Source organism: Perissodus microlepis, chromosome 2 (genome assembly GCF_051167445.1).
Source record: "Perissodus microlepis isolate ML-2025 ecotype Zambia chromosome 2, ASM5116744v1, whole genome shotgun sequence".
Taxonomy (NCBI): Eukaryota; Metazoa; Chordata; class Actinopteri; order Cichliformes; family Cichlidae; genus Perissodus; species Perissodus microlepis.
This window is the reverse complement of record NC_140462.1, coordinates 29,402,461-29,474,549: the sequence shown is the minus strand read 5'-3', so window position 1 is coordinate 29,474,549 and position 72,089 is coordinate 29,402,461. Positions and strand designations below refer to the sequence as shown.

Here is a 72,089-nt window from a genome sequence, read left to right as displayed (position 1 = left end):
GTCCAATCACCCCCACCGGTCACAATAGATGCTATCATTTCAAGCCCTGCCTTACCATCCGGACTGCTCTGACTTTCTTCTGCTTTCCACTAAGATTGATTTGACAGGAGCCTGCTGTGTTCTATTCAAGATGCAGCAGTAATTCCTCCCCCTGCCTCTTATCATTCAGGGCAGCTGTGATTTAATTTGAGAAGATGTCTTGTGTTTTTCCTTTTTAATATTTGAGGAAACGTTGTACTTGGTTTGCATGTTTATTACACTTTAAAGGCGGTTTTCTGCATGCCACCAAGGTTAGTATTATTCAGTGGTCTGTAACCCCATCTGTGTTTGTTTTGTAATTTGAGGCACTTGCTACTCCTGGGAGACTCTGTTATGTAGTAGATTGTTTATTTAAACAGTGTCCATTATCAGCACCCAAGGAATTACCTTGTGTCAAGAAACTCCACAGACCAGTATTACACAGCAAAATCTCCAGTGTTAAATTAACACTAGAGAGTGTCTATATGGGTCCACACCTCTGAGTGTTAAATACAACACTGTTGAGTGTTAAATTAACACTTTTGACAGTGTTATATGTTTAAAAGTAACCTAGTCAGTTTTGAAGATTAACAATGGCTAACACTGAGCAGTGCTGATTTTCTAACACTGGAATATTTCTAACATTTTGAGTTATTTTCCAGTGTTAGAAAATCAGCACTGCTCAGTGTTAGCCATTGTTAATCTTCAAAACTGACTAGGTTACTTTTAAACATATAACACTGTCAAAAGTGTTAATTTAACACTCAACAGTGTTGTATTTAACACTCAGAGGTGTGGACCCATATAGACACTCTCTAGTGTTAATTTAACACTGGAGATTTTGCTGTGTACAAATCAGGATTTGGAGGTTAGTGAGGCAACTTCAAGTTCAACCTTAAGTTTGGAGTGGTTGACTTCTTATACTACGGTATGTAACCATGGTAACTTATTAAACTGCTACAGAGCAGATTATGTTCCACAAAAGAAATCAAAGGCTATAAATAGGAACAATTATCTAGAAGACCATCATCATTTCTGGAACATCCATCAGACATCGGTGCATAGCATCTTCATTAAGCATCAATGAAGAATATAAAATCATAGAAGCAACTTTATACCTTTATACCTGGTAGTTACAAGCAAGTCTAAAACATGTTTATTGTTTATTTAAGACTTAATATAGTCATACTAATTTAGGAGACGTTACACTTGTTGAACTATCATCAAATTTGTAAGTAGGCTACGTCTATGTTTAAAATACATTTGTATATGTATTCTTTAGTTGTTTTCAGAATTCTAAACACCACTGGGTGGAAAACCTGTCTGTACTTTTTTTAAGCAAAATGAGAAAATATCCATTTCAAATTTTGAAAATTTTGCTGTTTTTTGCATTGTGGTGAGGTTTTGTAATATGGTTTGTTTTGGTTTCTGCTTTTTAAAAAAGAAAAAAAAAAAAAAAAAACTAATTCTTGTCTCACTTTTGTGCCTGTTGATTTTTTTTTTCTTATTTATTTATTTATCATATTCTAACAGAGTCTTAATGATTATTGTTGTGAGGGGGTTCAGTTTTAACACCTCGTGTTTTGGTTCATGTTTTAATTCCTATCATAGATTTTTAAAATTTCCTCATTGTTTCTTTGTCGGTTTATCTGTTTTGTATTTCTGCTAATGGCTGCTAAGTTCTCCTGTTTTTGCTATCACTACTGTAATGACTTTGTAGTCCTGTCTCAATGTTAATTTTGTTTTTGTTGTAATTTTGTTTTTGTTCTTTTGTAATATTTGTTCTTCATGTCCCAATACCCTGTTTGTTCTTACCTATGTCAATTACTTTAATCGGTGTCTTATTCCACTCTTGTTCGCCATTCTCTAGCTAGCCTTGGCTGTATAAATAGATCAGTCTCCCTCTTGGCCCCTGTATGTTTCTCTATTTTTTCTGTGCTGTTTTGGTACCCTATTTCTGTCGGCTTCATTCATTTCACTTTGTTTTGGGGACTTTTCTCTGCCACTTAGTGTTTTTTCCTGTTGTTACATTGTATTTGTGTGTTCATGTCCTGCATTTCGATTCTCTCTCCATTACCTCACTCCATGATATGTTATTATTTATGAAATAAAAACATATTTGTGTACTGACATGTGTCAGTACAAAAACAAATGTCCTTACAATGCAGGGATCATTCCACTGTAAGTTTAAGAACCATGAGACTCTAAAAATAATACATGGAAAGAAGGAATTTGAGGGCTGAGTATCAGGATGAAAGCAGGAGCATTCACAAATCACCAGGAAGAATGCCCCGATGGGTTGAACTACTGAAACAATGCCTCAGGCAGTAAAAACTGAATGTCAAGGACAAAGAAAATAATATGGAATAATAGCCAATCTATCCAATCCAACATCATCAGCTGTTAGAAGGAAATAGCTAACATAGGGAAATCCTACCAGTGATAGGAAAAAGGCTGACCTGAAGCACAGCATAGTTGCTCTGATTATGGCAGTACAACAACATGCCCTAAACAGCAGAGCCTTGGGGGCAGGGATCTACCACAGTGACTGCGAGGCTGCACACAGCAGCAGAGTGCAAGATACACCTGTGATAACATGAAGTGGCTAGAAAACTATGTAGCAACATCTGCACTGTGTGATAGTCCCCAAGTCCCAATGGGACACACACAATGAGAGCAGCAGAAGATCCTCTGGGATGTTTTGAGTCACAGACACACAGATGCTGGCTAACCAGCCATAGATGGTGCAGTAATCATATCTCAACCCTTCATTATCACTCCTCTACCATTCCCTTTCTAGTGTTTCTCCTCTCTGTTACCATCTCTCTACCTGGCTTGAGCAAACATTTGTGGAGAAATCTGGCCCAATATCTGACCCAACTTCTAAAATTCTTTAAAATATAAATACTCCTTTATATCCTAACACGATCATTTAGTAGAGGACTTATTGTAACATCCCTACAGCCAAGGTAATACAAGTATGCACACACACTGAGAGGAAGGCAAAAATGCTGTGATGTATATTTCATCATTGTTTCTCTCTTTAACATTAATGCATTACTTTAGAAAAGCTCCACACCTGCTCCTGTGGCAGCAAAACTGTTCATCTGTGCTCTGTGCTTGCTGCCACAACCCGCTCCTCACCATCCCACTCGCTATGTCCCTTAAGAATAAATAATTCCTAGCTAACTGCTCTCTTCTGCTTGCAACTGCTAAAGTAGCCCCATTCACTTGGCCATTAAGGATCCTTCTTTCGTTGCATGTTTTAGGCATTCTCAGATGTAGTGAGTGTGAAATAAGCAGTTTTGCATGGTTTTCCTTTTGACGCAGTGACAGCCATGCAATGCATTTAAGCTAATATTGCCATATTAATATATTTAATTGTGATGTGTCAGGATCAATATAACCGCAACCAAGAGTCAACATGTTACTGCTGAAGTAAAAAGGTGACAGATTATAAAGCTATTCAGCATTTACTTTATATACTCAATTATTTGAAAATACAAGTTTGCAAAATCCGAAATAGTGTGAAGCTTTGTTGTGCTGTCACAATGCTTTACCTGATCATGATCAGAACTGTATCAATATTGAGCACTTAGAGCAGCCAAGTTTGTAATAGGCTTTTAACCTGGAAACTATAGTTCTTGTTTCTGTTTCACTCACTCACTTTTTTTCTTTTACTCAGTATTTATTTAGATCGGGGGTTTCGAACTCGAGGCTATTAGGACCGGTGTCCTGCAAGTTTTAGATGTGTCCTTGGTCCAACACAGCTGATTTAAATGGCTAAATTTAAACCAGAGGCCTGGTAATGAACTAATCATTTGAGTCCGGTGTGTTGATCCTGGGTGATATACAAAACTTGCAGGACACCGTCCCTCGAGGCCTGGAGTTTGACACCCCTGGTTTTGATTTAGACACCAAAACATTACTTTTTGGCTATGTTATGGAAAAGTCATTCAAAGCATGAGCCTTACTCACAGAAATCCAGCTTGATAACTATGACATCATGGGATCTTAAATGAGTGACAATATAATATTAATTGGGGTTGAGACCAGGCTCTCCATTTCTGTCAAAACTGTGATTTGCACCACACAATTTCTCAACTAAAACTTATGTGCTCTAGCACACATTTTTCCAAATAACATTTTTTACAAGAAGCACAAAAGGTGACACTTATTGGACTACATCGCTCCTAACTTGCATGGATGACCCATGTGTGTCAGCATTTAGACAACTCCATTCATAACCCTTGTTCCCACACTACAACCACTGCATTTACTGCCTTAATGACTTTGAGTTACTGTTGCTTTAAGACTCACTTCTAAGGCAACAGGATGCGGAACCAAAGCCATCATTTCACACATCAAACCTAATCAGGCATTCAGTATGACCTGACCTCTCTGTGTATCCTGCAGCTTAACACTGTGTACTGATTAAGCTCAGTCTGCAACACTGTTTGTCCAGTTCACTTTCTTTTAGCTCTATCTCAAACTTCCACCCCTTTTAACAGCGAAAACAAACAACATCATGTATGCATAAGGTAAATGTTTTTCACTGATGTCTGTTTTTGTGTTGGTGAGTATATAGACACCATCTGCTCTAGCCATGCAAACAGCAGTGGATGTTACTGCATAAGAGGGGAGGTCCTAGAGCAGATGTGCTAGAGGTGGGGGTTGACATTGACAGAAAAAGGAGCAGAGGTTAAGTATCAGTGTTTCACTGGTCTCATTAATAAAATATATAGTTTACCGCGACCAAAATACACCACAACATTTTCAACCCACCACAACACTTCAAAATGGAAGTTTGCATACTTTCCTTTGCCTCGGGTTAAGTGTCACTCTTTAAAATAGAATCTGTAATTACTAGTGTCAACAGCAAATACAAAGACTTTCTGAGCAGCTCTTTTGTTCAGAGGAAGTAGTTACTGGTTTAAATTTCAGCTAACTGAAGTTAACTGCAGTGACTTCTTCTTGCTCACTGTAATATTTCAAATGTCTTAACACAGCTTCAACAGTAAACGCCAAGGTTCATATAACCTGGATAAAATTAATAATAACACTGCAGTGGCTCTGACTGCCTGTCTCCTTTCTGCATGAAGATTTCATGTTCTCCATGTGTCTGACATGCATGTTAAGTTAATTGGCAATTCTGATTTGATAGGTTGCCGACCTTTCAAGGATGAACTCTTTCTTTTGAAATGTTACTGGAGGAAAATGAATGCATGGCTACTGAAATTAATACTAACATTTTCTGTGAATCCCGTACAAGATATATAGCTCAGTAGGATCTCATGGACTGAAAACAAGATTCAAGATTAAAGATTCTGTATTTCTCACATGTATGGATATATAAGTACAACACGCAGTGAAATGTGTCCTGAAACACTCCTCAACTGCGCAAAAAAGAGAACATTATATACAGTAAGTGAAATATATAGAAAAGAGGACATTACGTGAAGTAAGTATTGAATTACATACATTAAGTAAATACAATAAAATAAGTAAGATGTACAAAAAAATTTAATTATAGATTATAAATAATTAAATAAATAAATAAATAAATAATTTCCCCCAGGGATTAATAAAGTATTCTGATTCTGATTCTGATTCTGATAAATACACTGAATTGTAATACAAAAATAAGAAAATTCTCTCAAACTCTTTAAATCTTTCAAAATTAGTTTTCAAATCTATTAATTAAAAGCCGTTACAGTTTTAGGATTCAATAGCATTTACATTAAAAAAAAACATGAAAAGTCTTTTACTACCTTTGGCAGTACAATTGCTAACTGTAACTGTGATCACGTTTGCATTTAAATATTGTTTACATGTAATAGGGGATCAAGAGTTTTTTTCTACCCACTCTTATTTATTTCACCCATTTAAACATGGGTTAAAATGTGCTTGTGAATGCCATGGCTCAAAATAAAAAGTTATTAAAACATATAATTAATATTATTATTAGGTGCAATAGATGGGGTTCACATTCTAGATGAAGTTGCCTTTCTATTAGAACAGGTCCTTCTCCGGTTGTCACCCTGCTACGGGAAGCATTGTGTCACCTCGGCCTCTATTGGCAGATAAATGAAAAAGCTTAAGGATTAGTTGAGCTTTTGTGTGGATATTTTTGTCCCCATCTCAACAGAGCAGCAACATTCCACTTCAATTAGCATTCACAGCACACACAAAAAGCATTGTAGAAGCATGACAACCATCCTATGTTTCAGATTTTGAACCAGAGAGACTAATACACAAGTAGAGTCGAAATCTATAATTAAGACAAATAAGATTCTGCTGTACATGCAATTTGATCAAGTCATTGTTGTTGTTATTTTTAAAATGCCACATCGCTTTAGCATTATGACTGTAGGACATGAATTGACTACAGTATCTCTAATAGGAAGAGCATTTGTCTGAGTTTGCGTAGATGCAAAATAGGTTTATCAATATAAGGTTAAGTATGTCGCTTTGCTGACTGGTTTTAAAGTCATTTTGCACAGCCTAGTCACTTTGGAAAAGGCTCTCCACCAGAATGGTCTCAGGTTCAAAGATTAATTGCTCATTTTGGAAAGTTTTGCCCTCATAAGAAGTGTGAAAGACCCTGTTGTGTCTTTTCAAGCAGAAACGTTTCCACTTTAATAGGACATTTCTTCACAGGGAATGAACAAAGCAACATATCATCATCTTCAGTGTCAATCCAGAAATCCAAAAAAATGCAAGGTGCCAGAAACAGTGACTTTCCATCTCCAGTATATAATTCTGTGATTCTCAACCATAGAAGAAACTAAGGTGAAACTTCAATTACCCTTCTGTGTGCTGAGATGAGACTTTTTTCTTTCTTGCGGGGAGGGGAAGAGGGTTGAACCGCAGGTGAAAATGTTTAATCAGCTTTTGCACTCACTATGAGATAAAGCCGTTCATGGAACACAGTGGAGGTAGGGGTGGAAAGGGCTGCGTGTGTGGTTGCTACTACAAATCAATGCGGCCTTCCTGTTAGAGGCGACAATAAGGCTTTTCTGCAGGCCGATGTTATCACGCAGCGCTGGGTTTCCCTTATTTAATACACCGTGGAGCCCTGTCAGCAACTGCACAATTGGAGTATCCTTGCATGTAATGTGCATAGCAAGTAAACATACTGAGTGCTTAGCACTGCTTTTAAGATGCATATAATACCATTTTACAGTAACACAAAGCACAATCCAGCATGAACTTTGTTACATTTCTGCTTAGATTTTAATAAAGAAAAAGCATTTATGTTATCCGTCATTCTTTTTTAGAGCATGTTCACATATAGGTTAACAGCTTCTTCTTAAAGACAAAGAAGATTCTACTTTTGTCTTATAACCTTATTATGGTATTCAACAACAATACAGTGAGACATCCATCAAAATCTAATACAAATAAAGATATTCATTTCCTCACTGACAGCAGCTTCAATTATCTAGAACTCAATGCAGCTTTAATCTCCCAAAAGAAAGACCCAAACCCACAATCCTATCACTATTGCTTTTTCCTTATAAAACTCAAAGCCAATAATAAACACGTTCCAAAACCATCTCTTGGGATCAGCTAAATGAGTCACAGTAAAGGTAGAATGTAAATTAATGCAGAGTTATGCAAGAAGAAGAAACGTACAGTAATTCATTGTTACTGAACATTTCTGTTTAATTAAATCATAATTTTTTACATTGACACTGAATAATTTACTTTATTGATACAAATCAGTCATTCATTAATGCAACTATGATTCAAAAACTAATCCAGTGCCATTATGTAAAAAACAAACAAACAAACAAAAAACCACCACCACCACCAACAACAACAACAACAACAACAACAAAAACAATTGTAGTTTGGTGAATGGACACTTGAGGCTGGCTCAAAAAGGACATCAGTCCCTTTAGGCTCTCTTGTTAAAATGCCCACATTCAAGCAGAAAATAAGCTTTTGAGTCATATAGCTAATTTCACCTTTTAATGAGAACAATATCTGAAGATAAATGTTTGTGATATATGTTACTTCCTATTATGTACATGTCACATTGTTGTTGAGGAAATGATGACATTGGAAAGTCACTAATCACTTGCAATACTGTCGTAGCTTAATCCTATTTCCTTCTTACAAGTGCAGTGCCTACTTTCACAGGAATATTAGCATCAGCAAAGGTAGACATCTGCTTTTATGTGACAGCTTTTACATCATCAAACTATTGATTGATTTCCTCAAGCCCATTTTTGGAGTAGGCAGACCAGTTACCCTTTGTAGAGAAAACAGCTGAATGAGATTCTGCCTAAATGCCTAAAAGTTAAAAATAAGAAAGATGTCCCAGTTTCAAAGAAATATACTCAGGCATCAATATCAAATTACAAAACACCTGGTTACACTGAACAGTAACATAAATACTATGGTTGTTATGGTGACATACTGATGAATCACTAGGAAATTAAGAAATTGTTCAGAAAGCTGGTAGTAAACACTACTATCATAACAAAAACTAAGAAAAGCTTTTATTTGCTGGGGCTGTATTTGCTTACTTTGACCAATAGAAAGACTATAGATTTTTTAAAAATATTTTTATTTGTTTATTTACATTGCTGAATCATAAATCAGTAACTCCTGTTGACTCATGTTTACCCAAGAATCAATATTAGTTGCAGGTTTACAGATTTCTGTGGGCAAAAAACGTATAGAATAGAGATAAAACAGCCTTTGACATCTCTCAGATCTAGGCAGGAAAAATAAATAAATAAAAATAGAAGTATTCTCTTAGTGTTTCAACCTTTTCTGAATTCTGCCCCCACTTCAAATGTTCTTCAAAGTAACTCTGGAAACATTAAGCTGACATTATACTTTCATGCATAATTTTTCGTCTTCATCTTAAACTCTTTCGCATCTGGATGAATCAGCCTAAATTTACACAGCTCACCAAGTTCTGTATTGGGCTTTATTAACCATGTATCTTGTAAAGACTTAATTTCATGAGGGTGCTAAGTCACTTTTTCATTCATGAATCATTTCACTTAAGCTAACATCCATCTAATATCCTCCACCTTCTTCTGCACCAACGCCTTTACTGCCCCATCTCCTGGCATCAGGCTGCAAACCCTCAGTATGAAGCCTAATTCCTCCTCAACAGCAGCCATGTGTTGGCCTCACCTCTAGCGCACCAAAAGGGATTATGGTTAATGGAGTTGTCCAATACAGAGGCAGAATTAGCTTCTACTGATCTTTCTGTGTGGTTTCATTTCAGATTCATTGTGTGCCCTCAGTGGGAAGCAGTGAAAAGAAGATGGGATTTTTTTAAAATGCAAGGACTTTTTGAGTAATGTGGCTGAAAGAAAAAGCCTGTTTTTCTGTTTGTGGGAACAGTTTGAGGCTCAGAAGGCTGAAACACCGATGTGGTCAAAGACAGATGGACAGGTGTCATTGCCTTTGAATAAGCAATATTAAATCATTTTGTGACCATAGTGACATCTACTGTCATTATTAAAGTGATTGATTTGTTAATTGAATTTCATATCTTTTTACTGAACACAGATATTCCATATTTGATTCACATGTACATTTTGAAACTGCGTTGTTGTTGGTGTTGCTTTGTTTCATGTCTCCCGGGCATGTGTTTGCCCCTGACAACCTGCACCAATCAAAAGATGTATAGTTATAGCTGGTGAAAGTTAAGGTTAATGTTGCAGCTGAGCTTTTGTTTTTCTATCAAAGAGGGCATGATTTGTATACAGCCTTAAAGGAAGATCTGCCCATGGCAGTACTGTCTGATGTGAGCGCTGCATCTAACATAAAACGCTGCAGCATTAGACAGTGAGCTCTATCCATACTAGCACGAGATGCCTTCATGAATGTAGTACTGCAGATAAGAAAATGTTCAATGTTCATAACAGGGAGAATAATTTATAATATTATATTTTTTGTGTGTGACCATACACAATTCTCATTGTTCGATCAATGTAATTTTATCAAACCACATTTTTCTACTTCTGTGATCTTGTGTTAGCTGCACACACCATGGGTTTTTGTCAGTATAATTTGTTATATCTTTATACCAAAATGCTCCAAAGATGTGGATGAGCCTGCCGTTCTCTTTACAGCACACTGCGCTGCAGCAGTTGGACAAAGCATCTAAGGGTCTGAAACGTGTCTTGATCACAGTTTCTCACTCATTAGCCTTCAGTTAATATTCAAAGCAACAGCTAAAATCTATTCCTTTGTACAAATTTAATGAGGTTTGATACTATTGAGTGGGATTGCAGCATGTTACCCTGTGTTTGCAGCCATGTGTCTTTTATACACCAAGTTGCTATTTGCATGCTATTTCCCCCTGAGAGAGAATGTTTTCTCCTTCTAGTAAAAGAAGACAGCATTCAGTCTCGGTCAGTCTCATAGCCATAATTTTCCCATAACATTGACACGAAGAAGATTTATTTTCCTTAAGCAACTTTAAGCAACTTTTCAACGCTGGCATTTAAATCATTTTTGGTCAAATTTGTCCCTGCCAACTTTTGGACACAAATGCAAAAACATGGTTTTTTTCTAAATGAACAGTTTTCTATGCATTATTAAGTTAGAATGAGTTTAAAGTTCACTATCAGCAAACACATATCATATGCCACGATAGTGGGATTCTTGGTATTTTAAAGTATTTGTAATGCCATTTTGAGTCTTTTAGGGGTATAGTATTCCTCAGTGCCTGAATTAAGGCACTGTTAGAGTTAAAGGAGGCTAATTTCAGTAATATCCATAAACTACAAGAGTTAGTTCTTGGTAATTTCTCTGAAAACGAGTTATCCCTTAACACTTCCCATCATTCACATTACACGACAGATTAGTGTCTGGGTTCAGCATTCATTCTCCAGGATAACATCTCTTTCTTTGCATATAACAGTGCAATGTCATGTGCCTTGGTGCTATTCAACAAAAAGGGCACAAAGGTGCTGATCCAAACTGACATTTAAAGTTGTTCCATCCGGGCATATTACCCAGCCAAGCATTCACTCATAATCTGTCACTGTCTGCCATTGTCACATTTAAACAAGAGATAGAAGATAAGACCTCTGTAACACTGAACAACTCCCAGAAACACAGCTAACTGTCAGCAATTCTCCACTTCATCTGTGACTCGCTTTGGTTCAAGTGTTACCCAAAGAGGCATGACAATGTCTTCCTGAGCTGTGATTGTCCTTGTTCTTCTTCTTCTTTTTCTACTTCAGAACTCTTTGGGAGTCTGGAATCTGCCCACTTTGCACAAAATCACAAGTTAAATTTCTTTATTTTTAATTTGAGTTATAGCCTAGGTGATGCTATATGAGTGTGTGTGTATGTGCAAGGTGACATTAACTGGTTAAAGCACTCGTCTGTTGTGTACACCTGTTAGGTGTTTCTCTCAGGGCCACTATTAAGTTTTAATTGAATCTCATTCTCTGCTAGAAGCACAGGAGCAACAGTAGAAATATGATCTCTGACTTGGCATCATTTCATGGCAGGTGGGATGCAAAGAAATTGCTGTTACACCAGCTGTCACAAACTTTGCCCTGGGAGTCAGTGATTGTCATGGTTATTATTATTTATTTTATCTTTTTCCCTTATCAACAGCTTGTATATTATTTTTAATAAAAAAATAATGACATGCATGGACAGGATTATTACTTAGTAACATGGGCATGGATGCTATAGGAATAAAACTGTGCAGGAAAAATAAAGCAAATACTTAAAAAAACACTATTTGTGTCAACAGCATCTCATAAAATGGGTGAAAAATCCAACGCTTGTAATGCAGACATTCGAACAAATACAAAATTTACAAAACAAAACAGCAAAATGTAGCTTCGAGGCTTTGCAAGATAAGATGAGCCAAAGTGCAGCAAGAGGGAATGTTATAAGAGAGAAAGCAGCCTTTGTTGCAACACAGAAGAGAGAGCACTTGTTTTAAAAGATGAAGAAATAAGGGTTCACGAGACACTGCCAAGCAAGAAGGGACATTCAGTATTTACCGTGTCGAGAGTGGGTTGTGGTGTTTAATGTCACTGCATTGAAGGCCTCCTGTAAAAAAAAAAAGGGGGGGGGGCTTGTCTTGCTTTTAATTATAGAGGATTCACTCAGAAAGCTTTGGCAGAGCTACCTCAGGACCAGGACCTACCAACCAGCCCACAACTGAAATGTGCTGCTGATCAATGTTCTTTTGATAATTAAAGAGAAAAATGCGTCATAAACCAGCTCTCAATTAGAAAGTGCATGCTGGTAAATGTGACACACTAATGACTTGACCTCATATACAGAAAGCAGCAGCAGAGCAGAGCCCCACAGGTACAAAATAATTCTAAGCCATATACAATGCCTAAATGCATTTCTGTATAAAATATTAAAAACTGGCAACCTAAATGTTGCTCACTGATTTCCTCTCACTTCCCAGCTGCAGCATTTCTCACTGCTGGAGCTGTAAGAATTGAGTGGGTTGGGGAGACAGAAATCCCAGCATATAATTACGACTTTAACTGATTTGCTGGCACCCACTCTATTGAATATTTGAATAAATGTTCTCAGTAGAAAATGAATCATGTATTTAGCCTTCTTAAAGCGAAATGCCACCCCTTGACAGATTTGGTCTATGTTATGATCTTTGGAAGTGGGAGGAAGCTGCACTTTTATAACTGTGATACAAACTTTTTTTTTCGCGAAATCCTTTTGATTTGGAAAATCAGCATGCACAAAACTAAAGTGCATATAGGGCCGCTGATAGACCAAGAAGATCTAGTTACATAAATATGTCCAAATGCCAAAAACAGCAGTTAAAAAACAAGACAGATTAACAGGATGACAATCTACAACTTGGAACAGCAGTGATTTCAGAGACGATTGTGCCTGCAAGCCTGATCTCATTATCTCATCAAATTGTCTCATAGTCAGCCAAACGTGGACAATAATGCATATTTCAAAGCAGTGGGACAATCTTAGGCAACACATTGTGGTTACCTTGGTGATTCTGATCTTTTCATCTTTTGCTACCGGCTTTCCAACAGGGAGACTCATTCTGTCATTGGTAAACTCAAGCTTTCATTCTACTGTTGTTGATGATTATGTCGTCTCCATCCTCTCTATTTAACGCACATATTATGCTTGATAGGCTGAGAGAATTGCTGGTTTCTTCGATCTGCCCAGGTCTTCTTCCATCTTTCTTGCCTAGTATGTGACACAAGGTTCTATTTTGGACTTTAATTATTTCTTTTATATGTGTTTTCTCTTCAGGACATTTTCGGCACTTTAAAGGACATTTTTTGTTAGGGCCACACTGATGGCATTCAGTTTTATATCTCTTTTAAGCCACAAGACTTTTCTAAGTTACAGAACTTGCAGAAGTGCTTAGACTCTAACTTAATGAGAAAACGGCAATCCTTGTTTGTGCCACCTACATATTTGTGCCTAAGGTAATGAAAATTCTAGGTCCCCTTGACAGTTTTGCCTGATCTTCTATCAGGAACCTTGAAGTGACTTTTTATTCAACTTTCACTTTGGATTCTAATGTAAATCTGTGATTTGTGCTTATTGTATCATTTAAGAAGTATTGTCAAATTGAGGTCCATTGTGTGGATAATTTAAGTTATTTTTTCACTTGTCTTAACAAAACCGCCTTGTAAAGTCTGAGAGTTGTTCAGATTGCTTCGGTGAGACTTCAGACTAAGTCTCCTATAGGTTGTGGTTTTGTTAAGGTAATGGCAGAGTAGGGTCTGGCTCTATAACCTTGCCTATCCATTTTGTTCCTAGTTCTCCACTTTGATCTTGACCTGAAAAATCTGTTCATTTGTATTTCCACTTACCTGAGAAGTCTTGGAAGAACCTCTGGTCAAAGCCAATCTGCTTCTCTCATTCTCAGCCAAAGAAACAACTCACCTATTCTCCACCATCAGTCCCACATTTCCACCTGGTAGTCTTGAGAACTCCCTGAGAACTTTTTGAGAATCCCTTAATAACTGTAAACTGTTCAAAACTCATCTTTATATTTTTAACATTTTGGTTGCCAAGCACTTTGTGGAATTTATCTATATAATTTACATTAATTTCTACTTTACTTTGCTTTAATTCCTTTTACTTCTGTTCGCCAAGTACAGGATGGTTTCGCAACAGCTCATGAAGGATAAATCCAACCCCAAAAATCCATGTTCTAGAGAGCGGTGATTAGAATGTTCTACTTGGAACATGTTCATTTCAACTGCACTAAAAGTTTTGCCACATTTATCGCATTAGCATTCCGTAAATTACTAATAGACCAATGAATTGTTGTCAGTATGTTCTATTAGTGAAACTTAAATTGCTCATAACACTTGAGGTGACATACAACATTTCCTACTTCAAAAAACAGTGCTATCTGTAATTAAATCATTTAAAGAACAAGTTTGCGCTTAGTGATCCCAGAGTGACTGGCCAGTTCTGCTGACTGATTGAGATTCAGCTGGAGAGAATGTACCTGAAAACACGGATCGTGTGTGCTTAAAATGATTAAGCTTGTGTCTGTCTTCATCTTCAGTTCTGTTTCATCATCATCACTCTCTCTCTTCCTCAGTCTCTCTCTCTTTTTCTCTGTCTCTTGGGTGTAATTTTCTTTGCAGCAGGAGTGACATGTCTTGTGGGAGGGAGTGTGTACCAGTGGGAATCAAATTAATCAGCATCATGCTTGGGTAAGGCAGTTGTTTCCAAGCCAGTCACTGACCTCACTCATAGTGCATGTGTGTGTGTGTGTGTGTGTGTGTGTGTGTGTGTGTGTGTGTGTGTGTGTGTGTAGATTGACAAGAGGACTTGATTGTGACTTGCTGTTCATTTGAGACAATAACTTTCTATTCTCTGTTCACCTTGATTTACTTGCTTGTGTTCTGGACATAAGCAAGCATAGCTGTCAAGACATCAGTGAGTCCACTGTCATGTATTTGTGTAGGCTTCTGTGTGTGTTTGTGTGTGCATGTGTGTGTGTGAGAGAGCGCAAATACGCATCAGAGGGATGCCAGGTATGGTTGCTGTCTTATATAGCATCTTCTCCAGCGCACTGTGTGAGTTTGAGGTTAGCCAGCAGATTGCGATCCATGTTCATCTGTGACACACTACACCACAGGATTTTGTTTTACCATTAAACTGCCTTTCGGATGGACTGATTTAAGTAGTTTAAACAGCATGAAGCATTATAATCAGAGATAAGTGGTAGCACTGCATGGAACTGTATAAAGGGATTCAAAGTATTTAAATGTTTTCAAATACCTAATAATTACTATGGTGATTTCAGCTGATAAAAATTTCAAATAAAAGTAATATTTTAAATAAACAACTTTTGTGTATTTTCCATCAGAAAGGTGAATTCAGACATGACATGGAAATTAGAAATGTTTGTAGTTTATATGATAGTGGAACAGCATCAAAGGCCTTTAAGCAATAGACTGGCAAAATAGTTGGACAGAGAGAATCATAAACTAGTGACAAAATATACTTGTTCCACATATCTGTCAGTTAGGCCATGTACTCTCTGAACACTATGGTCATTTAATATTCATCCATCCATTCTCTTCTGCTTATCCACTTTTAGAGTCACGGGGGAGTTGGAGCCCATTCCAGCTGAACCAGAGGCAGGGTACACCCTGGACAGGTCGCCAGCCTGTTGCAGGGCTAACACAGATAGACTCTCTCATTCAATCTTACATTCACAGCTATAGGCAATTCAGAGCCACCTATTCACCTAACCCCACTAATTGCATGTCTTTGGACTGTGGGAGGAAGCCAGAGTACCTGGAGAGACCCCACACAAACATGAGGCGAACATGTAAACTCCGCACAGAAAGGCACTGAGGCAACCACCGTGCACCATGACACTGTGCTGCCTAAAGTCAGTGGATTTTTTAATAGTCATCAAACATTAATTTGTGTGCCAGTATGTTGTGGTTGTCAATTTCCACTTGGGGGCAGTGTCAAAAAAAGGACAACCAGTACACAAAGATCTTATTTGAATTGGAGTAAAGCCAACAATTAAAACTGTACAGGGCAGCCACTGTTTGTACTTTTTGTGTGAGCTGTTTAGTTATGTAATTTATTTCTCTTCTTGCATTTTATTCCCTCTTCTATGCAGTGATTGCACTCTTTCCTGTTCAGGCCAACCTCTTAATGAATCAGCATTTGTGGCACTGGCAACAATCTGTTGACTTATAGCTATGCAAATTGGCAATGGACTATAAATTTGGCTTTACATGCCGCTCTCACGTCTGTTATTCATTAATCATAGTGGAAGCAAAACATTTCACTGGGGGCCCAAAGTTCATGTTTTAATTTTGGTGATACATCTGTTCTGATGAAACATGTCTGTTACATGGGAAAACTCAAGTCTTCTTTTGTGCAATTTACTCTTTTTACAGCCCACAGCAGGATGGCTCATTAGGAAGTCCCAGTATCCTGCTATTAATCTTTATTTCATGTCAAACATAGACGTCTCTCTGGGGTTAAAGGTCTAGTTCTGCTCAATGTTGCTATGGGACCTTTTCTTTTTGGGCAGTAAGAGGTCATTTTGACAAATCCTTAGATCTGTGTGTTTCTCTCCCTGCAGAGGTTTAATTTTGGCAAGTTTTATCCAAACAAGAGGTTAAAAGAAAATGGGGATATACAAAATGCATGTGTGAAAGCAAAAATAAACCTCATATCACTGTTAGCTAAAAACAAAAGAGATTAGTTCAGAATAACAAGTCAAGTAGAAAGGACAAAGCGGCCCTAGAATGTACATCCCAGGAGTTTATGTGTTAATGAAAACACACCAATTAAAGACAGACAAATCCACTGGCTGATTCACACCTTGTATTCGTAAGTGCTTATTATAAAGCCATTTACCATGATGGTGAAAGAAAAGTGCCATTATTCCTGGGGGGGGGGGGGGGGGGGGGCTGTAGTTCAGGATTTAGAGGTCATTGACTAGTTGGGAGGTTGGTGGTTCAATTCCTGGCTGGACCAGTCTGCATGCCAAATATCCTCAGAGAGATACTAACCCAAAGATGCTCTCTAATGCATCCATTGTGTGAATGTGTATGAATGTTACATAGAAAGCATAGTAAAGGGGCTTGTATGAATAGATGAATGCAGCACGTTGTATAAAATGCTTTGAGTACAAAGGTAGAGGAGAAAAATGCTTACTGCTTACCATTCAGACTGACAGGCGAGTTCAGACTAAATGAACATGGCGTAAGCATAAGTGGAATGACATCAATAGTTTATCTATCCAGCTGTACATATTTGGATTATTTTTTGAATGGAAAATGATGATAACATACATCCAACATACAGCTGCTTTCACAGAACCTTGTGGCATTATCAGGAAAAATATCCAAACAGTGAGATTGTTATGCTTGTTTTCATTGTGAGATGGCATTGCATTTATGAAACTACCCAGATCCATCTATTCTAAAAAAACCTGTGTCATCCACAGATTTCCTACATCTCCCACAATGCTTTTAACCACCCCCAGAAAATACACTATCCATGTATTCAGTAACTGCAGAATATGTGTGTAGGAGTAGGAAGAGCAGGAATGAGAGGTAGAGTTTCTGCTTGAAAAGAGAGTAAGGTGAGCAAGGCAACTGATTGTTTTCAGGTAAATTGCTTTCTTTATGAGTCTCAAATGTCATTATGAACTATGAATCTGGACAGAAGCTTATTTATTTATAAATCTGTCAGTTGTATTTAGGACTATCTTGCCATTTTGTATGCCAGATCCTAAACATCTGATTTTGAAGTCTTAAGCCTGCGCATTAAGATACATATTGCATTTTTGGGTCCATGTTCTCAAATTAAAAGCACAACATTTGGTGTCACATTATGTTCACAAATATACACGCATGGTGCCGACAAAAAGTAGACGGAGCTAGCATGTTTACATGTAATTAATAGGTGATCCGAGCTTTGCATGTATAAAAGTATGATGTCACTGGATTTTTTTTGTTTTGAAAGTTTAATATTTGAAATTTATTCCCAGTGTTCAACATAAATGTAAGCTAACTTTTCATGTTAAGCCTTCTGAGAGCTATATATGCTTTTAAGCATCTTTTTTTTTTTTTTTTAGTTTATTTGGACTGACCTTTACAAGCTCCATGTGCTACATTTGAATTTAGCATAATATAATATCCAAAAATACTACCACTCTTCACACATTCATTGCTTTGTCAGCATTTGCCCATCTTAATCCTGTGTTGTTGCTGTGGCCTGTTGATTCAGATCTATTCAGATATATCTATTTTTCTGCTGAGTGCTGTCTCTTTTTATTTGCAGTCATGTCTGTATCCTCTCTTCTAACATGTATTTTTCAGATTCATTGGCTATGTAGCGTAAATTGTTGAAAATTGCACCATGAATTACTCCACCCTCCACTTCTCCCTCAGTGGGGTCAAACCTGCCTGAATAGGACTGAAGTGCAACAGCACAACCTTGTGGTTAAAACTTTATTAGTTACAGTTGAGAGGAAATGGTAATTCAAAGTCTTCCTTGTTCTCTGTCCTGTTATTTGTGGTTGTTTTGTATAATTCTCTAAATTTCTTGATTTGCCTTTATTTTCTTCTTTTTATGCCTGCACCTTTAACCCACCTATCCAATTCCATTTTTCAATTTATAATCAGATCATCTATTAGTCCAGCATCCCTTGCAGCTCTCTTCTTTTCTTTTTCTTATCTCCTTCCACTTTTCACACATTATATAGGCTTTTTGAGTGGGTGATATTTAATGCACTAACAGCTGGTAGCTGCCACACTGTGCTTGAGGCAGCACAAACTGTTCCTCAGATTTGGCAGATGACTCATTATCAGGATTTTTTTTTTCTTATGATGATGCGATACATGCTGTAATGGAGAATCGGTAAAACTACAGCTTTGGGAAGAACAATAAATAATAAGGGAATAGGATTGTGTGTGTTTTATTACAGGTTTTTGACCTGATCAAAATAAATATAGTGCATTCATCATGTGTACTGATGCTTTCTGGTATTTTTGGTGAGCAATTAAAACTCACATTGGTGCTGTGATGGAGAGGTGACTTCTTAAGGGTGTGTCCTGCCTATTGCACAATGCCAGCTTGGATAGTTTTCAGTCCCAAGTTCTTTAAACAATGAGAAAAATGGGTGAATGCATGGTGAAAATAAGGCTCAATATTGTATTTACTTCCACAGCATGTCTTTTATCCTGTCTTCCTTCTCTCACCACAACTGATCGTGGCAGATGGCTGCACCTCACTGAGCCTAGTTCTGCCTGAGGTTTCCTATTAAAAGGGAGTTTTTCCTTCCCACTGTCACCAAAGTGCTTGCTCATAGGGAGTCATATGACTCTTGGGTTTTTCTCTGTATGTTGTAGGGTCTACATTGCAATATAAAGTGCCTTGAGAGGACTATTGTTGTGATTTGGCACTGTATAAATAAATAATTTAGTGAAATGAACTGACAGGAAATGAAAATAAATACAAATGCAATTGCCTACAAACAAAATAAGAAGGCAGTGTTATCTATGATATACCAAAGGCTGAAAACGTATAGAAAGCTTGTGTAAAGTGCCCTCCATAATTTTTGGAACAATTATATAATATTTGAAGTTTTGCCTGTGTATATCAATACAGTTGTTTGCAAATCAAATCATTAAGATGGAGTTCAGCTTTAATTCAAGAGATTTTACAAAAGTTTTGCATTAACCGTTTAGAAATTACAGCCATTTGTTTAGAAGTAGCCAAATTACTAATGTGGTGCCAATGAATAAAAAATATTCAATACACTGACCAGCTCTGCAACAGCTAAAGGTCTGAAAGACCACTGAAGACAACTAGAGTGCATGATGAAAGAACTATTTCAGTGGTTAAGAAAAACAACTTCACAGTATCTAAGGAAGTCAAAAACACGTGAGGAGGCAGATATACCACTGTAAGAGTCCAGAATCAGTCCATGTCTTAATGAATAGAAATGCATGAGCGCCTGAGGGTGGAGAGGCCGGCGATGTTAGCCTTTAGCGCGGGTATTTCCAGCTAAGCCCAGAGACGCTACAGACAGGATCTGAACAGGGTGCATTTATTTGAGAGGATTTGGGAGTATATAATACAATACAATGCAATACCAGGTCTCCACGGCACTTCATTAAGTTGTCAAACATGGCAGTAAAATGTAGATAATAGTCAGCACGAACTTGTTACAAGACAGATTCCACTCTCAGCTCTGGTCAGAGGACATGCATGGTACCTTGGAGTGGTCCTCAGTCCAGTGTGTCATAAGAAGGAGGCACCACCTTGTGGCATCATTCAGCACTGCAGCATACTCGTGTCCATAAACTCTGATTGTTGAATTTGGTGCAAAGGTGCAAAGCACTCATTACACTCCAGGAACACCAGGAAATTCAAATTATATTTTTCCAGAAAACATCTAATAGAGCCAGAACACACACACACGCGTGCGCACACACACACACACACACACACACACACACACACACACACACACACACACACACACACACACACAAGGAAGAAATAAAGAAAGAACAGATGAAACCAAAATTTGCTTGTACCAGAATGACTTGAAGAGAAAAGTATGAAAGAAACGGCTCCAAAGCATACCACATTATAGGCAGCATAGGTATGTAAGGCTGACAGTGGGCCTGTGGTGTTTATTGATCATATGAAAATGATAGAGGTATGATTTCTGATAATAATCCATTAGCTCCAGGGTACAGCATTATACCGTCTGCTGAGATTCAGCCAAATATCGTAAAACTGATCAGACAGCACTTTCGGATAGTTACTGAAAAGATACTGCAATAGTAATCTAAGAGACTGGACAAGTTGGTTGCCTGATCTCAGTTGGACAGAGAATGTTTTTTTAAATACGAAACTGAATGCAGAAAGACCCACAAACAAGCAGCAAGAGAAGGTGGCTGTAAATTTCTAGGGAGCAATCAAAACATTTGGTGACGTCCTTGTTCTGGATTTCAGGCAGACACTGACTGCAAAGTTTTTTCATCCAAGACTTTATATTTAAATTTATGTTTGTTTCTCCAATTAATTTTGAACCTTGAAAATAGAGGATTGTGAAAATTATTAAACAGTTCAGGCAAAATGTTTGTAAAATCCCGTGAATTAAAGCTGAAAGACTGCACTTCAATCACATCTTGACTGTTCAGTTTACAATCCACTGCGGTGGTGCAGAACCAAAAACCAGCAAAACCAGCTTCACCCCAGCAACCAGCTCACATCAACTCAATGGATAGAAACAAAGTTCACCAGGGAAAACACAAAGGATAACAGTTTGCCATTTCTGGACTGTGCTCTGCGCATTGAGAAGAATGGAAACCTAAGCAATGAAGTTTACCAGAAGCCCCCACATACAGACACAGATACCTGCTCTTTGATTCCCACCACTATCTGTAACACAAACTTGGAGCAATCAGGACCCTGGAACACTGGGCAAAAGACGTTCCCTCCAGGCCAGAAGGGAAAGAAAAGCAGTAAACACATGTAAAGAAAGCTCTTAAAACATGTAGTTATCCCAGTTGGGCTTTCATCAAATCAGATCCTTGGATTGCCATGACCTCAATGACTGAGAACCTTCACAGACATGCCAGCTTCGTGTTCATACTGAAATACTAAGAGAAAGATCATATATGTGTCCTCATTGGGATATTCATTTGTGTTAATATGTGGGACTTTAGCCTACAGGTTTATATTATCAAATATAAATGATGAAACAATGCATTTCAGTGAATTATACAGAGAAATTCAAAGTAATGTAAACAAGTATTGTAACAAATTACTTTCTCTTGGAAGTAATTGAGTAACATTACTCTAAAGTTTCTCTTGAGAAAATTGTTTTGTTTAATACATATTTGTCTGAGTAACAACTCAAAACTGATCTTATCAATTCATACTCAAATGTAACAGAGAATATTTTACAGCTTAATCAGACAAGCTGCCTAGTATACTAAGAGCAATATCACAGAAAATGATAGAGGATACTGTGCCTATCATGCAAGGGAGAGGCACAGGATTGCTGAAGAGCTAAGACATGTAAATGAAACATCTTGTTTGCTGTGCAGGTGGGAAGAAGCAATCTCATTCTGACTGACATGATGGATGCTTCCCCAACAAATCCAAGGTTAAAGCCCCTCCCTGTGCCATGTTTAGTCCCCACAGCTATGACATCTTTCTTTCTCTCATCTGTCTTTTTTCCTCTGTGCATGTATGTGTATAAATTACGTAGTAGTAAAATCTGCAGTCTGTGCATATGTAGGTACTTTTAGAATTACCAAGGTTAAATCACCACTCTCATACCTACAACACAGGTACCTTAAAGAAAAATAGGATTTTATCATTTTTTTTATGCAGGATCTGAATTTAAATGTTTTCTTGAGTTCACAAATTGACCTTCATCTATCTGTGCAATCTAGCTGGAAAACTAACCATTTTAAGACATTTTAAGTGTAAGATGCAGCAAATAATTTTGCAGTATCGAAACTGCTATTTATGGGTTTATATTTTCGCATCTTGCTGATGTGATGTATAATTTAATATATAACAATATACCTTGTGAATATTTTGTTCAAAGTAATATGGTTTTGCCATTCTAAGCACAAAACTACTTCAACTGCAAACCTTCAGCTAAATTATCAAAAGTTACTGCAAATTTGGAAGCCATAATTGTCCCATATGTTTACCCATGTTTTCTAAGACTAAAAGCTACTAGCATGCTGACCTTTGCTCATTAGTTTAAAGACAAAGCTGGAGCTGATGGACTATTATTTGTTATCATCTGGTACTCATAATGTAGTTTGAGTACCTTACCAAAACAAGATAAAATTTACAGGTCAATAATGTTTACCAACTGGCTGTGCTCTACAAGACTCACCTATTCTCAGCTGCATTTGAATAAAACACCAAATCCACACTTTTAAGCTTAAATTTCAAAACTTAAATTTTTACTACTGATTTTATCTACTGTTCTGATTTTATCTACTGGTTTTTTTGTTTTTGTTTTTTTTAATCAATTCTAATCATGCTTTTTATTTGTTTTTGTTTTTAATGTCTCTGTAAAGCACTTTGAACCACCTTGTTGTTGAATTGTGCTATATAAATAAACTTGCCTTGCCTTACTACAAAGGCAAGAGATCCTCCGAGTCAGTCGACTTCTTCTGCTAGTATCCATGAACTCAAATCTTTAAAAGATTTTCATTCCAGCACTTAAGATTCTTCAAGATGGACCAAAGAGGGAGACTAGCCATCATGAAAATCTATCAAGCTGGGCAGCTAGCCAAGAATCATAAGAATTTAATGGGCACATATGAAGTCCTTAGGCATCAAGTTTCCAAGGCTGTTGATTTTTAGCCAGTAGGATCATATATGATGTGTCCTTGAGCAACATGCTGTAAACTAACCAGTAACATCATTTCAAGATATGCATCTTTTTTTTTTTTTGCTTTTTCTTTCCATGCTCAACCTTTTTGCTTTGTTTCTCTCCAACTCAGCAAAGAAAGGGGGGGGGGGATAAGCATTTTCAGAGAAAGGTTAGAAATGTGAAGTGAAGCATTCAGCCATTGTCAGTTTGTCACTGTCAGCTGTGCCACCAGAGAGCTTCACCCTGTGAGGAAGGAGTTTGACACAAGGAGGTCGAAGTATTTCTAGTTTCTCATCTCCCAAAAGAGGAGGCATCATGTCAGAAAACTGCATGAGCAGCGAGACAAGAAAGGCAACACTCTGTGGGTGTAAATGATGCATTTTTCATCACACGGTGTTCGTGGTGGCCCTGTTTAGTTTGGTATGTAGAACATGACACTGGAAGCAGTTGAGACTGCGCTTGCCCACTAGATACTGTGTACACAATTATCTGGATTCATTAGGTAATATGGATAAAAAAAATATCTACTGTATGCTAATTCTGGTATGTAAATGTGCTCTGATCTGGTAAGACAGATTATTGCCACTAAATATAGCACTATAATACACTGAGAGTTTATTTTGTTGATTTATTGGGGAACATTACTGTATAGTTGACATTTCATGGTTGTGTGTACGTTTTCACAAACTTTTCTCTTTTCACTGAAATGCATAACTGCATTCTGAAATATATACCCTCCCCGTGTCCCTTTATATTATTAGGTCTATCTGAATATGAATATCATGTTCTTTTGTAGGTTTTATGTTGAAGGAACGATGAACCTGAAACCTAATGAATCATGTGCACTAGTCTAATATGATCTCTAGCCCGAAATTGTCATAAATTAACTAACAAGAAACACCTGAAATCAGTAAGACATACTTTTATCTGTCTTGGATGTTTCTCAAATGTCTCCCAGTTATAGCGAGTGTAAATTTATGCCTGGCAGTATATAGCACCCTTAAAACCCTTATTTTCCTTAGTAATTACACAAAATTGAGATATGCATCAAAATATGGATGTAACCCTTCCTACAGTGTAAAATATTGATTGTGAGGTGTATAAACAGTAATAAATGAGTGATTGCCCTAAGATCATTCTTTAATGTTTGCCACCGTCTCACACTGAATGCCCTTTTACATTTTGCTCTCGGTCATTTGTCTGTTTTATGCATTACGCTTGTTTCCAGTTTGCCATCCAGCCCCTGTAATAGTTTCCACATCCAGCTCTCTGCTAGGTTTTATGTTTAGTTGCTTGGTTTCTCTAGTTGTGATTTTTCCACCAGTTTGCTGGATAATCTATTTGACATATTTTGCTTTTTTTAACATGATCTTTGCTTTGCTATTTGTTGTGTTTTCTTTGCTGTCATTCTGCCTGTAAGCTTCTCTGCAAGTAAACCATCATAAAACTCTTTCTGCCTGCTTTGTCTAATTTGCTAATGGGTTCTTCTCCCTGCTGTCTTGGTACAAACAGTGAGAGTTTTTGTAATCTTTGCATGTTGTGCATACAGTTAAATTATATATTTTCATATTGTGGTAAAATAGTGAAACATGAACTCAGGTATACTAACTTTGTGTTATTCAAATGTTGCATGAAAATACAGTTTAGTGCAAGATAAAAAGGTTAGTTTTCCACACTGTGGTGGATTTAAAGTGCAGAACACTGTGTTGGACAGTGCACGGTGGCTGTGGTGTTCACCTTAAAGCAGACAGCTCATAAGCTGGAGAGGAAATGGTCACTCACTAATTTAGAAGATCTTACCTAAGGTCTTAGCTAATTATAGGTCAATCTCCAACCTTCCTTTTATCTCAAAAATTCTGTGGACAGTGGATCAGCGGACATCTTCAAGGTGGCTAGGGCTCTTGATGCTAAAACAAAAGTGAGGAGCTGCACGGTGGATTTCGAGTAGAAATGTCTCAAGCTTCTCACAGGCAGTTTGTAAAATGTGTGCATCAACAAAGGGTGTCAAGTAGATAGTCCAGTTTATACGCAAACATGCACAAACTCTTACCTCCTGTCAAAATTTCTCTCAGTCCTGCTCTCAGTCACAATCACATTAGCTTCCTCTTAAAAAGGCCCTCACAATAAAACAGGATATTTGTAAAAAATAAACCATACAGTCAGGTCCATAAATATTGGGACATCGACACAATTCTAACATTTTGGCTCTATACACCACCACAATGGATTCCAAATGAAACGAACAAGATGTGCTTTAACTGCAGACTGACAGCTTTTATTTGAGGGTATTTACATCCAAATCAGGTGAACGGTGTAGGAATTACAACAGTTTGCATATGTGCCTCCCACTTGTCAAGGGACCAAAAGTAATGGGACAGAATAAGAACCATAAATCAAACTTTCACTTTTTAATACTTGGTTGCCAATCCTTCGCAGTCAATTACAGTCTGAAGTCTGGAACACATAGACATCACCAGATGTTGGGTATCATTCCTGGTGATGTTCTGCCAGGCCTCTACTGCAACCATCTTCAGTTCCTGCTTGTTCTTGGAGCATTTTTTTCCTTCAGTTTTGTCTTCAGCAAGTGAAGTGCATGCTCAATTGGATTCAGGTCAGATGATTGACTTGGCCATTGCAAAACAGTCCACTTATTTCCCTTCAAAAACTCTTCGGTTGCTTTTGCAGTATGCTTTGGCCCATTGTCCATCTGCACTGTGAAGCACCGTCCAATGAGTTCTGAAGCATTTGGCTGAATATGAGCAGATAATATTGCCCGAAACACTTCAGAATTCATTGTGCTGCTTTTGTCAGCAGTCACATCATCAATAAATAAAAGAGAACCAGTTCCACTGGCAGCAATCCATGCACACGCTATGACACTTCCACCACAATGCTTCACTGATGAGGTGGTATGCTTAGGATCATGAGCAGTTCCTTTCCTTCTCCATACTCTTCTCATCCCATCACTCTGGTACAAGTTGATCTTGGTCTCATCTGTCCATAGGATGTTGCTCCAGATCTGTTAAGGCTTTTTTAGATGTCGTTTGGCAAACTCTAAACTGGCCTTCCTGTTTTTGGGGCTCACCAATGGTTTACATCTTGTGGTGAACCCTCTGTATTCACACTGGTGGAGTCTTCTCTTGACTGTTGACTTTGACACACATACACTTACCTCCTGGAGAGTGTTATTCATCTGGCCAACTGTTGTGAAGGGTTTTTTCCTCACCAGGGAAAGGGTTCTTCGGTCATCCACCACAGTTGTTTTCCGTGATCTTTTGGGTCTTTTGGTGTTGCTGAGCTCACCGGTGCGTTCCTTCTTTTTGAGAATGTTCCAAACAGTTGTTTAGGCCATGCCTAATGTTTTGCTATCTCTCTGATGGGTTTGTTTTGTTTTCAGTCTAATGATGGCTTGCTTCACTGATAGTGACAGCTCTTTGGATCTCATCTTGGCAGTTGACAGCAACAGGTAGCACAGTTGAAATGAACTCTGGACCTTTTATCTGCTCATTGTAACTGGAGTAATGAGGGAATAACACACACCTGGCCACAGAACAGCTGAGAAGCCAATTGTCCCTTTACTTTTGGTCTCTTAACAAGTGGGAGGCACATATGCAAATTGTTGTAATTCCTACACCGTTCACCTGATTTGGATGTAAATACCTTCAAATAAAAGCTGACAGTCTGCAGTTAAAGCACATCTTGTTCGTTTCATTTGGAATCCATTGTGGTGGTGTATAGAGCCAAAATGTTAGAATTGTGTCGATGTCCCAATATTTATGGACCTGACTGTATATAACACAAATGCTTTTAACTCATATTACAAGGAATTCCAAGTTTTTCTAAATATTTTAAACATTACTTTACATTTTAACATTTTTTAACATTTTTTTAATAAATAGTCCATATTCATATGTATTATGTTGATACCAAGAACATTGATATCTGTAAATAAAAACATATTACAAATATTAATCAGGTAAATTGCCTGCACCTGTCATAGACGTTCACATGATGTCCAAAAAATTATCAAAGTTCAAATGTTGAAAGTCATATTGACATCCAAGTTGGGTCATGGCTTGATGTCCAAATTTTGGATCTGAGTTTTTTTTTTTAAGTATTCTCTTCTACTAATATTATTACTGTATATTGACTTTCAAGGAGCTACTATTTATGTCTGTGAAGGTTCTCAGTCATCCAGGTCATCGTAGTCAAAGGAGCTTGCAAAGAAAAGCGTCTGGACTTCTTTAAGTTGCAACTTGCACCTTGCTTTTCTTTGCAAGCTCCTTTGACGAGCTACTATTTACTTTTTTACTTTTTTAAAAAACTTTTTTACTTTGCGTACATTTCAGAGCCTGTTTTTCACTTTTACTCTTAACTCTTACTCTTAACACAGGTACAGGTATTTGTGCTTCTACCAAATTAGAAGCGTTTTTCAGGTGTTGACAGGTCTCGGTAGATCATTAGTCGGACACAGCTGTATCTCTATCACAAAGACTTGGAGAGGGTAAGCGTTTCTCCTCAAGAGATTAGATGAAAAAAGATGAAACACTGAAGAGGAAGAATTTACAAGATATATAGAGAAAAAATTAACCTAAAGAAGCATACACAGCACTCATGTACACAAGTGTCTTAGAAACAACTTCTCACATCCAGTGTTGCTATGGAAACAATGTTTGACATGCAAGAAATAATTTATTACTAGTATGACATGGTTTAAATGGAGATGGAATTTTTTTTGTTTTTGTTTTCTTAAATCATCTAATCTAAAAATTAGAAGCCCAGGAAAAATGTCTTTTCAATACAGCCTACATGATCTCAGTTTCTGATCTCAGTCTCCTTAACTGTATGCAGAAAACATTTAGTCTCAAGGCTCCAGTCTGACAACTTTTTGATTGCTTTTAATTATTGTGTTTGTCACAGTCTGCAGGGCAGACCGTGTGGGGCGTGTGTGGAGGACCCAGGTGCGGACACAGGCGAGAAGACAAAACTAAACTTGAACACAAGGTGAGACTTTCTTTTGGGGCTAATAGTCACAAGTATGAAACAAGGCAGAATGAGCAAAACCGAAACACATGCTGGGAAGACTAAAGTGTGACGACTATGAGAAAACTGAAAAAACTGCAACTCTCACTAACTATAACTTATAACTAAGGCTTTAACTACGAGAATAACTGGGATAACGACTAGGATAACGGTGACATGACATGGAGTAGGTAGCACAGACAACGTGACACACAGACTAAATACACAGGAGGTGACGAGGTGACGGGAAACACATGGGGACACACCTGATACAGATTAGTGTTTCGACACCAAAGTGAAACTAAAACAATGAGCACAGAGCTCTTTCAAAATAAAACAGGAAACATGGAGGCTTAGACATGACAACATAAGCTTAACAGACCTGAATCACATGACAGACTAGACAAGAAACCAAACACAGAAACTAAGGAAACATATGATAAATAATAGCTAACCTTAACCTCCACTAAAACCTAAATAAGAATAACACACAAACTTATAATCACCAACCTAACATGAGAACCTCAAAAATACAGAATAAAACTCAAAACGTTGGGTCTGACCCAGCCTGTGACAGTGTTTTGGTGTTTTGTTGGTTTAGTCTCCCTAGTGTCTTCTTGTCTTTTGTTTAAATCATCCCCATGTAAGGTGTTTCCCTGTTTAAGTGCTGCTTGTTTTATTTTGACAGTCCATTGTCTCATATCGTGTTTATTTTATCTTCCTTTTGTCATTGTCCTAGATTACTTTTAAAAATCTTAACACAAGAAACTTGAAGTAATTTCTCAGACAATGGTTTACACTCTGCAAGAGGAGCAGCAGTGGATGACACCTGAAGTTTATTGTTTCCTATTGTTTTCCTATTTTCACATTTAGCTTTCCTGTAAACCTGTGAATATTTAGCAAAAATTGCTATATTATCATCAATAAGAACTTGGCTCATACAATTCTACACCAATTTCATTTTGTTGATTTAAACCTTTATAATTTGAGTTGATTTTCCTACAGTATGAGAAAACTTACACTACACTCATCCAACCACTAGAGGGTAGCACATTAGCGCTTTTAAATGACCTGACACTCTTCTCAGCGCTTCACAGTTATGACTGTAATCACCTCATTCATAAATCCACGCATCTGCTCAAGTGAACATTCCTGTAATTAGTGACCTTTGAGAATCACTTTAGCACCTAATAGCCTACTTTAATAACATGGTCATTATGATGGCTTCTTATCCATGTAATGACATTGGAGCATTTATTAAATTACATGTAGCCACAGTATTAGGGACAGGTCATCTGCAGATCTAAATGCAGAGCCTGTATGAATCTTTTGGGTGGAAAACTCAAACCTCTTCTGAGACAGTTCAACTACAATTTTTCATTTCTGTGGTGCTTGTTCTTTCCCTAGGTGGCACTGTTTTCCTGCGCTCAAGGCAGTTATGCATGTTCATACTGGAAAAGACTGTTTTTAGACTGTAGAACAACTGTATACCACTGTTGCTGTGCTATGTTGGTCTCACTGTTAAATAAAAATGTATTTTTGGCATTGTTTAATGCTCAACTATATAGAGCACACGTTTCTTTCCCTAAATGTCAGACTCTGTTCAGCGGGAGTCATACAAACTTGCCATCATGTTTTTGAATTAGCTGTTTACTGAAATGTATCAGCTGACTGATAACAGGAAGTTTCTGTTTTAAAAGAGTAGAATAAATTGGTAGAGAACAACATACAGGTGTGTAATCAAAAATACATTTAATTAAGAACAAAGAAAGTTAGATATGTAGTCAGTCCATCAATAATGAGTGTTGTGTTTGTATATGTGAATTAAAGAGTAACCCAATCAACGCTCATTTACCTGGAGGAGAGAGGCAGGGGGAGAGAGGCAGATTGAGACAAACAGGGGGGGTGCCTGGGGAGAAAATGAGACGCAGAGATGATAGTTCTGATAGAAGTCAAGAAGCCATGCAAGTTTAAAAATAGACCTCCAAATTAATAGATCTCTGAAATGCACCTGAAACCAATTCTTTATTTAAAAAACAGCAAAGCAATAAGAAATCACCAGACTCACAAATCTCAGAGAAAAAGAAAATAACAAATGCCACTGGGATAGATTAGCACAGGACAGTTTAGAGAGTATGTGTGTGTTTTTTAAATCTCTCTGATGTATTAAAAGTTGTTGCATTTGATTCATTGGAACCAGCAAACTTACATTGGCCAGTCTGTTTATGGTTAAACAACTTCTGAAATACTAAGCATTTATCTTTTTATGTTTGTCTTGCCTTATGATGTCAGTGAGCCAGACTACATGACCTCTAGTCTGAACCTGCCCCGCCCTGAGGCTGAGCTTAGTCATTTCCTTGTCCTGTTCTATGAGTCTGCTCAACTCAAGGCCAGGCTGTTCCTGTTTGGATTCCACAGCAATGGGTAACATTCACCATGGAAGATTTTTTTTGGAGCGTTGCCTTGGCCACAGTGGTGCCGCATTTTTTCCTCTTCCTTCTTCATGCGGGCTTATGAGGTGATGCCTGTTTCTGTGGACCCAGCTTGTGTGGACTATGAAATGAAAGCTGTTATTTATGATAGGAAGTCAAATATGCTGGTGAAACCGTATTTCATCATGTTTCAAAAGTGTCCATTTGGTCTCTGAAGCATTTCCAGTTCTGTGGAATGAAAGGGGTTTTCAAACAGCCCTGGATCATACAAAAAAGTCTCAGTAAAAGAAGTGAATAGTTGTCAACAACAGTTTTCTTTTACCAGATGTCAACAATCTTGCTCACTGTTAAGGTGTATTTGTGGTAGTTTGTATTTGGAGTTATAAGTTAATATAAATACAACCCATCTTCACTCAGTAGAGATGTCCAAGAGGTGTCTAAAAACAAGTAAATTTAGATTTTAATTTGCACTTGTAATTATTATAATTATTATTTCTCTGTAAATGCATGTATTTCGCTGAATTTTTATGCATCTCACAAAGCTATTCCTATGACTTCCATCTGGTTTTGAGTGAAGTAGTCCTTTGACTGCAATTATAATACAAGTACCTAATTTCTAACTTTAAAATAAGCTTTAAGGAAGGATAACAGCTTTAATCAAGCTGACTCATAGAACGCAAAGACAGTGACCTAAAGAATAGAAGCATTAATGTTTTATTTCTTTCTCTCAGACTAATCTTAATTTATTTCTTTGAAAACAGTCAAAACTGTGGAGGAAAAAAAAAAGGATTTCATTCCCCTTTCTGTGATAAAACATGCTCTTTATCTCCGCTGCAAATGATTATTAAGTCATTAAATTATTCTGTCACTCCCATTTTCTTTGAAAACATTTTGCAAGAAGCTATTAGCAACTGGCGAGTTTAGATTTGTGGCCTCTTTATGTCTAAAAGACATGTGCAGTGACCCAGGCCAAGGATTCACAGTGTCCATTTTATGCATGGTCCTGTTCCTATTTAGCTCTCTGCCAGAATAGCATCTCCTTCATAAGGATTAACATCCCAGGACTTTATTGTGTTAGCTGTTGTCTTTCAGATTAATGAGTTAAAACAAGACCTCTGTTATGGATTTTAAATAAACTCCTGCTTATGTACTTAGCACACTGTTTCTCGAAAGCTGGTGTTTCTTAATTGTTATCACTCAACTAATGAAGAAAAACAACAACTCAGAAAATGAAATGCGTAGAAAGGTTTACTGATAGATAAAAGTCAGTACAGTGGATTTTTGGTCAAATAACATAAAGGAAATACAGCTGAAAACAGTTATAAGGAAGTGATCCGCAGTTTTATGTGAGCCCCCCTTTTCTCTAATGACTCGTCAAAATGAAGCAATGGAATGACTCAACTTGGAAAAGAGTTTTATCACTCTAGCTGCCTCGCTGTCACAGAATGATCCCCAGTAAATCACAAGCCCATTATTGTCACTAAATTTTTCAGACTAAAGTGGAACTTACCAAGTTTAACTGCAATGTCTCATGCAATGTTGAACTGCACATTGTATTACTTGGCCTGACTGTGCCGGTATTGTCATATCTCAAATTAGATATGCTGGTGGGGAAAAAAAAAAGTTAAGCAAAGTTATTAGTAAACATTATAGTCTGCTCTTATAACATTATAATATTACTTTTTGTTACCAAACTTGTTTAAAAAATCAATTAATTAAGCAATGACAAATGATAAGAAAAATGAAGGATAAAACATCAGACTCTGACCTAGAGTTTTCTGGAGAAACTGTTTCTCTGTAGTTTGTGAATATGAATATGAAGTTTGAAAGCATAAGCAGTTGTATGCATCAGGAAGCCAAAAAGCCAAAGAAAATCAAAGGTGTCAAAGATGCAGCCAGGGGGGAGAAGTGGCCTTCCAAGTGGTCCAGTTTGGCCTTGCAATGTGTGAAAATGGCAGTGGAGTGGAAGTAAATTGCTACCAAAAAATACTGGGTTTTATTTTTCTCAATAAAATGCCAGCATTAACATGCAGGAGGGAAAATACAGGACAAGTTAAAGGTTTCTAAATCTAACAAACGGGTTAAAGATGTTCTCATCATAAAGAGTGATGAGAACAGAAGAACGTGAAATAGTTGAAATCTCAGTGAACCTTCTGTTGTCTGTAATTTTTAAGCATGAAGTGAATATTTTAGAAATGTAAATACACTTCAAGAAAAAAACCCTCATTGTTTGTGTTTTTCTTTTTCTTTTTTTTTGGGGGGGGGGGTATTTGGTTTGTTTGTTGGTCCTTTTCGCTATTGCAGAATGCTTTGATGTAAATATATCAATATATAAATATATAGTATAGAACATATGGTATACGATAAGAATATACAGTGATCACCTCTCCCTGCAAAACTTCAGATCATTCAATAGGTTGTGAAAGAGGGCGAACCAAGTTCAAAGTGCTGCTGCTGGGACCATTGGAGTAGGTGAGGGATATTTGGTGCTTTTTTCTTTAGGCTGTTCACATCTTCAATCAGTGCCTACAAATGTTTGCATCAGCTTCAGAGAAAAATACTGTTGTCAGTTTTACAAAGCAGCTTTTGTGAGCCTGCTTTAGACTTTACAAGTTGTTTCTTTTACTCCCACTTGTCTGGATGTTTTCCATCAGAGATGGTGGGTTGAGTGTTGGTCACTGGGAGATGGTTTCTGGGTTTAAAAATGGGACACTTCTCAAATTGGGAACACTAAAGCACAAGTAATGACAGGCTGCTTTTTTGCATATTTTTTTTCTTTTTGTATTGAGTATAGATGCATATATATGAACCTTACTGCTAAGATTGTCTGACTTTGAAGGTAGCTATTGAGAAAAATGGTAGCTGAAGATATTCTCTGGCGTGAAACATGTTATTTTGGTTTGAAATGAAGGTTCTTTTTGCCAGTTGCAAATATTTTAGAAAAGTGAACACCACTGTGATGTGTTGCCAGATAGACATAAAGAGGAAACGCTAAGTAGCAGTGTAACACCAACCACCAAGTTCATGGAGTCTTATAAAAACCTTTACTGTGTGCATGTTTATCATAATCAGCAAGTGACTCATTAACAGATCTGATGCTAAATGCATGTGGCTTTGATGGTCCTACATTATCTTCCCTTCTTAATTGGGGGCCTAAAATGTAAAAAAAAAAAAAAAAAAATCCCATCAAGTGTCAGAAATCTTAAATAGCATGAGTAATCAATCATAGTGATCTCATTCAGACTTTATTACATGCTCTACATGCCACACCTCTCTCATCACAAGCTGTCTAAATATAGAATGTGACATATCCAGCCCATGACTGCCCCATATATCTCTGAGAGCAGATGTTTGAGATGCCAGTCCATGGGGATGCCTCACCCCAATTCTCTAGCATGTGCGTTCATCCCTTTAATCTGGTTCCAGAGCTTCAGATTTCTCTGCTCAGGTTTACACTTCAACCAGCATGATGACTTTTCATTTCCAGCTACAGTTTATAAAATCTGCACCAATAGTGTATTTATTAATTGTAGACTAATCCGTCTGTCAGCTACTTAACCTAACTGTCTGTAATTGACAGTCTAAGAAGAATCAGGAAGACGCTATATAAATCTCAGGTGACATTTGGCAAGGAGCAGGGTACACCTTGGACAGGGAACATAGAGAGACAGGCAAGTCACACTTGTACCCAACAGTTTAACACAGCATGCATGTTTGCACTAATCCCTGTACCACAGTGTCACTAAAAATGTCACATTTTAAAGACCAAAGACAATGCACAATAAAGGAAGATTAAAGCCTTTACTGCACTTTTTGCAGAGAGGTGTTAAGATACTACAGGACTTCAACACAGGTTCACACGGCAATATCAAATTATTGTTGCAAAAAAGCCCTCTCAAAAACTACCATCACGTCATTCAGTTTCTGCATTCATCTAACCAACACACAATGATTTGTATTGAAAGATCAAGACTTTTTGTGATTCTTTTTTTTCTATAAAACCATGTCAGCCTTGCCTACAAGTAGCTGACTGTATCGAAGCAATAATGCAGTAAATCTTTCTTCTTCCCAGGGTCAGGATAAGCTAATACCAGCATTAGGTGTACAGAAAAAAAAAAGCTCCCATTACAGTTGCAAAATAAAATCGGGGCAGGCAAATGGCTGCAGAGGCTCTCATGTGACTGACACTTGGATTGATTCCCCATGACCTCAGATGTCCTGCTCAAATGACCTTGAGCAACAAACTGAATTTGAATCAACGCCATGGGAAACTGATCTGTCACTGCACTGCTCCTGACCTGCAAACCTCCTTGAAAATTAGGAAGATAAAAAGTAAACAGGAAATGTAGAGCTTATATATGCATGCCAGAGCTGATTTCTTTTTTTTTTCTTTTTCCTGGGGCTGGCAGCACTGTGATTCTATTCCATATAATCCTATCTGGATGTTATCAAAGATAAACCTTATTGCACAATAGGAAGCTGCTCACTTGTTTTTTTCCTCTTTGGCCTATTACAGGAAAAGAAAAATGTCCAAATTCACCAAATGGAATTGGAAGTTTCTCAGCCATTTTTCTTTTTGTTAAATGTGTAAAGGGATCGTTGACAAGTATCCAAATCACCACTAATTAAACTATTTCATTTGGTTTCATTCTTACCTGACAGAGACCCATCTAAGTTTACATATTTATATTTGAGCAACAGTGATAACTCAAAAGGAAGATTTGTTTTGCTCATTGACTTATTTGTGCCAGAGGGTTATCGAATTACACTATTTATTTCTTAAAACTAAATGGCATAAGTGACCACTAATGCACTGACTGACACAGGATAACAAGTTTGGCATTTTAATAATTAGCTTTGCACAAAAGTTGCAGACATAACAACAGGAAAAACTATATTGTTTGGAAAATAGCTGAAATAAACTGAAGTCTGCTTTAAAATGAATAATATAGAGGAGTAAATGTCTGTACTGTGCTGAAGCTGAAAAAGAATTTCTGAAAGGAGATGGATGTTTTATTGGCTGACAAGTGATGGGAAATTTAAACACTCAGTGTGAGAGTGTAAGACTTGTAGGATGAGATATTTCCAGTCAGGACAGCTGAGTTAAATCCTCTTGAACTTTTTTTTTTTAACCAAGAACAGAATGTGATTAGAAGATCTTGGCAGCACGCCAGTCCTGTAAAAGAAGTTTGTACATGCTGGTAAAGTAATCAGAAAAGACGGTGGTTCTTTGTCACGCTTTGTGTATGAACCATGAATCTCCAAGCGGCAGATTGTAAGTATTTTTGGTGAAGGAAGCAAGTGTTGGCATGACTTTATCTGAGATATGTTGGCATCTATTCAAACTTTCTTCTTAATTCCTTTATCAGCATAAGGAGAATGTCCTTCACCAGTGGTAGAGTCAACATGGCAGGAGCATTTTGTTGTGTCTATTGGCTTTTGTGTTGAGGTAGACAAAAGTGAGACGATCTGTTGAGTTTTCTTGTTATCGCCCCATGTAATCTACCTCTTGAGTGTTCCCACAGTAACCTCCCAGGTGCTGTCTCTTAGCACAATGAAGTGCAGTGTAATGCTAAAGATTTTTGGGATACTAGAAGACATAAAAGGGTTATTAAAAAGCTTGCAATAGATAATAAGATTTGTAAGCCTTAAATTACTTTATTCATTTTGCTTGGAAACATGGTATTAGGAACAATAGGCTTGGTATAAATGTTCCCCAAAATGTCATGGGGAAATGGGGATATATCTCTGCCCATAAAATGTCAAGTAACTCAGGAAAAACTGTTAACCTGGTACAAATGGCTTACTATTCTAAATTACAAGGTGTAAGCTATTGGAAACTAAATATTGGCTAAATATGAAATATTTAACCTCCTAGGACCTGCCGTCCACATATGTGGACATCACATTTTGGGTTATTTAGACCAAAATACTCAATGTTGCTCTACAGCGGCCTGATATCCACTTACAAGGACATTATTCTGTTACTGTTCTATCAAAATTTTAAACGAATATCCTCATATGTGGCTCTTATTTTCTTAAAAACAAAAATAAGGTAAAAAAATCTGGTAATTCTTTGTTTTTACATTCATCGGGCCCCAATATGCCCAAATATCAAAGAGAAATTAAAAATGCATGCTGTGGAAGAGTTCGGGTCTTAGGAGGATAAAGTCAGACTTCATATTATGAGATGATCTGGCGGGATGGCAATGGTTTGTTTTATATTTAGTTTAGGAGTTTTTTTGTTCATTTTTTTGTTTAAATTCAGTCATATCACAATTGCTAGTGGGCACTGAATTTGTATTTACATTTTTTAATTTTATTTATTTATTTTTGACACAGTCAGAGGACAGCAAGTGCTAGAAATGAGAAAAGTGATGTCATCAGGGTTGATCCAAGGTCGCAACAATAAAGAACTCTTCTGTTGGGATCTTGTTTTTAGCCTGGCCTGCCAGCAGCCAGCTGGGCACAGCTTCGAAGAACCATTTCAAATTATTTTCAAATTCCATACCCCCATGGAAACAAGAGGAAGAGAAAAACCCTAACTTGTGATAAGGAGAAGAGGTGAAGACAGAAAATGCAACTTTAACATAAACAGAGCAAAAAGGTTGGTTCACACAGTGTAAAAGTGTGAACCTGACAGAATAACGTTATACATTCAACAAGTCATTCCTGAAGATAAGCCTTATAAGCTTTCCTAAACCTCTGCACAAATGATCCTCTTTATTAGCTAATTTAAAGCACAAACTGTTTCTCCATGTGTTTGTTGTTACTGTGAAAAAGAAACGTATATGCTTTTTGCCTACTTGAAGAGACTTTAACTTAAGAAGCTACCTGTAAAGGCTTGATCTGTATTACTATAAACATGTTTTTGTTTTGTACACTTATATTACCAAATGTAGGTACAGGAGCAAACTGTCTGTTCCAGCTCTTGCTGGAGGGGTTTTTCTTGGACAAACATCCAGAGGCATAAAACCCACTGACAAACTAATGCAGGTGCAAAGGGTTAAAACAACAGCACAGTGAATGCGAGGCACGAACAGGAGAAAATAGCCCACAAAGCCCTATCGACTATTTCTGAGAGCCCAAAGAATAGTTTTTACAACAGCTTGAAAAGCACACTCCACACTCTGGATCGGATTTCTGAGCCACAGACTATTTCTGTCTGGGCCTGATTGATATCAAGTAGAAATAGGTAGGAAAAATGTAATTGCTGATAAATGTTATAGATAAAATTTTATTATGATAACTCTTTGATTGTGGCTTTGTTATCTAAGACAAAATCATTTTCAAACCATATCTATAATCACAGTAAAACATAATTATGTTTATGCATAACTCACTCAAGAACTATAACTCTATCAGCAGTAATTACTTTTATTGATGTATCCCATGTTCGAATTGCACTACCAAATACAAAAAGAAAGCACAGTAATAAATAAATGCATCAGTACATCACATCAAATGCACTTGATTAAATGATCATCACCAAGTGTCACCACCATTATAAAGGCAGAAGTTCCTAGTCTGGAGCATTCAGATTTGTATAAGCACAATGCCATAATCTTGTATGTTCATGACCTGTTTAGAACGATTGGCAGGAAAAAAGCCTTTTTCTTCTAAAAAAGAGCACATCAGCACAGCTGAGGTTTGCAAAGTTACATCTGAACGAATTACAGGACATCTGGAACATCTGCACTAAGTAAAAAAACATCAGGAGAAGCACTTCATACCAACCATGAACTACCAACTGTCATGGTGATGGAGGGGTTATGGTTTGGGCTTGTTTTGCATCTATAGCAGCGATCCCCAACCCCCGGGCCACGGACTGGTAAGAGTTGAGGCTTGGGTGTGAAATTTATAGTTTTTAGGGTTTTTAATCTGTTTTTTATCTCTTTTTTTTTATTGCTTTTATCGTTAACTCAGTTCCCCTGGGTCTTTCCCCATGTGTTATGAATAAATCTTTTTTTTTTTTTTTTTTTTTAAACACTGGTGCTGTTTTTTTGTTGTATTTATCTGCGTCACCTTAAAGGCCGGTCTGTGAAAATATTGTCAGACATAAAATGGTTCGTGGCGCAAAAAGGTTATGGACTGCTGATCTACAGGATCAACATGAACTAAAGTTTTTCTTAAAAATGTTTATTTTCTCAATTTAAACATTGATGCTTTCGATGTTCTATTGTGAATAAAATCTGTTTTGTTTTGTTTTTTAGATCTAAAACTTATTGCATTCTTTTTTATTTACATTTAAAGAGCTTCCAACTTTTCTGGAATTAATGTTGTATATATCAGAAAGCATTAGTCCCAAGATTTTTGCTGCAACTTTCTACAAGGTGAACTATAGGGTGTACTTGGTTTTTCACAGAAGTGCATGGAATCCTGTAAAAACTTTTTTCCATTATCATCATTATCATTTTATGACTTCTAATTTTCACTTGATAATTTATAGTCACTGTGTCCATGCTCTAATTGTGACTATAAGTGCCTGAATAACTGGAAATTATAGGCAAGGCGAAGCTTCTTAACTTTTGTAAAAAGAAAAAATTATAATAAGATTGTATTCAAGGTACACAAAGTAAAAAAAAAAAAAAAACTCATTAAAGTCATTGTTATCAGTGCAGTGTGGGTTGTGTGACCCTAATTGAGCTTCCAGCTACTCAAAGAAGCTTTAGCAAGTCCCTCATTGGAACTATGACCTTTTTTATATAATGGAAAATAAAACATCAGAAAAATTTCATTTTTCTAATATCACATAATTATCTTTGACAAAATCTCAAGCCATTGTGATATAAATTTAAAAATTGTCACACATCTGCTATTATTCTTATCCCAACCAACCTATAAAATGTTCGAGCATAAAGCCCCAATGTCTTCTAAAAGATTTAAAAGATTTATGAAAGATTTATCTTCATCACACATTCATTGATATCACTTTGATCCCATGGGCATTGATGTAGGTGAGGAGGACCTTTGCTCGCCTCTCGATAACATCAATTAGCTTGTCAATGCGCTGACGACCCCCTTGGCTTTCCCAGTATGTCTCGTCAAGGAACAGAGATTGGAGAAGTTTTTCCCTCAGTTTTCTGGTTTTCAGCACAGACACAGCTTGCTCTGGAAACCTAGAAAGGCATAAGAGGAAACAGGAGGAAGTGTAGTCACACTGTAATACTGTGCAGATTCTATACATTAAACATCCATTCGCTTCCGCTTTTCCTTTTCAGGGTCGCGGGGGGTGCTGGTGCCTATCCCAGCAGTCACAAGGCGAGAGGCGGGGTACATCCTGGACAGGTCGCCAGTCTGTCGCAGGGCTAACACACAGAGACAGACAACCACTCACACTCACATTCACTCCCGCATTCACACCTATGGGCAATTTAGGGTTTTTTAATTAACCTATCCACACAAAGTGCATGTGTTTGAACTGTGGGAGGAAGCCGGAGTACCCGGGGAGAACCCACGCAAACATGGGGAGAACATGCAAACTCTAACCATGTAGCTATTTATATGTTATTTCTAAGCCCAAACTCCCCAACAAGTTTCATCACATCTGACTTTCATTTTTGCAGAATGGAATTAGGTGCAAATAGGCATGTCCAAAATGTAATTCTTCATAGATATGGTAAACATAGGTGGTGACATTGTGATTTAGCTAAACAGTTCCTGCAGTTCCTCTGGTCTGAAGATGCCAACGATAACAGAATGTTCCACTAAAGTCGACTATTAAATAAATTTGTGGAAGTGCCAAACCCATAAAAAAATAATTAAGAGATGGCAAAATTAAATGTCTGTATTTTATACCAAGTGGTTATGACAGGTTGTCTTTGTACATCAGCAACCTTGAAATCTGAAATGTTTTTGCTTTTTTCCTTCTTGGCAGTAAAAACTGCATTTATACAATCACATAACTGGAGGTTTGTGTAACTAAAACATCAGTTGAATCAAATGACGGGTTACTCATACTTTTAGCGCATGGATGGGATTTTTTTTTTTTTGACATTTTAATAGCTTTTGAGTGGGTAAAAGCTCCCTTCATACAAATTAAATGAAAAGTGAGAACCGTATATCATGTGAAGCAATTGGTTCCAGCAGTCAGGATTTGAGGGTTTTGTTGATTTTTGTTTTGATTTTGATGGAGCACTACGTATAAGTAAATTCCATCTCATGTGATTTCAACAACAAAACAAAGCCTGTCCTACTCTGTACGAGATGACTGTGAATGAACAATGGTAAAAGTTAAAGTGGTGCTCTTACTTAGAGATAGTGTTTTGTGATTTGACTTTAAGGTGCAGTTTTTGCCTGTCTAGAAACAAGATTCACCAGAGCCATGAACAGGCTGCTATTTATTAAATGAGTTTAGATTTTTACGCACTTATATTTTTCAGATAAACTTTGTATCATTACTGCTCAGAATTTGCTTAGAATAAAATGTCAAACATTGGTCATTTTGGCTTTGAGAAAAGTCAGGTTGCCCTGCAGTGGAATGAACCCGCCCCCCGACCTTACACACACAACACAGACATCACATGGGGATACAAGTCAGAGAATGGTTGCATTACAGAAAACCACTGAAATGTACACTACAATGGGAAAAATAGATATTTATTGTATCCTATGATCTTTCATCGTCTTTTATTTAGAATTTAGCTTTTATGGCTTTATCTTACTTGAATGCCAGAATGGAAGGTACAATTTTGCTGATGAAAACAAGGATTCACATTATGCGTCACATTCACAAACATGTCCTTGCCATACCACAGATTCTCTGCTGTCTCCTTAGCAAGTCCCTGATTTATTGATCAAAAGGATGGATGAAATGAAAGGGATGCCTGTGAAGTGTACGTTTACAAATCCACATAGACCTGTGGTGCATAAAGCGATGTGTTCTCATCATGGGACGTCTAATAATGCAGAAGATGTCTTTTGGCATGTGTTTCTTCACAAACTGCACACTCGACCTGCAAACTACCATTTTTATTTTTTTTAACATTTAAAGTATTGTAACATTATAAGTTAGAATTGAAAATTTTAAATCATAAAGTACACTTTTAACCTTAAAGTTTAAAAATTCACAACCTGCAGTCACTGATTTGTGTGTGGGTTGGCCAATTACTGTGAACCAAATTCAGAGTTTCCGAGCAGATTTGGCATAGATCCCAGATGGAGATTTAAATTTGCTTGTTGAGTGTGCTGGAAATTTTCAAATATGTTGTCAAGGGCAGAAATGAGAAAAACAGCTGCTGAAAGCAGCTAAATCCAGACTGTCCATAGATGTTCCTACTCTGTGTGGACATTTTTTTTAATCTAAAAAAATAAGTACCAATACATAACTCAGGGTCATTGTTTTGAATGTTGTGAAGATTTTTTTTTTTTTACAAATGTAGAAGACTGTCTGACAAATTATTACTTTTAAACAAGTTGATCTATACGTAAACAGCAAACTGGATTTACACAATTGTTGCTTTTGAGTTTTCAGTGTGTAATTGTTTTAAAGACATTGAAGCTCAAACAACACTTGTAGTATAAACAGCAGCTTTATCGCTCGAAGGACATGTTTCAGCCTCTGGCCTTTATTAGAGTCTTTTTCTGATATATAATTATTTGTAAACATCTGATTGAAATTAATTTGATCTATAGCTCATAATAAACAAATCATATAATCTATTTCATTATTCAACACTGCATGGCCAAGGGATTAAAGCTGTATTTTAGGCTAGGAATATATAGTAGTAGGAATATATAATGTTTTTTTTAAAAAAACATTATATATTTAAACAGGTTAATTAATTATTCATTCATGTTAATGCTCCAAACTTACTCTTTGATCCCCGCCAACAGCCTGAAGTCCAAGTTGTCCTCATTACGGTCAAAGAATCCCTTGTTGTTGGTGAAGACCAGGTGTCTGGGGTTGTGGCTCCTGTAGATGATGTTTTCTAGCTGTATGTGGTTAGCATCTTGACATTTAGCATGGTAACCCAGTTCAATGCACACATCCTGCTGCCGAGGCCTGAACCCACAGCAACCCTGGTCCAGGCGGTTGTTAATCTAAAAATACAGTTCACACATTTCTTCATTAAATGTTTGGAGATGATGTTTTGAGACTAAGAGTGCAGTTCAGAGTGGCATTCACAGAGTTTTCTTATTCAATGGGTTTTCTTTTGCGTTTTTATATTTTTAAAGACAAAGGTAAGCACAGTTTTACTCTGAATGGGCTTACTTTGCATTTCTGATGATCTCTCTTTATCATGATCTAAATAATAATTTCATGAATAGATAACATTCAGCTGGCAGTGAAAGCATACAAACCTAGAGGGCTGGCAATTGCACTGACTCTATTGTACCACTAGTTTACTGGACATCAACATCAACTAGTCATGTAGACTGCTGAGTCACATGACTGTACAGGAAACTCACTTAAGTATATCAGGCTTCTCCACAGGGAATGACAACCCTATATTTAGCTACAGCCCTCATCCATTCTTAATCCTTTATGTGAAATCATTTGAGTTGTGGAGGTTTCAGACAGTGCTGTCAGAGTAAGACAAGCTGAAATGTCACACATAGATTTAGATGGGACTAAATGCTGCTCACAGGCGTGGTTTTGTAAGGCCTGAGGTTTAGGGTAACCTGGATGAATAAGCATTCGTAAGGCTTTGAATTGGACAAAAATGAAATAGATCCTTATTACCTTGCAAACAAGCATCCATGCAGCTAATAGTACTAAAACAGAGCTTTTCCAGAGCTGTCACAGAAATACAAATGTTATTTGTAGCTTGACTTGATGAAAAATTAGAATTTATTAGTTATTCAAATATCTAAGACGATTGTCTGCCTTAACACTGTAGGGTGCTGGTGTGTTACATTTAACAGAAAACTCAATTGCCATAATAATAACAATAACATTAATAATAATAAAGTTAGACTAAAACTCATTGGAAGTTATTATTGGTTTTAAAATTTATTTTATTTGAAATATAAAACAAGGCAAAAAAATATATATATAGACATTCTCAGTTTCCTTCATGTCATGCTAGTTGTTGTTAGAGGAACTGTATGAGTTACATTAACTTTAGTGTGCAGGCATTTTGATCTACAAAACGAGAGGTTAAGTCAGAATAAAAAAAAAAAAAAGTACTTTTGTGATAAGATTGGAGTTTCTATTCAGTTCACTAATGTCTTTGACAAGATGTTTTGTAACAATGAGGAAATATATGTGAATGATCAAAGTTGTGCCACCATGACCTCAACAGACAATTTAACTTATAAAGATTGTCAGTGTTTCCGAATGAGTATTTTAAGATTCGTCTGTCTACTTTGGTTTCTCTGTCATGATGATGGGGTAAAATGAGTAGTTCTCATAAAATGTGATTTACTGAGGCCTCCCATACAGGAAGCAAGAGCTCTATTCAGCCAAATGACAATACCTCTGAGAATTGTTTTTCTTAATCAGATATTGGAGCACATTTTCTTTAACAGTTACCTGTAACAAAAAGTCAAACAGAGCAAGTTTGCTCCATTCATAGTGATGAATTGTAGAGCAGCCAGAATCAGACTTTGGGCTGATGTTTTGTTGCCAACATCTCTGTTTAAGGGAGTTCTGGTACTCCCCCCATGTTAACTTCAAACTGGTCAAACCTGCAGCAAGGCCTGCTGGGTATAGAGATGCATCCCATGACACAACTGGACAGGACTGCCCATCTAAAGAGGGAGGAAAGAATAATTACATGCTTAGATTTTAGCAGCTGTTTCTGTTATTAACCAGAAAAAGTCTATAAACACTTTTTACACTCATGTTACCAGAACTTATTCCCTGCAATGATGAAGACTGTCCACACACTAATTATCATATTTGCACCCCAAGACCAAACAATGAACTAACTCATAGACATGTAAAAATATTTCTAAATGTATTATGCTAAAAAGAAAAAGAGACAGACATTTCCCATAGATGGAACAAAAATGGTTATGCAAGAAAATGAGGAAAGAGGGCAGAGGTATCCTGTCACTAGCTGAATATGGCCCCAAAATCTGTTTAAACCCTTGTGCTGACACTTTGTGAAGTCATCATGTAAAATACATTATTTGCGCTATTTATGAAAAAGGAGGATGTTAGTACTTTTTGGTCCTCTCTTCCCCTGAATATGTGTATAAAATATGTGAAATATATGAAAATATATGAATTAGGATTAGGTAGTCTTGCTCAATGACTTACAAAAAAAAAAAAAAAAAAAAAAAAAAAAAAAAAAAAATCACATCCACGAGGACACAATGTGCAGGTGAAGTTTTGGTGTCCACCCCCAAAGAACAAGGTTCTTCTTGATTCCAAGCCTGAATGAATCTGTATTTCACATAGACCCCATTAGTGGGTTAGGGTAACAAATAAACAGTTTTTAATGGTATGGCTAATCTGTAGGTTGCAGTTTCTGTTGCTGTATCAATGGATACTGTAGTGACATTTGCACAGTATTCTTAGCATGATAAAACCAGGCAATGTAGTTAGAATAACCATAAACAAAACCGTATATTTTTAACAAGTGTCAAAAAGGAAAACTTTGTCCATGTGCTTGATGACCTACCGTATAAAAAGCGAAACTTTCTGCTTACAGCTGGCAACGTCCTATTAAGCCCCAGCACTCTGTCCAAATGAAAAGCAAAAACCTCTGTGGTATCCACCGGGCTGTGGATGACTCCACATTGCCCTCCGCATACAGTGCTCGTTTTTGCGTGCTGTTGGTTCGCCTGTTGAACGTTTGCCTCACCCTCAAATATCAGAAGCGAAAGAGCGTCTCCATGAGAGACTTCTTTCATGCGCAAAACTTTGGCATCCGCAAGAAAGCGCATGGTTTTCACATCCTGTGCGCTGAACCATGGTGGTGGCCTTTGACTGTATATTCGAATTGAACTAATCTGAGAGTCTGCTTCTCCATGTTTATACATTTTATGGCTTATATCCAGTGATTTATAGTCAACATCCATGGCTTCCTTCCTTGAAGGTATGGGTGCAAAGTTGCGCTTAATTTGTACCGCATCCCCCTCCAAAGTGCGAAGTTTGTCCTGGGTAAAAGACAGATTGGAAGACTTATTTCTTCTCACTTTTCTCCTCACTTTGGGTCGGACTGTACCTCTTATATGTGCTGGTTTTCGACGCTTAGTTTTTAAGGTTATGTACACCACGTTGTAGCGAGTCGGGACTATGAAGCTCGCATCGTTCTGCAAGTCTGGAGAGTGTGGCTGGCCATCGTTGATCTCCAAATTATACAATCCACGGGTGTGCCGGTACTTCTCATCAATCCTTCGGCTCCGGTGCAGTTGCGAGTATCCAACTTGTGAAAACACAAAAAGCAGATAGATTACACAGACAGACGCAATTATCAAACTTCTTTTTGAAAGAGGGCACCTGCGAAAGTTGCCAGTCAGTTTTAGAATAGGGAAACTTAGCCAACAAAAGTCAGACTTCCCCATTAGAATTTATGTCATTATCACGACTTTGTCCTTTTTGCGACAAACTCTTACTGGGGAGGAGCGCAAAACTTCCGAGGATTTCTGTGAGTAGAATGAGGGCACAACTGCGCAGTGAATGGAGGATCATGCTTGGATACCACCCTTCTCGGAAATGAGAAGCAATTTAAACCTTATAGTTTTTTCTCTCCTTCTCTTCAGGTACAGACTTGGCCAATGAGAGCCTAAATTATCAAGTTTTTGTTTTTTGTTTTTTAATTAATCATTCAGCCCCGAAAATAAAACACACACAGGCCATGTGATATTCAAACTTGATCAAGTGCACTGCAATATCCCTAAATTAACCTTTGATATTTCTATGTCACTCTATCAAAATCCACATCGAAGCCCATTAGGGTACACCACAACTCCTTATGAAGGTTTATAAGGGGTAATGTAAACGTGTTTTTGAACTTACACGAGTTATAGACATATACAAAAACTGAAATAAGGAAGTTAAGCACTACACAACATATTAACTAGGTTGAAAATGAAATAGTTTAAAACTAAATATTTGATCGCTTACATATTATTTGTATGCGTTTCAGGCGACATCTGGTGGTATACTGTCCTAATTCTTCATGGCAACTCCCAAAGCTGTTTACGTTGTGGAGACACAATAGCAGTAAAAAATTTCCTTACGTGTTGGGAGAATGTGGGGTGGGCGCACCAGTCCACTTAGCCTACAGGATTTCCTTTTCTGAAGTACAATAGTTGTGACCAATAGAGCTCGTCAATCTAACTACAAGTGCTGTTTTCCTTGTCATTCGTGGGCGAATGAGATATATATATATATATATATATACTTATTTTAACTATACATCGTCTAGTTTAGGCCTACTCTTTGTCTGCTATAAATAAGCAAATACTATAAACAGCAGTATTATAAATGTCATAAGATAAATTACTCTGGAAAACAGACATGATGACAAGCCCTCATGGTTGTGTGTTTTCTTGTCTGTAAGTATATGCATATATGCGCTACATCCTCTGCAGCTGTTGTGTGACAAAGTGATTAGATAACTGGCAGCACCTGACTGACTTACCACTGCAGACACAGACAGCCTCCAGCAGTTTTTAATGTTGTAGACCTGACTTATCAAAAGCAAAACAAATATTCTGTTTTAACATGCTCCAAGCAAAATCCCTACTTTTGCTTTTATTTGTCTCTGCCTTATTGATTGTGAGCTGTCATATCGCTGAAGGTTTGTAAAGTATAATTGGTCTGTGATGAATAGGGGCTGCGTGTGGTTGCATTAGGTTGGCTTTTTGTTTGAAGTCAGATTTGTTCTTTAACCTCTTGCTGTAAAAACTTTACAGGTGCAGAAGATGGCTACAAAAATGATGGAACCGGTGAACTGGAATCATTTAATATTACTTGTAACTCATCTAGGGCTATCTCACATTTTGCCTATGGAATTACTGCAAATATGGCTGCTGTATTTTTGTATGGAAGCAACTTCGTTCCTGTCAAAAGAGTAGAGACTGGCGATGGTGAGCATATAATTGTTTATTTTTCTGAGAGTTTGAATATTCTTATTTGTGTTATTTTTGGACAAAAGCTCCATTTTAAATGTTTACTTTTCAAGTGAGGAAAATCTACATTTATTTTGCAAAGTTTTGAGACCGTTTATCTGTGTGTTTTATTTACAGGTATGTTTTTTCAGTGGGTTACCTGTGCAGCAATATGGGTTGTATCTATGTTTGGAGACTTGATGCTTCAGTCACCCAAGTTCTGCCCATTTGCAATGCTTGGAGGTGTGCTTTGGGCCACAGGTATTGTTGAGGGTTTTTTTTGTTGTTTGTTTGTTTGTTTGTTTGTTTGTTTGTTTTTTCTAATTTAACAACAAATAGTTTAATGCCAAAGGTTCCGGAAACTGGACTCTAGTGTCCAGCAGGATGTTGTTCTAAAATTAGGTTATTGATAGTCCCTTGTTGGAGATGTGAACGGTTTTAGGGGTGAAATCAGTGTGACCCAATTTCATGCTTTAAATTCATAATGCTATGTGCTTAACGTGGAACAGATCAATGGGTATTTAGAGTGCAATACAAAATGTCCCTAAAACTTTTGTAGTGGCGAGTATTCATTAGTCATGTTGTTAAACAACAGAAACTGTTGAGGGAATAGTGTGACATAGTTGCTGAGGCAAGAACTGGGACGTTGCAGTTCTCCAGGGTTTTCAAATTGCCAGATCAAAATGTTTTTTAAAAAAATGAATTTAAAATGAATTGAATTGAAAACTGCTTCATCATAATCTTTGCCATACCTTACTAGACAGAATCAAGTGCCACAGATGGACACAGACTGTTTGTTTCATGAATATCTCTAAATATCAGATATTCACTAGCTCCTCATTCAGGTTTGATAGCATTTGTAGTAGATGAGGGTAGATGGCTTGAGTATGAATTGAGGCTGGGGTTTGGGGAAGACTTCAGAGGGGACTGGGAATGGCTCCTGGGTCAGTTAGACTCCAAGTACTAATGAGAAGTGAATAAATAAAATATATTTTTGCATTCAGATATAGCAATGGAAATGGTGCAACTCTAACTTTGTCAGTAACATTTACATGTTAACTTCTTCCATCTATCCATATGGTCTACAGGAAATGTAGCAGTTGTTCCATTTGTTAAAGCTATTGGCCTTGGTCTTGGCATCTTAATTTCGGGATCCTCTAATTTGTTGATGGGCTGGGCCAGTTCAAGGTGAGTTGAGCTGAGTTAATGGAATGTACACTCTGGATCGAAAATAAAATAATCCTGTCTTTGCATGACTTGGATTGAATGAAAAATAACTGAATTGGTCAAAGTTCACTGATTGTGTCTGTCCTAGATTTGGCTGGTTTGGGATTGCTGCACAGAACGTTTCACGACCAATATTAAATTATTGTGGAGCTGGGTTGTGTCTGCTAAGGTAAACCGCGTTTGGAATTGTAATGACCCAGCCTATGTTGTTTATTTACCCCCAACCCCACCCAAAACAGTGATGGCTACTGTATGCTGCTGTCATTTTTCAAACCATATCAGCTGGATGTACATGACACTTTTTTTTTTCCCCTCCTTTGATTCAGTGGGCTGATCTTTTTCTTTGTGAAAGCGGATGTAGAGCTACTTCACAGTTCAGAAACAATTCCATTACTGATTGACAGAGTGAGTGTGTCACTGACTTATTTTTATCAGCTTGTCGAAGTAGGTTGATTTCAGAAAATACTTTTTTTATTTTCTTCCTATTCACTCAAGGCAAATACTACTTTCTGTCTTAAAGCCTGTCATCACTTTATCATGTATTTTGTGTGGTGTACATACAAATTGGGTCGATGTTTCTCTTTGCAGAGAACAAATTCAGGAAGCTATGGACAAAATTCCTCTGAATCCTGGATAGACACCATTGGACCAAAGAGCAAACGATTCATGTGAGCTCATCTCATTAGGAGCCCCTCAGATGTGTGCATTATTACTATTAGCATTTTTCATTGCTGACAAAGAACGGCTACAGCAGCCACTCTGTCATGGAATTTAAATCATAGATGAATGAATACAATTTTACACTTTTTAATTATTAAAAAAGTAATAAAAAGTAAAACAATTCATTTACATTGCATCTTTTAAATGAAGGTCTTAGTTATTTGTTTAGAAGCTGTCTGCCAGTGTGGTTTTTAGGTGTAACAAGTTTTAAGTCGTGACTAAAAACCGTTTCACACATGACAACCTTGCTCTTACTGTGAGTTTTTGTTTTAGCAGCAGAAAAAACTTAAAATGTGAGCACCGGGCTGTGACTGCTACATTTACAGCCGATATTCAATAAATGTAAAAATCAGAGTGCAAAAATAACATCACTTTTGTGCTGTGTTTTCCTGCATACCCATTTACCCATGCACTGTCAGTTTTTATCGGCTCTTTGCAATATCTTGGAATTAACCATAGAAATTGAATGATGTATCAGTGGAGATTTAAAATGCATTCTTCATCCAGTTCCTCAATGTATTCTGCCTCCTTTTCACCAGTGGTTTTCTCCTTGCTGTTGTGGTGGGCCTCATGTATGCTTTCTCCATCATACCGGTCCTGTACATTAAGAGCAATTCTGTGCACCATGACAGCATGTTCTATGAATCCAGTGTCTACGGTATGTTTTCTGTGTTGGATACCGCTTTATGCTGCACTTTTTTCTTTTCTCTTTTTTTGCAAAGTTGGCTTGAAGGAAGTATTGAAGAAAATACATTTATCATAGATCTAAGGATGGATCCAGTTGCTGCTTGATGAAATACTAGTCCCTCGTGAGAACCAGGTGTAATATTTCCAATTTAATTCCCGTTTCTATCTTTTCACAGATCTCGACTATGTTCATGCACACTGCAGTGGTATTTTCATTGCAAGCACTGTGTACTTTGCCATCTACTGCGCTGCCATGAATACAAAGCCGAAGCTTTACTCCAGAGCTGTACTTCCAGGTAGAACATTATTTCTGAAAAGGCACTCTTCCAAAGCCTATTGTATGACCGTGATCTTTAGTAATTAAGGATGGGCTGCTTTGAACAAATTTGGAATTCTATTCAGGTTACTGAGTGATGATTTATTGTGAACAAGCAATCAATGTGTATCCTTGAAGAGACTGAATTTATATTTTCAAATTACTCTAGCCTTTTTTTTTTTTTTTTTTTTTTTTTTTTTTTTTCTCCAGTGTTTATGAACATGCACTTTGTATGAAAGCTTTCAGTAGTCTTGTTTTGTTTTTTGTTTGTTTTTTCCTTTCCCATGACTGGACCCCCTCCAGTCATTTGGACTGACATTCCCCCCGAATGTCAGTCCAAATTTTTCTAAAATGTATATTCAGTGACATGAAGTTTAAAGTTGTGTGTGTGTGTGTGTGTGTGTTGTTGTTGTTGTTGTTGTTGTTGTTGTTGTTGTGTTTTTTTTTTTTTTTTTTTTAATTGTTTTCTCAGCGTTCCAATTTTGAATTCTTGCAATTTTGCGATTATGTGATGTATGTATGGCAAAAAAGTGGAAACAAGCTTCCATAGTTTTGTTTACTTTCTCTGAGTTCAGGTTCACACCCTACTTGTATACTGGCAGTCGATCAGCGTCACGCTGTTATTACTACTTATTGTGCCAGGTTGCCCTTTACTGTCACTTTTTCAATGGTCAGGGTTGTCAGATGGACTAGACACAAAAGGTAAGACTTTACCCAAAAATACACAGCAGGTCAATCTTATGGGAAAAAATCTTTTAAAGCTAATTTTAACCTCTTCCTATGTGGTTTTGGTACGGCAGCTTTTTGTTTTGTTTTTTGTTAAATAGCATATTTTATGACACCCTGAGATGTGTACCTTTTTAGAACCAAGCTAGTTCCAAAGGTACATCGAGAGTAAAAAATGTAGGGGTTAAGAATATTAGAGTGAAAATGGTGAAAATGTCAAACAAAAAACCCTGAAGCCTTGGACAAAGTGCAAAACTATGTAAGAGATTTCTATAATGTGTCATACATTTCTCACAGAAGGGAGAGCAGTCTGGATAGATTTTGTGAATTCTTTCCCTTGAGTAATGTAACCTGTGTACAATTTTATACTGAATTAGGCAATGACGGGAATTAATAAAAAAGCGTATTTATGTTGCGTAAGACTTTTTTTTTTTTTTCTTTTTTTTTTCTCCTTTCTAGATCATAGGAATCATAGTAATGTTGTTTGTTTTTAATGCATTTTTACTCAAACATAAGTACCTTACGGTCTCCTCTTGCTCTTCAGGTCTGTTGTCTGGACTGATGTGGGCAATTGGGACATACTGCTGGTTCCTGGCCAATAACTACCTGAATTCTGCCATTACATTTCCAATTGTCACAGCGGTAAGTGCAACATATTCTGACAGCTGGGAGGATTCAATTAATAAGTAAAACAATGAACATTCTGAAACCACTTGGACTGCAAATTGATATTGAAGGTTTTCACATTGTTCTGCATTACATGAATATTTTCAAAAGAAGTTGGATCTAAAATACTGACAACATTTTAAGGGTGTGTCAGAGTCAGAGACTTAATTTATCCCCAAGGGCAATTAAGATAGATGATACCTTGTCGACCTTGTTTTGTATACAATACAAAAACATCACATTGGGGAGACAGGTCAGGCTAGGTTTCACTGACCGGTCCTTAGCACGAGCAGCGACCAAAACTGAAACAATGGAAAATGCACAACATGAGGAAAGACGAGGAGGAAAAAAAAAACTCCCCCCAGAATGAACTCCAACAGGGAGATCAGTTTGAGAACAGGGAAAAAAAAAAAAAAACAGCTCAGCACATAGCACATGGATCATCACATCTCACAACATAGAAGACATAAGCTATTGAGCTACGATTTGCAGCTTTCTTACCAAATTGCATTTCCCCAGAAGCAATGTAGCTGGGGTAAAGCATGTTGCAACAAGATCAATTAAGTGTATCCTTCATACATGGAAAAAGCCATTAGTGCTTAAATATCATAATCTAGATTGTCTATTGCATTGAACCTTTAGTGAATGTTCGATGTGTATGCACAGCATAAAGTGCTAAACGGATCAGACACTGTTGGAACAAATGGCTAACCCATTTATATCCTGCTCTTTTTAGCTGGTACTTTAGTTTCATCAAGCCAATGGTCTAAGCTCAAACAGCTTGTTTGGTTTCCTTTCTTCAGGGCTATGGTCTGGTTGCTGCTCTGTGGGGGTGCCTGGTGTTTAAAGAGATTAAGGTAACGATCAAAATATTAGCTAGTCTTGTTTCTTGACTGTACAGTAGCTCAAAGGCTTGCATGTAAGTGTGCTGTTTACAAAGGGGAGATTCTAAACAACAAGTTAAACTGCAGTTGATCAGGAAGGCATTTACCATCCCAAAAGGAAGAATTTTTAATTAAATGTTTCTGAGGAAAAATCATCCTCAGATGATTAACTTCTCCCACTTTCTTTCCACAGGGCTTGGCGAACTGCCTGATCTTCTCATTGGCCTCATGTGTTGTGCTGACCGGATCTGTGCTGACTGCCATATCAAATCTCTAATAATGCAGAACAGTCAAACATCTAATTTTCTCCGTTTTTGTTTTCTGTATCAGTGAGGAGAAAAGGCAGTGTTTGCTTTTTATAAATGCATTAAATCATGTTTAGAAAAAATTGAAATATAATTATAAACCTTTTTAGTTGCATAGCAGAAACCTTATGCTCTGCAGTTAACTGTTAGGAAAATATTTAAAGTGGATTTGCGTCTGGACTTTGAAAATCTATTTGGTTTGTTACTAACAAACAAATAACACAACTGTCACATTTAATGCATCACACAGCATCTGCCGTTTTCACTAATTGGGACTGGCTCTTCCAGCATTGCAGAGGTTGTGTGTGTATATATGCCACTGAGGTCTACTTTACAGATGTAAGAAAAAGATGGTTAATGCTAGACTGAATATTGCAAAATTGCTATTAAAACACTTGAAATTCCACCAATGGGATCTCTCATATTTCCTGGGGTTTGTATGCAGAAAAAGATGGTCAACATGATGTGCTTGATTTCTGGGATGGAATAGCTCGGGGTTGGTTGGGGGGGGGGTTCAGAACATGCATACTTCACAGAAGTGCTTTTATGGCTTCATTGGACAGGTACAGTGAAGACTGACAGGAGAGCAGAGGCCAAGGAAGAGGGAAGAAGACCTGCAGCAAAGGGCCGAAGATCAGACTCAAATCCGGGCTAGCTTTTAGCCATATGGCTGCCTCCTTTTTCCACTGAGCTAAACCAGCGCCCAGAAAATGTCTTTCTGAATGTGCTAGATTAAACTAAACAATAAACATGATTTGTAGAGATTGATACTGGCTTTAACATGCCACACTAATGCTGACCTTTTATTTTAATGATTAAAATGTTACTATAATACTTATAACACCAGATTTTAGAACTCTGTCTAGACAAACATCTGGTGACACCAGCGATCAAAATCGCAGTCCTTGAAAGCAGAGGCAGACATTTGATACACCCGGGGCTTAGCCCTAAAGGGTAGTATGCACATGGGATTGCTTTTAATTAAGCAGCAAGGCAGAACAAAATCAGGGCTGTATCAAGACACGAGAACTATACCCCAATTCAACCAGACCCAGAACTGATCCGGAATTAAAACAGGACTACTTAGGATTTAACCAAGACAGAACCAGAACTAGATGATAGTAGCACTAAACATCACCATAGACCTGCACTACACTTATTTTTTAATTCTACCAAAGTCCACTATTTAGATTCAGAAAAGTTTATATAATTATTTAGCCTTGTTGTGCAAACAAGCCTGCATAACTTAATAAATATAGAATTTGAAAAATAACAAACCTAAAAAGAAACACTAGGTACGAGATACATGAGTACCTATGATACGGTGATACTTTTGGTAAACAATCATTTGACTAACATGTGTGTCTCACCTGCTCTTGTTCCATCTCTGTTCTGTCCTCATTCTCCATCTCCCTCTCTCTCCCTCTCTGTTCCTCTCTCTCCCTCTTTGTGCTGACAATCAAGCCAAACACCAACATCATCAAATATACAGTTGAAACCAGATATTTACACACTCTTCAGATAAAAACAGATACACTTTTTTAATTGTAACATCAAATCAGACTAAATGTTTATTTTTTTAGATTGATAAATATAAAAAACATGTTTGTTAACTTTAAGAGTAAAGAGAGAAACTGTCTGTATTTCTCAATTGTAAATGGCACCAAATTGTATTCAAAACTGAGCCACACTTATAGAGCTCCACAATTCTTTTCCTGGTGTTTTGGTTGACATCTTTTGATTTTCCCATTTCAAAGAAACAAACTCTGTGTTTTGCCTTATATGCATCCACAGGTGTGCCACCAATTTACTCACATGGACTCTACTAACCTATCAGAAGCTTCTTCAGCTCAGAATGGAATCGTCTGGAGTTTGCTTATTAATTAACAACAAACTTAGTGTACATGTACTCCTAAATTTGATGAAAGTGATAAAAATAGACAGCTCTCTCTCTCTTTATTCTGACATTTAACTAATTCAAAAGATATTTCAATATTTATTTTTCCAAAACAAAACAAGTTTACTCTAAATTGATGTTGTACAGTAAAAAAATGTTCTTGTGTTTTCCATAAAGTGTATGTAAATATCTGGTTTAAACTGTGAATATACTGCTGTGTATCGAAATTCCTTTTGTTTTGCATAGAAATATACTGAACAACATACAAAGCATAATATATAAAATAACATCTACCCTTATGTCCATTCTTGTATATCAGTACATTACTGAAACCGATTTATTTAGTCGTGGAGGGCAACAACTGAAAATATGAAATAAACACACATGTAAGCTAAGACTCTATAAAGAAACAGCATTGTTTTTGTCCGGCTTTTTGCCATTTGTTGATTCACTTGAAGAACGAGTAACGTAATATGGGTCAAGTGATCAGTTTGATATCAATCTTTTGTGATTCACCGTCATATTTACATTATTTGTACAGTATGAATGATTTGCTTTGGTACCTGGTCGAACTTCAGTTCTCCTCTGTCTGCCTCGCTGCGTTTCTCCAACAGCGCACTCGCAGGCAGCAGCTGCCCTCGCCCCCTCGCTCAGTCGACCAATATTAGGGGGGATTTACGCACAGTCGTAAATGCGCTTCGAATGCTTCGAATATTGTGTGTAGTTTTTGTTTTATACAGTTGTCAGCCAGGCATCTAACTATGAAAAAAATTACACTCCAAAAGACCCCGGGCTTCTGAAAAAGTTGTGTAGTTGTTCTGTTGTGTAGTCTTTTTGTTTTGTGTGTCGGTGAGGGCACTAATGAATGTCACAGATGCACATTGCAACGTAAACACTGTCACTAAGTAGGATACACCTCCTGTTGTCAAGCCTGCAGGTTTATCCCTGTGCTGTTCTCCTGTCTTTTGGTGGACAAACTTGTTTTTTACTGGCACACATCATTTGTGGGGCATCTTATTGCAAAATCTGATTGTTCTCTCATTTTAGTTTTAGTAATATTTTTAAATGGTTGTACAAAATGAAAAAAACAGCAGGTGTATTGGCTGCATTTTTAGATAAATAGTTGTATATTTTTACAAAAAAAACTCAAAAGGAGTCAAAAATGGCCGGTTGTATTTCAGACCTCAGAGGGTTAATCCAACAAATCATGCAAAAGTTAGGTTTAAATTTTTGTTCATGACAGTGCAGATTTCTGACATTTTGTGTAATTTAAGCATGTAACAATGTGATTGTTTTCTAACAAAAAACAGTGTGAAACTTAAGTTAGACTTGTGTTTGTAAATTAACCACCCCATGTTGTGTAGTTTTCTGGGTTTTATACTTATTGGGCTACATGTTTATTTATTAAACAGGCTATACAGTACATAACATCAAAACTCACATGTTTTATGTAACTAAAGTGTGTAATTATGTGGGCTACAAACAATAATTTAGTTATAGACTATATTTATATGAAAAATGTGTATACTTACTGCATTTGAATCATTTTAACCACATGTAACCACCTGCAAATGTGTTTGAAAAATAAAAGGCTTTGATTTTGCCACCCCATTTGATTTCTTTGCCACCCTAAGAAAATTTCTCTAGATCCGGCCCTGCTACTGACCCATGTTAAAAATGCCTTCTGTCAGGTAAACCAGTATACTGAAGCACGTAATGGTCATTAGTAATCTAATATGTTCGGGTTAAAATCAGAGTTCTGAGTTGAATCTTTATGCAAGCAATGAACTTCACTAATCACAAAATTATTGGAGGTCTCTAAATCAAACTAATAGCTTGAGATGACTTGTAGTGCTTCCCTTTTGATGTGTCAGAACGCTTGTACACTTTCATCATGTGACAGAGTAAGAGTTGCCATAGCGACAACCCTGACGTTAGCGGCTGAGGCTGCTTTATAGCAATGTTCCCTCTAATTTTTAATGTGTCTGAGCGAACACACAAACTCCCTGATCAACTGTGATCAACATTAGACATGTGCACTGTGGTCACGCCAGCATTGAATCCATCCAAGTTACATGGTTTATTAAAATAATCAAGATAAGATAAGATAAGATAAGATAAGATAAGATAAGATAAGATAAGATAAAACTTTATTAATCCCTCGGGTGGGTTCCTCTGGGAAATTCGGTTCCAAAAAAGCACAGCACCGACAGAAGTTACAGAGTTACAGAATATTATATATATATATATATATATATATATATATATATATATATATATATATATATACACACATATATAAATACAAAGACATATATAGATAAAATATACAAAGGGGATAAATAGAATAAATAGGAATAAAATAAAAATAAAAATACAAGTGAATTGCACATTTCAAGTATGGAGTCTATTGCACCGTTGACTATTAACAAAAAGTATTGCACAAAAGGTATTGCACAGTGAAGTGAAGAGGCACTACAGCTTAGTTGTTCCCCCCTCCTTTGTCCTCCTGTCTCCCCTCCCTCTCCCCTCCAGAGAGGAGTTAAACAGTTAAACAACATCAAATTACAGCATTTACATTTACATTAGGCTACTTTTAATTAAGTGCTTTAGCCCACTTACAATGAAAATTTAAAAAAAAAATCTTGTTCATGACCTGTGTAGTATGTTAACACTATTGGAAGTAAAAATAACTTGAACTCCAATTTTGAAAACACAACTTTCTTTCTTTTTTTTTTTAAATAAAGCTCTGACTTGTATTATGAGTATGAGTCTGTGGTCTGGGAGAGAGTCCTGTAACTCTGTCTGCAAAATACAGTATATATTACTAATGTTGGGCAATTTTTGTACTGAGTTATGCAAACAAAGTTTTTTGCAGCTGTTTACCTAAAAAGCAGAGGCATTTTTTAAAAATTCAATTCAATTCAATTCAATTTTATTTATATAGCGCCAAATCACAACAAAAGTCGCCTCAAGGCGCTTCATAGATACAGAGAAGAACCCAACAATCATATGACCCCCTATGAGCAAGCACTTTGGCGACAGTGGGAAGGAAAAACTCCCTTTTAACAGGAAGAAACCTCCGGCAGAACCAGGCTCAGGGAGGGGCGGCCATCTGCTGCGACCGGTTGGGGTGAGAGAAGGAAGACAGGATAAAAGACATGCTGTGGAAGAGAGACAGAGGTTAATAACAGATATGATTCAATGCAGAGAGGTCTATTAATACATAGTGAGTGAGAAAGGTGACTGGAAAGGAAAAACTCAATGCATCATGGGAATCCCCCGGCAGCCTACGTCTATTGCAGCATAACTAAGGGAGGATTCAGGGTCACCTGGTCCAGCCCTAACTATATGCTTTAGCAAAAAGGAAAGTTTTAAGCCTAATCTTAAAAGTAGAGATAGTGTCTGTCTCCCGAATCCAAACTGGAAGCTGGTTCCACAGAAGAGGGGCCTGAAAACTGAAGGCTCTGCCTCCCATTCTACTTTTAAATACTCTAGGAACAACAAGTAGGCCTGCAGAGCGAGAGCGAAGTGCTCTAATAGGGTGATATGGTACTACAAGGTCATTAAGATAAGATGGGGCCTGATTATTTAAGACCTTGTATGTGAGGAGCAGGATTTTGAATTCAATTCTGGACTTAACAGGAAGCCAATGAAGGGAAGCCAAAACAGGAGAAATATGCTCTCTCTTTCTAGTCCCTGTCAGTACTCTTGCTGCAGCATTTTGGATTAGCTGAAGGCTTTTCAGTGAGTTTTTTGGACATCCTGATAATAATGAATTACAATAGTCCAACCTGGAAGTAATAAATGCATGAACTAGTTTTTCAGCGTCACTCTGAGACAGGATATTTCTAATTTTAGAGATGTTGCGCAAATGGAAGAAAGCAGTCTTACATATTTGTTTAATATGTGCGTTGAAGGACATGTCCTGGTCAAAAATGACTCCAAGGTTCCTCACAGCGTTACTGGAGGCCAAGGTAATGCCATCCAGAGTATGAATCTGGTTAGATACCATATTTCTAAGATTTTCAGGGCCGAGTACAATAACCTCAGTTTTATCTGAATTAAGAAGCAGAAAGTTAGCGGCCATCCAGGTCTTTATGTCTTTAAGACATTCCTGCAGTTTAACTAATTGGTGTGTGTTATCTGGCTTCATGGACAGATAGAGCTGGGTGTCATCGGCATAGCAGTGAAAATGTATGCTATGTCTTCTAATGATGCTGCCTAAGGGAAGCATGTATAATGTAAACAGAATTGGTCCTAGCACTGAACCCTGTGGAACTCCATAATTAACCTCAGTGCGTGAAGAGGACTCTCCATTTACATGCACAAATTGGAGTCTATTAGATAGATATGATACAAACCACTGCAGTGCAGTACCTGTAATACCTACAGCATGTTCTAATCGCTCTAATAGGATATTATGGTCAACAGTATCGAACGCTGCACTGAGGTCTAGCAGGACAAGCACAGAGATGAGTCCACTGTCAGAGGCCATAAGAAGATCATTTGTAACCTTCACTAAAGCTGTTTCTGTGCTGTGATGAGCTCTGAAACCTGACTGAAACTCTTCAAATAAACCATTCCTCTGCAGATGATCTGTTAGCTGTTTGACAACTACTCTTTCAAGGATTTTTGATATGAAAGGAAGGTTGGAGATTGGCCTATAATTAGCTAAGACTGCTGGGTCTAGAGATGGCTTTTTGAGTAAAGGTTTAACTACAGCCAGCTTGAAGGCCTGTGGTACATAGCCGATTATTAGAGATAGGTTGATCATATTTAAGATCGAAGAATTAATTAATGGCAGGACTTCTTTGAGCAGTTTTGTAGGAATGGGGTCTAAAAGACACGTTGATGGTTTGGAGGAAGTAATTATTGAAGTTAACTCAGAAAGATCAATTGGAGAAAAAGAGTCTAACTTAACATCAATGGTACTAAGAGTAGCTGTAGATAATATTACATCTGTGGGATGATTACTGGTAATTTTTTCTCTAATGATAAAAATTTTATTTGTGAAGAAGTTCATGAAGTCATTACTAGTTAACGTTAAAGGGATGGTTGGCTCAACAGAGCTCTGACTGTTTGTCAGCCTGGCTACAGTGCTGAAGAGAAACCTGGGGTTGTTCTTATTTTCTTCAATCAGTGATGAATAGTAAGATGTTCTGGCTTTGCGGAGGGCTTTCTTATAAAGCAGCAAACTATTTCTCCAGGCTAAATGATGATCCTCTAAATTTGTGACACGCCATTTCCTCTCCAGATTACGAGTCATCTGCTTTAGGGTACGTGTTTGAGAATTATACCACGGAGTCAGGTACTTCTGATTAGAGACCTTAGTTTTCACTGGAGCTACAGTATCCAGAGTCGTACGTAGTGAGGAGGTGAAATTATTAACAAGATAATCGACCTCTGTTGGGGTAGCGTTCAGATAGCTGCTCTGCTCTGTGTTGGTACAGGGCATTGAAGATGATAACAGTGGGTGGATTATATTCTTAAACTTAGTTACAGCGCTTTCAGAAAGACATCTACTTTGATAAAATCTACTCTCCACCGCTGTGTAATCAATTATTGTAAATGTAAATGTTATCAGGAAATGATCAGACAGGAGAGGGTTTTCAGGAAACACTGTTAAATGTTCAGTTTCTATGCCATATGTTAAAACAAGATCTAGAGTGTGATTAAAGTGGTGGGTGGGTTCTTTTACATTTTGAGAGAAGCCAATTGAGTCTAATAACAGACTAAATGCCATGTTGAGGCTGTCATTTTTAGCATCTACATGGATGTTAAAATCACCCACAATAATTATTTTATTTGAGCTCAGAACTAAATTAGATATAAAGTCTGAGAAATCAGACAGAAACTCTGTGTAAGGCCCAGGTGGACGATAGATGATAACAAGTAAGACTGGTTTCTGAGTTTCACAGCTGGGGTGGACAATGTTAAGCATCAGGCTTTCAAATGAATTAAAAGTCTGTCTTGGTCTTTCATTAATTAATAGGCTGGTGTGAAAAATTGCTGCCACACCGCCCCCTCGGCCTGTGCTTCGAGGTTTCTGGTAGTTAGAATGACTCGGGGGTGTTGATTCATTTAAACTAACATAATCATCCTGCTGCAACCAGGTTTCTGTAAGGCAGAGTAAATCAGAGAAAATAAATATTTCAAAATATGTACAGAACAATCAGCTGTTCTGCATCAAATTTGATGCCACACAAATTATTTGTGCCACTCCAAAAAATAATTCCTGTCCACTATGAGATAAAGGAGAACATTACAATCCTGATACCTGCAGGCGTGACAACAGGAGATGTATCACTCCTGTAACACCTGTAACATTCAGCAGTCGCCTCATTGTTATGACACACACAACAAAACTATTGACTACTCTACACACTAACTACACAAGATTTGTGCTAAACATCGCAAATCGCTCACATCTTTAAACACCGCCGTCACTCCTAAAATTTCCCCCTTTCCTAAACAACTAAATGCCATGCTGCTATATCATTTTTTGATTGGTCAACATGGTACTTTTTTCAACGAATAGGAAAGGGTGGGGGGGGGGTTTTTGGTTTTGTTTTTGCGCACAGGTGGAGAGCGCTTTCGAACGTTTTCCTTATAAAACGCAGTTTTTACCATTTCTTCCCGCAGTAAATATAAACAACGATAGTATTCAGGAAAAAAAAAAAAAAACATTGCATAAATTTTTATCATAACTCCAGTTTTACGTGGCCTAGCAACACAATTTAAAAACTGGTATAAAGTCCACACTTTTTCCGTCAGTTGTTCCGTCTGTCCTGCTCACATCTCCAATGGTTGTACACGTTGTCATTAACGTGGCTTCACTCCACATCAGCCACACCGCTTTGCTAGCTAGTGGTGTACGGATCGATATTGATATATCGATTCTTCCGATACCAGTAATTTATGTTCTAGAATCTATTCTCATATTAAAATATTGATATTTTAGTACTTTGGGGTAAATTTGTAGTTTATCATTAACAGGAACACAGTAGAAACTATATCATTTGGATTGTCTAAATTGGAAGGAACTACTTCCTCTTCCGCATTTCATAGTCATGTGCGAAATACGGCTGTATAGGGCTTTGGAGTTGACGTCACGCCGCAATGTGTTGCAGCCCCTGGCGTGCGCACTCGCAACAATGGCTGAGCGTAAACGGAGTCATCTGTGGACGTATTTTACCTCCACAAACAGCCAAGACGCGGTTTGCGATACATGTGGCAAGACAGTGAGGTGTTGTGGCAACACTACTAACCTCGTCAAACACCTCAGAGTAAATCATATCACAGAATATGACAAGCGTATGTTCAGGCGAACTGAAGAGGAGGAAAGGACAGGTTTTGCTAGGGCGAGACAGACATCTCTCACGGGGTCCTTTAGTGCTGCAGGCACACTGTAAAATGTAATATTGTGCTTAATTAAGAATATTAATTTGACTGAACTCAATTTTTATCAACTTGCTATTAACACTTTGTTTAAATAAGTTACCAGTACTTTCTATTAAAAAAAGATGATAAACTCAATTTACTTGAGTTCAAGTAACTTAAAAAAAATTGTTCTTAGAACTCTACACAGAGTCTGTGTTTTCTGACTTATCTTTATTGAGTTTGTATGACTGCACTGTTCAAAGACACACAGGATGTATTGAAATTTCTGAACAAATATCAAACAGAAGAAACAAATAAGCAGTGTATATAAGCATGCAATTGCTGCATGATTTCCAATTATTTATTAATGGTTAATGATTAATACAAACTAATTGGTTTTTGAATCTTTAACTGTGTCTTTATTTTATAGTAATTTTCATAACACCACATATCTTAAAATGCATTACTAATTTCAGCTCATTTTGAAATGTTTTCAGCAAATTGTAGGTCAATCAAATGTCTTCAATCTCTCAAATAAAAAAATCTGATGTGGTGGTTTTATAGATATATGTATTAATACAGACAGACAAAGAAAAAATGGCATTAGAGTGTCAGCGGAAGGATAAAATAGGTCCTCCACCTAAAATTGGTGCAGATGAATCCGCTGGGACTTTGCGCTTAGTCTATTCAGGAACATGCCTGACCACACCCTGGTGAAACTGGACAGTACTTCAGCGATACTACTCGTTATTGTCATTATCACCACAATTTTTGCCCTCGGTTCACTGCTTTGGTGAGTAAATTGTTTTTTCTTGCAGTATGGTTTGGTATCTTACAGTTTCTTGCAACTCAGTTTTAGGTTAGCCGTGATATTTAGCGATAATGTTAGCCTAGCTTTTAGCTTTAACTATAAGGATAGGGGTTTTTAGGGACTTCATTTCCATCCTTACAAATTATGGCAATATCCACATAATTCCTTATTTCTCAAGGCTTAAATAATGGAGAAGGTGGAAAATCACATTTTGATTTTTTTTCTTGCAAATAATTTCTGTGCAAGATTTATTGATGGCACATGCTTTTGAGTATCAATAACGTGTTTACAGGGAGTGCAGAATTATTAGGCAAATGAGTATTTTGTCCACATCATCCTCTTCATGCATGTTGTCTTACTCCAAGCTGTATAGGCTCGAAAGCCTACTACCAATTAAGCATATTAGGTGATGTGCATCTCTGTAATGAGAAGGGGTGTGGTCTAATGACATCAACACCCTATATCAGGTGTGCATAATTATTAGGCAACGTCCTTTCCTTTGGCAAAATGGGTCAAAAGAAGGACTTGACAGGCACAGAAAAGTCAAAAATAGTGAGATATCTTGCAGAGGGATGCAGCAGTCTCAAAATTGCAAAGCTTCTGAAGCGTGATCATCGAACAATCAAGCGTTTCATTCAAAATAGTCAACAGGGTCGCAAGAAGCGTGTGGAAAAACCAAGGCGCAAAATAACTGCCCATGAACTGAGAAAAGTCAAGCGTGCAGCTGCCAAGATGCCACTTGTCACCAGTTTGGCCATATTTCAGAGCTGCAACATCACTGGAGTGCCCAAAAGCACAAGGTGTGCAATACTCAGAGACATGGCCAAGGTAACAAAGGCTGAAAGACGACCACCACTGAACAAGACACACAAGCTGAAACGTCAAGACTGGGCCAAGAAATATCTCAAGACTGGTTTTTCTAAGGTTTTATGGACTGATGAAATGAGAGTGAGTCTTGATGGGCCAGATGGATGGGCCCGTGGCTGGATTGGTAAAGGGCAGAGAGCTCCAGTCCGACTCAGACGCCAGCAAGGTGGAGGTGGAGTACTGGTTTGGGCTGGTATCATCAAAGATGAGCTTGTGGGGCCTTTTCGGGTTGAGGATGGAGTCAAGCTCAACTCCCAGTCCTACTGCCAGTTTCTGGAAGACACCTTCAAGCAGTGGTACAGGAAGAAGTCTGCATCCTTCAAGAAAAACATGATTTTCATGCAGGACAATGCTCCATCACACGCGTCCAAGTACTCCACAGCGTGGCTGGCAAGAAAGGGTATAGAAGAAGAAAAACTAATGACATGGCCACCTTGTTCACCTGATCTGAACCCCATTGAGAACCTGTGGTCCATCATCAAATGTGAGATTTACAAGGAGGGAAAACAGTACACCTCTCTGAACAGTGTCTGGGAGGCTGTGGTTGCTGCTGCACGCAATGTTGATGGTGAACAGATCAAAACACTGACAGAATCCATGGATGGCAGGCTTTTGAGAGTCCTTGCAAAGAAAGGTGGCTATATTGGTCGCTGATTTGTTTTTGTTTTGTTTTTGAATTTCAGAAATGTATATTTGTGAATGTGGAGATGTTATATTGGTTTCACTGGTAAAAAATAAATAATTGAAATGGGTATATATTTGTTTTTTGTTAAGTTGCCTAATAATTATGCACAGTAATAGTCACCTGCACACACAGATATCCCCCTAAAATAGCTAAAACTAAAAACTACTTCCAAAAACATTCAGCTTTGATATTAATGAGTTTTTTGGGTTCATTGAGAACATGGTTGTTGTTCAATAATAAAATTATTCCTCAAAAATACAACTTGCCTAATAATTCTGCACTCCCTGTATTGTGAATTTAAGTCCTTCTGTAACAACCTCGGCCATTTTTACATGTAACAAAATCATCCTTGTCTGAAAATCTTTTTGGCGGGTTTGATGCCATTAGCTATTTCCGGCTAAAGAAAGAGTATTTCAAACTTGTTAGCCACGCTCCTTGGTGGGGCGTATCCTATCCCAGAATTCATAGCGCGGCCCAGCCAATTCCAGTTTCCAACAATGGCGGCAGCTACTTAGTTTTAATATTACTTTTATTACTCTTTCTGCATCACAAAATTAACTTTTCACATATTTTCAGGCGAGAATGTAGCTGTGTAAACTTCAAATATCTGCTCGGTTTATCAAGACATCACATATTTGCAAAAGTGCTCCCACGTTTTCGGAGATGTCTGTTACCCTCCAGCTCGATAGTTAGACGGGGGTTCAAGGCTCATTAGAGCCGGCAAGAACAGCGACTCCGGCACATCGTTTTCAAACCCCCCGCGGTCTTTCGCTACTCAAGTTAAACATGATCTATAAGTCACTTAGGCTATGTCCACACGTACCCGGGTATTTTTTGAAAACGCAGATTTTTCTATGCGTTTGTACCTTTCGTCCACACGTAAACGGCGTTTTTGGTCACTGAAAACTGAGATTTTTAAAAACTCCCGCCAGGGTGGATATTTTTGAAAACTCCATTTTTGCATTTACGTGTGGACAAGAAAAACAGAGAAAACGCAGCGTCAAAGGTGTGCGCATTTTTTGACGTCACAAATGAATTTCTACAATACTATTACTGTTAATTGTACTCTCTGCAGTGTTTAAATGCTTACATATATACTGTTAACCATTCCTCGCCGTCAGTCCCCTGACCGTGGTCGGGAGACGCGAGGAGAGATGCTTCCTCCAGGGCCGAAGTTTGTCCTCCTTCGGGGTTAACTCCCTTCACTTTTGTGGAGTAGTGAGGCAGACAGAAATCAGCCGAGGCACCGGAGAGTACTGAAGAGATGAGGCTTTAATAACAGTACTGCACACTTCGAAAAACACACTGCATAGGCTGTAGCCCGTTAGAACGCTGCTCCCGGTCGCCTTCTCTACCCATGACACACTCTCTCTCTCTTTTTCCTTTTTCGCTCCCCGCGTTTTCTTCACGCGCATGCTCACACACATCACATACACTCCTTACTGCACCCAGTCACACACAAGACAGCAATTCCCGCAACACTACCCCCACTCTGGATGGCAATTAAACAATAATTCCACTCCAGCATTGTAATGCATAAAACTGGTACACAATCCCCTTTACCACTTGGAGCCTACAGGAGATAAAAGTGTTAGCCATTACTGCATATAAGGTGAGGTATAGTATCAACTAGTGCACTTCAGTGACAAAGACGTTGACTCTAGTAAGGTGTACATACATGTGCAAAATAAAGCATTTCAAGGGCTGTTAAGTAGAAAAGAAATTACACAATTGTAACTATTACATGGCGACCGGGAATAACTAACTTATCCTAGCATCTAGGAAGGCACAAATACAAATGGATAAGTGCATGTAGATAACCCCGTAGGTCCTTCAGATACTTTACTCACTTTTTTTTTTAAATGTAAACACTGGAACAATGAAAAATATAGCTCTCTTAAACCATTGTAGCTAACAGTGTAGGAGGCTGAAACGATTTAAACTTGAACTGAATCTTCAGTCCTACTTGGAACTGTCCATGGTAGGTAAACCAAGCTAAGTGATCCACACTCCATACCGGTCTGGAGCTCTGCGCCGACGAGTTGGTCGCTGAAACTGCTGGCCCAGGTGGTCTGGCTCACCCACCACACCCCCACCATTCTCATGGTCTACATGGGAAGGGGACGATGGGACAACCACAACCAGAGCGGGATCAGCTGCAACTGAGACGGAAGGCTGAGAGGAGCTGGGGCCATTGCCAGTTGCAGTAGAGAACAGACTGTGCAGACCCAGATCACGGTTTGCTGGGTCATCCTCTAAAGCTGGTGGTGGGACCTCTGTAGGTGACCACTGATGAGCTTGATCAAGGACCCAGGTATTGTCCAGTGGTTCGCGGCAGCGATAATGCTTTAGCTGGTCATGGTGGACAACTTTCACTTTAGACCTTGGGTTCTTCTGGATCCGATAAACTAGGTCATCCAATTGCCCCAGGACAAAGAATGGTCCTTCATACGATGGGAGGAACTTTCTGACCTTGTTCTTGATGTGACATGTTCCTTTGATGAGATACCACACAGGATCTCCAGTCTTATACTGTGTGTGGCAACAGTTCTTGTCATATTGCCTTTTTGCGCGCTTGACTGACTCACCCAGGGCTTCCCTGGCGATGAGGTGGGCCAGCTCCAGCCGCTCACGCATTTGCTGCACATACTCTGGAGCTGAGGGTTGGTTGTCTGGATCAGGAGGTAGACCTGCGACAAGGTCCACCGGCTCACTTAGTTCTCGGCCAAACATCATGAAGTTTGGGGTGAAACCTGTAGCACTGTGTTTGGTCGCCCTGTAGGCCATAACAGCGTACGGGATCATCAGGTCCCAGTCCCAATGGCAACGCTCTGCTGTGGAGGCCAGGATCTTCTGGAGAGTGGCATTGAAACGTTCAACCTGGCCATCTGACTGGGGTCGGAATGGCGTTGTATGAGTCTTGTCTATGCCAAACAAACTGCACACCCCCTGGAACACATCAGATTCAAAATTGCGTCCCTGGTCACTGTGCAGTGCTTGAGGTATCCCGTAGCGGCACACCCACTCAGATGCAACGACCTCGGCAACGGTTGCAGCCCGTTCATCTGGGATAGGAAAGGCTTCAGTCCACTTTGTAAAATAGTCTTGTATCACAAGCACATATCGGTTTCTGCGCTCCGTCTCATTCAGTGGTCCCATAATGTCCAGCGCAACGCGCTCCATTGGGGCTCCTACCCGGACAGTTCCCATCGGAGCTTGCGGTGTCTTCTGGGGTCGGGCCCTGGATGCACAGCTGGTACAAGTACGGCACCAAAGAGCGACGTCTTCCCTCATGTGATACCAATAGAATCGGGTTCGTAGTCTGGCCACAGTCCTCTCGACACCAAAATGTCCACCCACTGGCCCTTCGTGCATCTGGCCCATCACTTCTGGTTGTAGCTTGCGTGGCAGTACGATTTGGGGATAGAACTGGGTCTCGTCAAGGCAGTAGAAGCGACGGACCAGAACTCCATCTCTGAAGTAGAGCCGTTTCCATTGAGCCCAGTATGTCTTAGTGGCTGGGCTGCATGGTGAAACAATAGTCCATGGGGGGCGCTCACTGCTGGCCTCCATCCAGGCGCGTATGGGTGCAATGTCTGCATCAACGTCCTGGGCTTGGCTCAGCTCCCCCATGGTCCAGCCGTGAAACAGAGAAGCAGTATCAAGGATTTTAGCCACATATACTTTCTCAGTCAGCTTTACAGTGTGTGTATTAGTGGAAATGTTCTGGTGTGATATGTCTGTTCTAGTGTGAATTATCTGTTCTGAGATGTCTGTGTTGGTAGGAGTGTTTTGACATAAAATGTCTGACTTTGTAAGAGCAGTTTGGTCTAAAGTCTTTGTTTCTGGTGTAGTGGTGTTATGACTTACCCCCACTAGACACACCGCTGTAGTAGCCGGTTGTCCCTCCACCCTCACCGGACTCAGCAACAGGGAGCTGGTGTCAGAGTCCAACTCGCATTGGACTGCCCGATGACTGGTCCCCCCGAGATGCTTGGGGGGGTCCTGCACTCTGCATGGACAGGACTGGCGACAGGGTCTTCTGGAGAGGCTATCAGCATTGGTGTGCACTCGACCTGGACGGTGGATGATCTCAAAGTTGTACTCGGCAAGCTTCTCGAGCCATCGCGCTAACTGTCCTTCTGGCTCTTTCATTTTTGTTAGCCAGCGCAGGCTGCTGTGGTCTGTGCGCACTTTGAAAGGCCGTCCGAGGAGGTACTGGCGAAAATGGGACGTGAAATCCACGACGGCTAGTAGTTCACGTCGTGTGGTGCAGTAGTTTTGTTCAGTTCTTGATAGCTTACGACTGCCATATGCCAGCACACGTTCCACGCCCTGTTGCATCTGTGACAGCACCGCGCAGATGCCAGTGTCGCTGGCATCAGTGTCTAGTGTCATTTCTCCATGGTCAAGTGGATAGCCAAGAACAGGGGCAGAGGTGAGTCGACACTTCAGCTTGTCGAAAGCTGCTTGGTGCTCAGCATGCCACTGAAAATGTGCGTTCTTCTTGGTTAGGTTGTGCAGGGGTTCGGCTATAGAGGCAAAATCTTTCACGAACCGGCGATAATATGAGGCCAGGCCGATGAAGCGTCTGACCTCCTGGATGGACGTAGGTGTGGGCCACATCTGAACTTTTTGAACTTTGCTGGGGTCGGTAGCCACACCATGCTCGGATACCACATGGCCAAGATAAGCAACTTCGCGGCGAAAGAGGCAGCATTTGGCAGGTTTCAGTTTCAAGTTAGCTTGTTGAAGTCTATAAAATACCTGGCCAAGCCGTTGCAGCATCCCCGACACGTCCTTAGCCAGCACGATGATGTCGTCCAAGTAGACCAGGCAGGTCTCCCACTGCATGCCAGCCAGGACGCGGTCCATCAGCCGCTGGAACGTCGCCGGGGCATTGCATAGTCCAAATGGCATGACGTTCCACTCAAAGAGGCCTGTCCTAGTGCAGAAAGCGGCGGCCCTGCGTGCTCTAGGCGTCAGCTCAACCTGCCAGTAGCCTGATGCGAGGTCTAATGTGCTGAACCATCTGGCAGTTGAGAGTGTGTCCAGCGTGTCCTGGATGCGGGGCAGCGGGTAGGCGTCTGTTATGGTGCGGTCGTTGAGAGCCCTGTAGTCAATGCAGAGGCGGTATGTCCCATCTTTCTTACGCACCATAACGATGGGTGAGGCCCAACTGCTGCAGCTGCGTTGGGCGAGACCGCTCTGTAGACTGTCGTAGATCTGCTGATCAGCATTTTGCTGCTTTTCCCCTGCCATTCTTCGTGGATTTTGTTTGACTGGGGCACCAGGACGGGTTATGATGTCATGCTGCACAAGGCTGGTTCGGCCCAGGTCAGCAGGCCCTGTAGAAAACACGTCCATAAGTGCAAAGCAAGCGTTTCAGTTGGAGCTGTTCATAGTCATTGAGGTCTGTGGAGCTCTGGGCATAGAGCTCCTGCAGATGCAGAGGAACCACAGGAGGGCTGGTCAGAGAGTCTGCAGCTGGGGAGACCATGGAGGGTTCCACGGCCTCAGCTGGCTGGAGGAGCCCGGCAATGGATCCTTCCTTAATTGTTACTGCTTTATTGCCAAGGTTAAAAAGGCGAAGTGGGACAGCTTTGGAAGGCTGTGCGTTGACTAGGACTCTGGCGATAAGTACTTTATGCTTCTCAACAAAACCTTTGGTGGGACTAAGCATCATGTCACCTCGAGCTGCTGCACCAGGATGCACATTGCCTTTCACCATATACTCTTGCCCCGGTTCCACCACCACAGTTCTACCTATTCTCACTGCGTGTGACTTTGTACTGGCTTCGGTTTGGTAGTAGAGCACCTCTTCACCGAACAGAATGATGCGGCGTTTGCCGAAATCAAGACGTGCTTCAGCTCGAGTGAGGAAGGGATGCCCAAGCAGCACCTCATTTCCTGCTATATCTGCCACCAGGAAGTCAACATCCACCTGTCGATTGTTGATATTGACAGGTATCTGGGCTTCACCTAGCACCGGCACGTCCCCAGGTCCCACACCAAGCAAGGTCTCAACAACTGAGGGCTGTAGTGGTGGCCTCACGTCTGGATGGATGGAGTTGTAGTAGGGCAGCGGCAGCACGCTCCTCCGGGCCCCACTGTCCAAAACAGCACATACCTCCACTTCGTAGAGGCGCATGGGGATACTCATTTCTTGGCTTTGGCACTTAAGGTGGAGCACGGTGGGTTTTGGGCTGTCCCAAGGGCTACTGTTCAATGTTAAGGCCTTGGTGGTTTTGTGAGGAGAAGGGCACTGCTTTTGGACATGGCCCCAACCTTGACAGTTATGGCAGCGAACCCCACTCCTTTTAAAGTTTCGGTGATTGTTCGGTGTAGTTGAGGGTGTGTGTGGGACAAAACGATTCGGTGAGGGGCTAGCTGCAGGTGCATGCTCAGCAACAGTCTCATCTTTGTCTTTTTCTCTGACGACGGCAGCTCGGGGCCGGCGTTCAGCTGCGTTACGGGCTCCTTGCTGCATGGCACTGGTTACATAAGATGCAGCCCTTTTAGTGGTTTCGTGTCGGTGGGCTATTTCGTATCCACAGGCAAGTGTGGCTGGGTGCCTCTCTAGCAACTTCTGTACTATTTCTGCATCACCCAGCCCATTGGTGAAAACTTCAACAGCTATAGAGTCTTGTTCAATCTCTGCTCTATCACCATATGCAACAGCCACTTTCCCATAAATGTCATCTCTGAAAACATGCAGGGGCTCACCAGGTTTACGCACTCGCTGCCTCAGTTCTACAGCAACAGCGGCTGCATGGTCAGAAGAAGGGCCATATGCAGTTTCCAGTTCGTCCACCAGGCGGCGGTAATCCCATTTGGATGAGCGGGGATTTCTGTGGATAATGGCCCCTGCTGCTCCAACTAGGCAGAATTTAAGCTGAGTTGTCATTGTTTTTTCTGACCAATAGTTGGCTTCAGCGCAGCTCTCAAACCTGTGCAGAAATTCCTTCCACGGTGTGGTGCCGTCATATTGGCCCGGACGTAGGGTGGGGACTCTCTCTCTAGGATCACCGTCCTCTTCACTGTCAGATGGGGGCT

The 72,089-nt window shown here is 38.6% G+C and overlaps 2 protein-coding genes across 2 annotated transcripts; one reads left to right on the top strand and one right to left on the bottom strand.

The window, feature by feature from the left end:
- Window positions 1-37,853: 37,853 nt before the first annotated feature.
- On the bottom strand, window positions 37,854-46,400 carry gask1b (golgi associated kinase 1B). The gene is made up of 4 exons (XM_084954685.1): window positions 45,423-46,400; window positions 44,327-44,544; window positions 42,665-42,891; window positions 37,854-39,968 (listed from the first exon to the last, which is right to left on the bottom strand). Exons 1-4 carry the CDS (start codon window positions 46,306-46,308, stop codon window positions 39,761-39,763), a joined length of 1,539 nt encoding a protein of 512 aa, XP_084810811.1. The 5' UTR covers window positions 46,309-46,400; the 3' UTR covers window positions 37,854-39,760.
- Window positions 46,401-47,366: 966 nt separating this feature from the next.
- Window positions 47,367-53,791, top strand: tmem144b (transmembrane protein 144b). The gene is made up of 12 exons (XM_084939045.1): window positions 47,367-47,549; window positions 47,665-47,838; window positions 47,998-48,120; window positions 48,948-49,047; window positions 49,175-49,255; window positions 49,413-49,491; window positions 49,675-49,754; window positions 50,346-50,464; window positions 50,670-50,789; window positions 52,080-52,177; window positions 53,005-53,058; window positions 53,279-53,791. Exons 1-12 carry the CDS (start codon window positions 47,474-47,476, stop codon window positions 53,360-53,362), a joined length of 1,188 nt encoding a protein of 395 aa, XP_084795171.1. The 5' UTR covers window positions 47,367-47,473; the 3' UTR covers window positions 53,363-53,791.
- The last annotated feature ends 18,298 nt before the right edge of the window (window positions 53,792-72,089 follow it).

Coding starts and splice junctions, on each gene's coding strand:
- gask1b (XM_084954685.1), bottom strand. CDS start 46,308: ATGGGGAAGTCTGACTTTTGTTGGCTAAGTTTCCCTATTCTAAAACTG. Junction 42,892..44,326: donor TGTTTGACTTTTTGTTACAG/GTAACTGTTAAA, acceptor CTGTATTTTTAG/ATTAACAACCGCCTGGACCA. Junction 39,969..42,664: donor CTGTTGGCGGGGATCAAAGA/GTAAGTTTGGAG, acceptor ATGCCTTTCTAG/GTTTCCAGAGCAAGCTGTGT.
- tmem144b (XM_084939045.1), top strand. CDS start 47,474: ATGCTCCAAGCAAAATCCCTACTTTTGCTTTTATTTGTCTCTGCCTTA. Junction 49,755..50,345: donor CCAAAGAGCAAACGATTCAT/GTGAGCTCATCT, acceptor CCTTTTCACCAG/TGGTTTTCTCCTTGCTGTTG. Junction 50,465..50,669: donor CTATGAATCCAGTGTCTACG/GTATGTTTTCTG, acceptor ATCTTTTCACAG/ATCTCGACTATGTTCATGCA.